General features: G+C 38.0%; 1 long non-coding RNA gene across 1 annotated transcript; it reads right to left on the bottom strand.

The window, feature by feature from the left end:
• Positions 1 to 59,643: 59,643 nt before the first annotated feature.
• On the bottom strand, positions 59,644 to 70,928 carry LOC134739844 (uncharacterized). Its single transcript, XR_010126887.1, has 2 exons — positions 70,865 to 70,928; positions 59,644 to 63,960 (listed from the first exon to the last, which is right to left on the bottom strand). It is a non-coding gene; the product is annotated as an uncharacterized LOC134739844 (long non-coding RNA).
• Positions 70,929 to 72,089: the final 1,161 nt, after the last annotated feature.

Below are 72,089 nucleotides of genomic sequence, written 5' to 3'. Positions count from 1 at the left end.
GTTTTAACTTCAGAGGCCTCTGATTCTCCTAAATTATTTGTAAATATTTGTGTGTACCTCGTATGCATGTATTTTCAGGGTTTAGAATCCATAGATCTCACTAGATTTTCAAAGTCAGTATGCAACTCAAAGAAGTTTAGAAAGTAATGACATGCAGGATACAGCCCACATTCCTCGTTATGACCTCCATAACTTGATCTGGCCCTTGCCTGATTTTTTTTTAATTGTATGTATTTAAAGTGTACAGCATGACGTTTGCTTATACACATGCATAGTGAAATGATTGCTATAGTTGAGCAAATTGACATATTCATCTACAATCAGAGTTGCCTTTATTTTTCTTATGGAGACAGAACCTAAAATCTACTCTCTTAGCAAATGTTCCATATACAGTACAGATTTATTACCTGGAGTCCTCCTGCTAGTCATTAGATCTCTAAACATTCATCCCACAGAATGGCAATTTTGTACCCTTTGACCAACATCTCCCTATTTCAATTATCTCCCCATCCCTATTTCTATGTATTTAACTTTTTAAAATTCCACATATAAGTGAGATTATACAATATTTTTCTTTCTGTGTCTGGCTTATTTTACTTAATGTCTCCCAGGTTCATCCATGTTGTCATAAATGGCAGTATCTCCTTTTTAAAGGTCATATAACATTCTATTCTGTACATGCACACACGTATAGTGTGTGTGTGTGTGTATATATACATATTAGTTTTAATATTAATCCATAAATCCACCATTTTAGTCCATAAATCCACCAAATGACACTTAGGTTGTTCCCATAGCTTGGCTATTATGAGTAAGGCTGCCGTGAACATGGGAGCACAGGTACCTCTACCATGTGCTGGTTTCGTTTCCTTTGGCTATATATCCAACAGAAGGATTACTGGGTCATATGGCAGTTCTATTTTTAATTTTTTGTGGAATCTCCATTCTGTTTTCCATAATAGCTGCCCCACCAATAGTGAACAAGGGTCCCCTTTTTCTTCCACACCCTCATCAACACTTGCTATCTTTTGTCTTTTTGATAACAGCTATCCTAAGGAGTGTGAGGTAATATGATTTGGAATTGCATTTTCCTAGTGATTACTGATGTTGAGCTTCTTTTTATATACTTGTTGGTCATTTGTATGTTTTCTTTTAAAGGACATCTATTCGGGTCCTTTGCCCATTTTTAAACCACTTGAGTTGTTGTTGTTGTTAGTGAGTTATGTGCATTTATTATATATTTGTGATATTAACATCTAATCAGATATATTGTTTAGAAATGTATTCTCCCAATCCTTAGATAGAAATAAATGGAAATATATCCTTTCCATGGTTTAGAAGAATTAATATGATTAAAATGTTCATCCTACCCAAAGCAGTATGTAGATTCAACGCATTCCTATTCAAAATTGCAATGACATTTTTAACAATTCTAAAATTCAAATGGAACACAAAAGACCCAAAATAGCCAAAGCAATCTTGAACAAGAAGAACAAAGCTGAAGGCATCACACTTCTTGATTTCAAATTATACTGCAAAGTTATAGTGATCAAAAGAGTATGGTGCTGGCATAAAAACAAACATCTAGACCAATGGAACAAAATAGTGAGTCCAGAAATAAGTCCAAACGTATAAGGACTACTCACTTTCAATAAGGAAACCAGTGATACTCAACAGAGAAAGGATAGTCTCTTTAGTAAACACTATTGGGAGAACTGGATATGCACATGCAAAAAAAGGAAATTGAACTCCTATCTTACGCCATACACGAATATCAACTCAAAATGGATTAAAGACTTCAATGTAAGACTTGCTGTAAAATTCTTGGACAAAAGATAGGGGATGAGGGATGAGCTCCTTTACATGGGTTTTGGCAGTGATTTTTGGGTTATGACACCAAAAGTTCAGGGAACAAAAGCAAAAGTAAACAAGTAGGGCTACATCAAACTAAAAATCCTTACTTACTTTTCTAGAAAGAAAGTCATCACTTACGACTTTCTTATGTTTTAGCATTATAAAGTTTCTTTAAAACTCCCAAAGCACTTCACATGTTTTCTTGCCTCAGTGACTTTGCACATGCCATTGTCTTGTTTCTCTGCTGCCAACAGTGGTATCTACTCTTTGCCCAGCAAATTGCTGACTGTCCTTTAAAACCCAGAACAGAATTCATTCCTTTAAGAAGAGCTGATCATTCCTTCATCTGCGCAACCCTGCCTATTATCCATAGGTGTTTTATTTTATTATGCAGTCCTAAAAATGGTGCTGCTGAACTTTTCTTTCTAAGAAAAAATGTTCTTTATGTATTATTAAGGAAACTAAGCATATGACAAATACAGTGTGTGTGTTTATCTTTACATGTAAAGTTATCGAGAAGAATATAAATTGAGATTTTAGCTGTACTCATAGTTGATTCTGATTGGCTTTTTTTTTTTTTTCCTGAATGTCTTTACTCCTGTGGACTTTAAAGTAGTAAATGTGTATGACTTCGGTAATATTTTAAGGTTTAAGAAAGCAATCTATTCACTCTCGGAAAAGGTGAATTTCATGGTGCAATGGCCACCTTAGGTGAACAATTAAAAGCAGAATTGAAAGAATGTTGATCATGAGGTAATCTCATTCGATCTGCCAAGGGATATTTTTTGCTGTGAGGGCTGGGTGTCTAATGACAGTAAACCATAGTCACAGATAAGGAGAGAGGGTGGTTTTCAGTTGGAAGGAGGTGGTATCACATGACTACTCTCTGTTGGAATGAGGAGAGAGAATTGAGCTTCACAGAGAAGGTTGAGTTTTGAAGTGTAACTAGATTCAATACAATTTCTTCATTTTTGTGTTTTTTTCTTTTCAGTAAAATATTTCCTAGGTGCTTAAGTGAATATTTTCAGAAATAGAACAATAACGGAAGTTTTAAAATAAGGATATTCAGATAAAAATGAGGTAAAAGAATATCATCTGGGCCCCTTGTGGAAGAGTCTCCTGGCATTGCCACGCATGATGGGAGCACTCCAGGGGAAGCCCCACAGCCAGAGCCTTGTGTTCTCTGGCCATGCACTAGTGCAGCATTTGACCTGATTTTCTTTTTCTTTTTCTTTTTTTTTGAGATGGAGTTTTGCTCTTGTTGCCCAGGCTGAAGTGCAATGGTGCGATCTTGGCTAACCACAACCTCCACTTCCTGGGTTCAAGCGATTCTCTTGCCTCAGCTTCCTGAGTAGCTGGGATTACAGGCATGCAACACCATGCCCAGCTAATTTTGTATTTTTAGTAGAGATGGGGTTTCTCCAAGTTGGTCAGGCTGGTTTCAAACTCCTGACCTCGGGTGATTCTGCCTTGGCCTCCCAAAGTGCTGGGATTACAGGCAAGAGCCACCTCACCCAGCCTTGACCTGATTTTTAACCAGTGCTCTCAGAGGTGGCTGATCAGCTCTTACCACAGTGATGTCATCACTTTTGTCAAAACCAAAAGACAATTGGTAGGGAAGGCAGTACTCCTACAGAGTGTTAGTAGGATACAAACCTGGCTGCACCCTCCCTAGGCTCTGTGGTTCTAGTCGTCAGCCCCTTACGTGCACTTTTGGCAGGTACTTGATATACTCTGCTCTTATGTATTTGCTTATATGTCTTCTGGATCGTGAGCTCCTTGAAGGCAGGGGCTGTTGCTGAAACAATCTTTATTTCAAAGTCTGCCATGTGGTCATAGCAGTTAAATATTTAATCTAGTGTAAATTAATCATTTAATTTAATTTAACTTAGTGGTGCCATAAACCAGACATCATCTAGTGTCAGCATGCCTTGATTAAAGCTACAGAGTTTTGGAAGAAATAGAATTTGTGTAACTCTCAGTCTTGATGATTTGCTTTTCTCCATAGTAACAAGATGTATCTGCAAATATAACCTGGAGAGTGGGGAGCTCTTAGATTCTCATTCTTTTCCTTTTGCATTCTTTTGGGCTTTTGGGAAGAGCAGCACTTAGCCAGACCAGTCATTTTTCTTTCAGTGTGAAGAAACTAATCCTTGCTGGAGGCTGACTTTGACAGAAAATCACTGCGAGTGCCTGGAACGTGGGTTCTGAGTAGGAGTCCATGAGGGCTAGTTACTAAGGAAGAAACAGTGGAGAGAGGCAAGTGTCAGGATCAGGAGGGCAAAGGTTGAGATGGGCCTGCTTGCCTAGTTCAACTGCAGTCTAGCGATGTCCAAGAACATTTGGACAGTCATCTCAGACAGGAGCCCAGTTATATTCTCTGAATTTGACTAAATTTGGGGACAACAAAATATTTGACAAACTACCTGTTAGAAATATTTTCTGTGCCCATGTAGGCAAGGGTGACACATGCAGCATCAAGTGAGTGAACAGGCTGGTGCATGTAGTTCTGCACAGTCATTCTCAACTATTCTTCCCTATCCTGTGATGGATAGTACTCACCCATGGTACACCATCTCTCCCAGTAAAGCACACAGAGGCTGGAGGCTGGAGGATATTGCCCATGAAATAGCTGTAATTCTGCATTGTCCTCTCCTCTTCAAGGGAACATGTTGGAACACATGGAAAAGATGTCATAACAGATGGAATTTAAATGCAGGCTGAGAAGCTCACATTTCCATTGAAAGCAGTTTTCTCCCTAGGGCTGGAGATAACCAGGCTTTATATTTTTGTACCTGAAGTTTTGTACCTACTGAAATAGACCTAATAGCAAAAGCTTTAGGGATGTTGCTGTAGATCAAGTACTCCACTCACTGTTCTGAAAGAAGAATGTGTCATCCATGTACAGCTTAGCAGGAGCCTGGGACACAGAAACCTTGCTGTGTATGGTTAGGCAAAGTGTATCTCTTACATATTGATTTGATTCTGCTTTATGTTTTTTCCTAGAAGCAAGGACCTTTCTGGAAGAAAGAGAAATAGAACACAAATATCATCTCTGAAGTTTACAATAATTAACTAGAATCTGTTTGATGCATTAGAAGGGTGGCAAATAAAACCAGCTACCAAGAAAGGTCAACAGGGTACCCTAGGAGGAAACTCACCATCAGGGAGGGATCTAAATGAGTGATTTGGGTGTAACCCCAGAGCCTAGATATTCTCAGAAAAAGTCTGGATCAACACACAATTTGTGGCTGTACCATACCCTTTCCTGATGCAGTTCCCATTATTTTACTCTTTCCCCCTGTCTTCTACTGGGAAGATGGCTGCATGTATGCAAACTCAAAGAGCTGTTGTCTCAAAGCCCAGAGCAGTTGGGTGTTTCGTCCTGTGGCTGTTGCTGTAGGACACCCCTGGTCGAGTGCACTATTAAAGAGTCAAACACTTTCATCCGTTACAGAGAAACATTGAAGGATCAATGCTGTAGACAGCATATTACACAGGGTTGCTGGAGTGCCAGCTGTGCAAGGATGGCTGGGCCTTGGTTACCATGGTGATTTCTTGGGCAAGCAGAACCCAGCTCCAGAGCTGTGGGATCACACTGGCTTACTGCTCGCTGGGTCCCAGCAGAACACGGGGCTTGCACCACCTGCCCAGAAGTGAGCAGATTAGAGATCAGTTGTTGTGGGCACAGCTGGTTTTGTGTTCTCCAGACAGATGGCAGCAGCAGGGAAACACCAAGGAGAGCTGATTATTCAGGAGTATAAACTACACTAGGGTCTTAGCATGACCTGGATAGAAGTCCAGAATAAAATCTCACTTTCCAACCACGTGCTTGGGGACATTGTCATTACAGTTTGAATACTGGAGGAAATATGACTGTGTTTTCATTAATGAACTAATCAGTTGATTTATTTTTTATTGTATATATTTATAGTGCACAACATGATGTGTTCATACATGTAGTGAATTTATTATCACAGGTAAGTAAAGTATAGGTACTTTACTTATCTAGGAGTACCTTTACTTTTATAGCATGGAATACTACACGTTCTTTAAAAAGAATAAAATCATGTCCTTTGCAGGAACATGGGTATAACTGGAGGCCATCATCCCAAGTTACTTAAAGTAGAAACAAAAAACCAAATACTGCATGTTCCCACTTATAAGTCGGATCTAAACATTGGGCACTTATGGAAATAAAGACAGGAACAATAGACTCTGGGGACTACTAGAAATGGGGAGAGAGGGCAAGAAGGACTGAAAAGCTACCTATTGGGTACTATACTTATATATGGGTGATGGGATCATTCGTACTCCTAACCTTGGCATCATGCTATATACCCATGTAACAAACCTGCACATGTACTCCTGAATCTAAAATAAAAGCTGAAGCTATTTTTAAAAGTGTTGAATAAAAGGATGAGAGAGATATATCATTAATTGCATGCATAGATGAGATAACTGATACTTAGAATAAGTTGTCCAATATCATACAGCATAAGCAAAACACTGTCTTTCTGATTGCATTTTTGTACTATGGTACATTATCTAGAGACATGCCTCATTCAAATAGGTAAGCATTAAATGTTATAATTTATGTAGAATTGTGTATTACTTTCATGTTACAATTTTTTTCAGTTAAGATGAATCTAGTAAACATAAAACTAAATGTGATTTAATTATATGTAAACATTTTCATTTTAAATGCTTAATATAAAATTCACCCCCTTACCAAATTTTCAATATACAATACAATATTATTAACTATAGTCTCCCTGCTGTACATCAGATCTCTAGACTTGTTCAGCATACATCATAGCATTTGGACTCTTTGATCTACATCTCCCCATTTCTTTTCCCTTCCAGCCCCTGATAACCACCATTCTAACTCTCTGTTTCTATGTATTTGACTTTTATTTGGATTCTACATATAAGTAAGATCATGTAGTATTTTTCTTTCTGTGATTTCATTTATTTCACTTAGCACAGTGTCCTTCAGGTCCATCCATGTGGCAGCAAATAGCAGTGTCTCCTCCTTTTTATAAGGCCGATGAATATTCTGCTGTAAATATATACTACAATGTCTTTATCTATTCATCCATCGATGGATACTTAGGTTGTTTCCATAACTGGGCTATTGTGAATGATGCTGCAGTGAACGTAAGAGTGCAGATATCTCTACCAGGGGCTGATTTCATTTCCTTTGTGGCAAAACCAGACTCATATAAAACTCAAGCTCAGAATAGCTCTATGTTGAGATAGAAATTGAGAATAAGAAAGGGAACTTACACAGCCAATTAATTCCTGGCCAGGGAAGACTACAGGGGGCCAGCTAAGTTCACTCACAGAGGAACAAGGAAAACATCTCTTTCAGCTTCTAGGGAAACAGTGTCCTCTGTATTATTTCAGCTCTTAATTTAGTTGATTTTTGAATTTCTCTTCTCTGCCTCTGATACTTAGGGTTTATTAGGTCAGATGACCAGTTGCAGAAGAAACACTTTTGTTCTCCAATTTGTGTGTGTGTGTGTGTGTGTGTGTGTGTGTGTGTGTGATCTTATGATTAAGATTGTCAAAAGGAAAAAGTTATAGGTTCTTTGAGAGCACAGGGAGGGCAAAAATACATAGTTTTGAAGATCACATGACCTGGATAACTGAAAAAAATGAGAAGGAAATAAGAAACCAACTTTTACTGAGAGCCTGCCATATTTGACACTCTACATGTTATTTAAAAAAAATTCATATGACATGAAATCATCTGCTCCTTGAGGACGGTGACCATGTCTTCTTCGATGCACTCTGTGCTGTGTGAGGTACATGGTAGGTACTCAATAAATATTTGTTGAGCTTATACACTGTTGGTGGGAATGTAAATTAGTTTAGCCACTGTGGAAAGCAGTTTAGACATTTCCCAAAGAAATAAAAAACAAACTACCATTCTACCCAGCAATCCCATTACTGGGTATATACTCAAGGGAAATAAATCATTCTACAAATGAGACACATACATTCATGTTCACTGCAGCACTATTCACGATAACAAAGACATGGAATCAACCTAGGTACCTATCAACAGTAAACTGGATAAAGAAAATATGGTACATATACCATGGAATACTACACGTTCTTTAAAAAGAATAAAATTATGTCCTTTGCAGGAACATGAATGTAGCTGGAGGTCATCACCCTGAGTGAATTAACACAGAAACAGAAAACCAAATATTGCATGTTCTCACTTATAAGTGGGAGCTAAACACTGAGAACTCATGGGCATAAAGATGGGAACAACAGACACTGGGGATTACTAGAGAGGGAAAGGGAAGGAAGGACTGGAAATCTGCCTATTGGGTACTATACTCAGTATCTGGGTGATGAGATAATTCGTACTCCTAACCTTGGCACCATCCCATATACCCACGTAACTAACTTGCCCACCTACCCCTTTTTAAAATAAAAGTTGAAATTATTTTAAAAGAGTTGAATAAAAGGATGAGAGAGTGATATCATTAATTGCATATATAGATGAGATAACTGATACTCAGAATAATTTGCCCAATATCACACAGCAAAAGCTAAACACTAAGTCTTTCTGATTATATTTTCATAATATAGTACATTATTATTATTCAAATAGGTAATGCACTAAGTGTTATAATTTATATAGAATTGTATATTAGTTTTATGTGACAATTTTTTTCGTGAAGACAACCTAGTAAACATAAAACTAAATGTGATTTAATTGTATGTAAGCATTTTCATGTAAAAAGTTCTACAACTCAGAAAATAAATCTGTCCAATCATGTATTTTTATTTGATTTAGAAAATAATATGACTTGGGGGCAGGGCCGAGATGGCCGACTAGAATCAGTCTTGATCAGAGTCTTCCATTGAAAAGAACCAAAACAGTGTGTGAATTCTCCACTGGCAACCCAGGTGTTCAGGTTCTGTCATCAGGACTGACTAGGAGGCTGGCATGACCCATGGAGAGGAAGGAAGAGCAGTGTGATGGGCCACCCACCTGAGAGCCATATAGGGTGGAGGAGACCCCAACCCCCAGCCAAGGGAGGTGGTGAGTGAGCACACTCCCCAGCCTGGGAAACTGCGCTTTTTCCATGGAACTGAGAAACCCACAGATCAGAAGATCCCACTCGTGAGCCCAAGCCATCGTGGCGTAGGGTCCCAACCATGGAGCCATGCAGATTCTCAACAGCCACTCAGCTAGAATCTGCCTAAGCTTGCCCAGTTCTTGAGGGGAGGGGAGGCCATCACCACAGCTGCAGCTGCCTGCTGTCTAAGCTGTCTGGGCTCCTTGGAGGAGGGGTGGCAGGCAACACTGGGAATGCTAGCTGCCTAACACACTAAGCTCCCAGGGCAGGGGTAGGGCAGCAGCCATCTCTATAGCTCCAGGCCACGCTTCTCCCCTGCTGGAGCCAAGGAGGCTCGACGGCTTGGTCCCAAGAGGTATTCCCCACAGCTTAACAAACTGGCTGTGGCAGACTACGGCCAAAGTGCCTCTTCAGGCCTGACCTTGACCCATTCCTCCTCACTGGGTGGGGCCTCCCTGCAGGAACTCCAACAACTCCAGCCAGGGGATCAGGGACAGAACTCTAATCTCCCTGGGCCTGAGCCGGTAGAAGGGGTGGCCATAGTCTCCGTGGACCAGCAGACTTAGTCTTTCCTTCTTCTAGTTCTGAGGAATCGGGGCAGTCCAGAGGAGTAGGTTTCCCCACAGTGAGACACACCCCCTCCACCAAGGGACAGCCAAAGTGCTTCGTTAAATGGGTCCTGCATCCCATGCCACCCAACTGGGTGAGATCCTCCAACAGAGGTTGTCAGACACCTTATTTGGTAGCATTTCTACTGGCATCAGATTGGTGCCCCTCGAGGTCACAGATCCCAGAGGAAGGAGCAGGCATCCATCTTAGCTGTTCTCTAGCCTCCTCCAGTGACATCTTCAGGCACGGGAGTGAACCAGATGAATAGGGCCTGAAGTGAACCCCCAGCAAACCACAGCAGCCCTACAGAAGAGGGAGCTGACTATTGAAAAATGAACAAACAAACAGAAAGCAACAACAATATCATCAACAAAAAAAGTCCCCACAAATCCTCATCCAAGGATCAACAGCCTCAAAGATCAAAACTAGATGAACTCATGAAGATGAGAAAAAAATCAACAAAAAATCCCTGAAAACCCAAAATGCCAGAGTGCCTCTTCTCCTCCAAATGATCACAACACCTCTCCAGCAAGGGCACAGAACTGGATGGAGGATGACATGGATGAACTGACAGAAGAAACAATAGATGCTGGTGAGGCTGTGGAGAAATAGGAATGCTTTTACACTGTTGCTGGGAAAGTAAATTAGTTCAACCATTGTGGAAGACAGTGTGGCAATTCTTCAGGGATCTAGAACCAGAAATACCGTCTGAACCAGCAATCCCATTACTGGGTATATACCCAAAGGAATATAAATCATTCTATGATAAAGATACATGCAACACTATTTACAATAGCAAAGACGTGGAACCAACCCAAATGCCCATCAATGATAGACTGGATAAAGAAAATGTGGTACATATACACTATGGAATGCTATGCAGCCATAAAAACAAATGAGATCGTGTCATTTGCAGGGACATAGATGAAGCCAGAAGCCATCTTCTTCAGCAAACCAACACAGGAACAGAAAACCAAACACTACATGTTCTCACTCATAAGTGGGAGTTGAACAATGAGAACACATGGACACAGGGAGGGGAACATCAAATATGGGGGCCTGTAGGGGGAGGAGGAGAGGGAGATCATCAGGACAAATAGCTAATGCATTTGGGGCTTAAAGCCTAGATGATGGGTTGATAGTTGCAGCAAACCACCATGGCACATGTATACCCATGTAACAAACCTGCATGTTCTGCATATCTATCCAGGAACTTAAAGTAAAATAAAAATTAAAAACAACAATAATAATATGATTGTAAAGATAGATCATGTATAAAGAGGGCAGCTCACTGTGGTGTACTGGTAATTTTTGAACAACTGGTTCCCTTCTCCCTAAAAAAAAACTCTATGTGTCTGTGTATGTATGTGTGTGTGTATATATGTATGTGTGTGTATATATATATATATGTATATACACAATGTTCTTTATTATAAATTCCATACAGTCAGTTAGTTCCCACAGAATGCTTTTATTAATTTTTACCAAACTCTTATCTATAGCCAACCTTTGTTTGCAACTGATGAACAAGTTAGTTGACACACTTGTTTATCTCATGTAAGACAAAAGTGAAACAATGAAGACTCATGTCTCGGAACTTCACGGTTTTGTCCATGGTGTGAGCAACTTCTCTGTTGAATTGTATAATAGTAGTTGAATACTAGAAAACTGTATTTTTCATTTCAGTGCTGGTCAGTGTAATAACTACAGACATACAACACACTTCTAAGTTTAATCTGCTTTATCAACATTTTCTCTACCACTTCCATAAGTCTAGACAGTCAATAAAAAATAAATTGAGCCCTGATTTGTAGCATTTGCCAATTCCCACCAGGCCAATTTCAAGCTTTCCGAGTGATGTCACCAAACACAGATTTGGGAAGAGATGTGCAGTGACACAGCATTATGTAGAACTCGCGACTTGCAACTAAGACATAAGTAACTTCAAAAGTATAAATAAATAAAACACAGTAATTGATAAGTTCTATTAAGTGATGAGTTCCACACATTATAACTTGAATTTTTAATAATGGCTAGTTGGTAGAGAATGTCAATCAGTTTAGTTTCTATAGCAGTGACATCAGATTCCAATGAAGGGGTGAGAAAAGAAAGTGAAAAACAGAAGAAAGGGGAAAGAAATATTTGAGCACGTGAAGTGGGCTAGGCACTTTCCTTACATGAGCTCCTTTAGAGTCCTTTCTCCAACTTACGAATGAACAAAATGAGTCCCAGCAAAGCACCTCCTCCTTTGACCACAGGATGCTGCCTCAGAAGGAGAGCCACCAGTTCCTGTTGCTCCTGGCTGCTTTTCTTTGTGTTTCGTTTCCTCTATTTAACTTAAATTACTGAGAAGTAGTCTGCTTATGTTTTAGTTATAAGCCTGTGATGGAAAGCTGGGCCAGCCGCCCACTAGGGAAGATAGATGGCCAGACCCTCTCTCTTCATCTCTCTGGCAGCCAGAACTTAGACAAGTGACCCAGCAGGGTCTAATCAGACATACGTGCCCAGCACTTGGACATGGGAGCCATGGATGAGGGACAATTTATTCCGACTAGTGTGACCAACTGTCCTGCTTTGCTGAGGACAGAGGGGGTTCTCAGGAGCCCAGACTATCAGTTTTAAAGCCAGCAAAGAGTTTTGAGCACACCAGCACGAGTGGGTCACCTGCTGCTGGAGTCTGGGGGTGGCAGTTTCAGCCTCAGTGTCCAGAGTCAACAGTGGCTGCAGGGGAAGCTGCAGCATCTGCAGTGTGGCGTTGAACACCCTAAGATCAAGTTCTGAGTCTTGATTTGGGCTGTGGTTCTGGCTGCCCTCTGTTCATGCCTATTTTCAGAAACTAGTTCTGCATCTTCCCAATTATTCTGTGAACAAACTAATAACCTTGCAAAACCTCCTTATCTGTTTAATGTCAGCCAAGGCAAAGTTTATGCTGCTTGCAGAGAATAGCCCTGGACTGACACCACGCTTCTCTCAGCTTTCCTTACTGTTATTCCATCTCCCAGCAATGGCTAGCTCTGGAGTTCATTGTTCTGTGCTCCGCATGGGTGAAGTCTCCAGGGAAAAGTGCTTCTTTCTAAGGCACTGTCAGACTTAAGGAAATGATTTATTTCATATGTAAACCAGCACTGATGACTTCTATCCAGTTAAAGCTGATTGTTTTTTCCAGTCAGGAATTCTGGTAAAACCATATACCTCTATCCATAGTGTTAGTTAGTCCCTAATTGCCAGGCATGGGCTGTAGAGTTTAAGTGGGACTAGAAACCAACACACGTACGATAAACAATACAGGTAGGAAATATACCTCAAATTTCCTGGCTATTGATTGATTTATAAAACTATTTTATAAGCAACAAATAAAGTCATTAAAATAGTGTAGTTAAAAGTTGCACTTTGCAAAATGGGTATATTATCCAGGTACTCGTACACTATTTTTGTACTGCTGGTCCTGTACCAGAAACATTTTTTTTTCCATTGTTACTTGCTTTTTAAACTTTGCTTAGCCACTTAAAGAAAATCTGCTTGCACAATTTGCCTCAAATCCACTCCCATTGTGAGCTGATTGTTTTATTTTTCCAATTAAAAAATCACAGTTTATGCCCCCCCAAAAACTCCTTAAATCATTGTGAGACAAACCTTCCATGAGGCCAGACTATGCCCTTCTCATTCAATAGGGTTAGTATTCAGGACCAAAAGAGCTAACCATCTAAGTCTAAATACAATAGAAATATAATGCCAGCCATGTGAGAAAATTTAATTTCCCTGATAACTACATTTTTAAAAAAGTAAAAAGAAATAGGTGAAAATTGTATATCATTTTGTTTAACCTAATATATTAAAAATATTGTCGCTTCAACTTGTAATCCATATAAAGATATTAACAATATATCTTACATTTCTTTTCTTCAATAGTAAGACTTCAAAATTCAGTGTGTAGTTTACCTTCAAGCACATCTCAACTAGGATGGCCACATTTCAAGGGTTCAGCCCCATTTGACTTGGGGCTGCTGCCTTAAGCAGTGCAGGTCCAAGATATAAGCCCAAGCAAGACAAGGGTTGTCTCTGCATCCTCCCTCATGTGAGATGTGGCAAGGCTTGAAACCTCTCTAGCTCTGATGCCTTATAGTAAGATTAGTGGCTGTGTTATATTCTTGATGTTTCATTTGAACACTGATGATTTTATGATCCTATGCTTTCTCTCAGCAACTAGTCTTCTGGATTTTTTCATTTATTATCCAGCCATCAGGACTTTTACCTAAATTCTAGATACAATGGCTAATTGTTCTGCAATAACATTTTTTATTGTTCCTAAAAAAAGCTTGTTTTGAATATTCAAACATAAGTTGTTTGATATTGAGATTTTTAAAAATATACCTTTGCCAAAGAAACGGGAATGAAGGAATACAGAAGCCAACTAGGATACTCTTACTGCTAGTATTTATTCTCTTGCCATAGTTTTAAAAGTGCAAACCAGATAATAAAATTATGAAACATAAATGGAACCAAGCAAGAAGTCTGTTTGTTTGTTTGTATTTTTAGTAGAGATGGGGTTTTGACATGTTGGCCAGGCTAGTCTTGAACTCCTGGCCTCAAGTGATCCCCCCTCTTCGGCCTCCCAAAGTGTTGGGATTACAGGCATGAACCACTGTGCCTGGCCTATATGTTTCTAAGTTACATTATTCACAGAAATCGTTAGGCATGAATGTCCTTGTGGGTATATAGAAAAACATGATTTCACGTCATTTCAAAAACAGAACCCAGACTACTTCTGTACGGCATTTCTTAAGACACTTTCCCTTGAAGAAGGAAATATGTTAGAGGTGCAATATCTTAAGATGAGCCTTGAGAAAAATAAAATGAAAAGAAGTAGGAAGAAGGAATTTACTTTTTTTTAAAAAAGTGAGGAAACATCCAAGTTATGAAATATTGCTAAGTGCATCACAACAAGGGTTGCAATGACACAGAGAAGATCTGCAGAGTCTTGCACAGGAGGCTGTGTGCTGGGAATGTACACTGTTTTACTGTTTTTCAGAGGAAGATGAATGGAAGGAGGACTTACAGGCTTCTCAGTTGTATTTGGAGCTTAGTTCTTTGACCATAACTTTACTGCCATAATTTGATAATGGGCAGACCATAAGGAATTCATGCAGTAAACTCTGCACGGATGTGTTCTTGGCACTTAGCCATTGTATCTAGAATTTAGGTAAAAGTCCTGATGGCTGGATAATAAATGAAAAAATCCAGAAGACTAGTTGCTGAGAGAAAGCATAGGATCATAAAATCATCAGTGTTCAAATGAAACATCAAGAATCTAACACAGCCACTAATCTTACTATAAGGCATCAGAGCTGGAGAGGTTTCAAGCCTTGCCACGTGAGTCAAAGGGTAAAGGCACTATGTGTTGTCTTTAAAGAGATATGCCAATTCTTGCCTTGCTCACTGCACCACAATACTTTTCTGTACTGGGATGAGTAGGCTCAGGGAAAAGAGGCTCTTCTCTAGCCACAGTGTGAACTATGATGCTTCTAAGATGGATTGAGGAATCAACAAATATTCATTCTGTCAAATGAGATGTAAAGGCAGTTCTGCACGAGGGCTTCAGGAAATGTTTTTCTCCTGATAAAAAGAGGCACCTGGAAGATATAGTTTCTTTGTCTTCCTCTCCAGAAGGTTGTGTGATGGCCTGAAAATTGAAGCAACATTCATCTTTTTGTAGTCATGAAAATAAGGCCATGAGACCACAGGGAAACCAAGCTAGAGTTCTGCCATCAGTGACTGCTCAAGAATAACCTAGTCTGGAGCCATCCACCCCGAATCTCTTGAAATGTGGGATACAAAATTTCTCATTTTATCCAAGACTCTTGTATTGAGATTCTTCAACTTGAAGGCATCACTTGGTAATAAATACTACTGAGGCTACTCTAGATGTGATGTATCCCTATCTTCTAGGCTTCTCTATGGTTGGAACTGCCTCTAAACCCTGCCTCTGGGGTTGTATCTCACAGACCATAGTCATGCAGGAAGTGTGGTAGGGCTTTGGCCAACATGTATGAGGTGAACACATCTGGCTAGCCCGAGTTAATCGTTTTCTGCTCATCAGTCTGTTGCCTGGTCCACACAACTATGACTCTGCTTCTATTTCTTCTCTAGAATACTAGCTTCCTTTTTAGGTGGGCCTCAGGTAAAATCTGGCCCTGTTGTTTGCTACCTTGACACCTGGAATGACAAGGCCTCCTTTCCATTGCTTTAGAAGTGGTCATCTGATCAATTGTATTAGGATAATCTAGCAGCTTTCAAAAGCGTGGATGCCTGGTCTCCTCCCAGCTCCCCACAGTCCATCAGGAAGGGTCATGTCAGCAAGCCTCCCAGATGACTCAGAAGTGGGTTAAAGCTGAAAGTTCCGCCTACCCTCTGACTGTTCTCACACTGGGCTCATGCGTGAATGAACATAATACCAGGTTCATTGCCTCTACCTGCCTGGGTTTAGAATATATTCACCACCTGGATCTCCTCTTGCTTCCTTGTCCTCACCAGGTCGAACCTGCCTGAGTCTGTCATTTCATCTGAGCCTGCCCTTGGATGGCCCCACTGCCCCAATGGGGCAAGCCCCTTGGTGGTGTCCATTCCCTCAGTCCCATCCTTTCTGTCTTCATCTTTCTCTCCAGTGCCTGTAATTAAGCTCCACTCAATTATGTCATCTCCCAGATGTCCACTGATACCGTGTCCCCATGAATGACCTCTATGAGTTCATCAAAGGAAACTCAGATTTTTAAAAATTGCTTAAAATAAAAGTCTAAGCCATCAACTAATGTTTGGTGCATGAGCTGGGTCAGCACTGCTCAACTACCTGAAGAAATCAAGATGCCTTTGATGTCCTTGTTTAGTTTGCTTTTTGTTCCTCTAAAAACAATCACTTAAGAGAAGAAAAAATTATATTTTGCCTCATTTTAAAAATAAAAGAATTAAAATATTCTATGGTTTGCTCGAAGTCACACAGTACTCATTTGAGCCAAACTCTCATTGCCCAAGAGTCCTTTCGAGTAACTTTGTCAGCTGTCCTTTGCCAGCATGTAATGCAGTGATGCAATGCTCTGGTAGCAATTTGGAGCAATCCAGGAAGCAATATTCTCAGTGTTCAAGGCGCGGCACTGCCCGGGGGAAATTAAACCTTATCTACCCCAGCACGTGATGCATGCCATTCTCCTTGAGTGGGCTTTTCTGCTGCTGCAGCGGGAAAATGCAATCAGTTTCATCCATCACTGAGTTCTACAGACTTTTGTGTTTTTTTTAAATTTCCTAATAATAGGGCAATTAATGTAATTTTAAGAAGTTTTCTTTCCTTTAAAAAGAGGCTGGCCTGTGCTCCTAATTAAAACTGCTTTTCACTCTCTGAACAAGGCTTCAGATTTTGATTGGCAAAATCCCATAGGGCTTGGCCTAGAGGGTTTATTTTTAAGGGTCTGGTGAGATTTTGAGTAAAAAATGATTAGTGAAATTGCTCCTCATCCTAACTAGAGCCTGCAAAAGAGTGAAGAGTTCTGTAGTCACTGGTGTATTCATGACAAAGTAATTATTTTTCTACTTAGCCAGAAGGAAATGGGAGGTTTCTTTGAAGGCTTGAGATCTGCTTCTTAGAATGGGAGACCGAAATCTTTAACAGCTATTGGTATTTGTTTGAGTTCTTTGAACTGTCAGAGCATAAACTAGGTCACCACAGGGCCCATTTTGACTTGAGCATTCAAAACCAATATATCCTCATGGCCATTTTGAGAGTTATCATGTAAACAAGCAAAAATCTTCCATCTTCAGAAACCCTGGTTTGATGCTATATTCCACCAACTCCTGCCCTCTTACTCTGTCCTTCTCTTCAAGGTCAATGAACAGTTTTTAAGCCTTAGCTTCTTTTTCCTCCCAGCAGCATTTGACCCTGTTGACCATGCCTTTCTTGAAATCCCCTTGTTCTTTTGATTCCTTAACAATTATTCTCCCTGGTTCTCTTCTGTCCCATTGCCCCCAGTTCCAAATCCAAGGGCTTATCCAGCCAATTTTTGCTCTTCTCCAAATGTAAGCTGTCAGCCCACAGCTAAAAGAGAGATGAGGTGAGATCACAGGGATTAGGAGTTGTTTGATAAATTGTGTTTTCTTTAGTAAATATAGTCAATAGAACTCTCTCTGATTGAGCACTTGAAATGTGGCCAAAGTGATTGAAGAAGTAAATCGTTAAATGTAATTTAATTTAAATTAATTGAAAGAGCCACATGTGGCAAATGGCTATTATATCGTACAGTGTTTTGTAGAGTCTTGCCACATAAAATGTGGTCCATGGGCCAGTGGCTTCTGCATCACCTGGGTGCTGGTTAGAAATGCCTACTCTGAGGCTCCTCCCTGGACCTACAGACTCAGAATCTGCATTTTAGCAAGATCACCAGATGATTTGTAAGCGCAATAATATTTGAGAAATACTGCTTTAGAAGTTTAACTTTTAAACCACTAGAGTGACAGACATGTATACAACTTCTGGATATTATTATACCCTGAAGACAGTGCTTTCTGTGAATTCTTACAGAGTCCTCCTTGTCACATTAATCAGATATATTGTTGATTATATCTTGATTGACATTCCTCTGGATGTCAAAATTCTAAGATAATTGTTTCTGTGAACAGTTGAGTTTAATCTACTGATCTGAGCTACATGTCATTCTTTAGTCCAGAGTATATCATTTGTTAGAAAAAATGCCAGCTCCCTTCCTGTGCTCTGGAGAAATAAATAGTATCTTTCTTTTCATAAAGACGTAGAATAAAGAAGATGAAAAAAATTAAACCTCATTGTACAGTAACCTGTAAAGAGGTCACTTGCTTCTTCTATACGAAAATCAGACTGGTACTCTAAGGCATGAGTGAAGATTTGCACAAAACATTTAAGGATCTAAGACTAAAAAGAAGATCAGAGAAAAAGTCTACATTAGACAAAATGTTCTTACATTCATTTTATTTACTTTTTAGTTTTGAATTTTTCTGGGTATGTTGGTGCATATTTTTATGAGATACATAAGATATTCTGATACAGGCATACAATGTGTAATAATCACATCAAAGTAACTGGGGTATTCATCACCTCAAGCATTTACCCTTTCTTTGTGTTGTAAACATTCCAATTATGCTTTTACTTATTTTTAAATGTACAATAAATTACTGTAGACTGTATGTGTGTACTAGATCTTATTCCATCTATCTAACCATATTTTTGCACCCATTAACAATTGACCATTCCCACTCTGCACCCTGCCACTTCCCCACTATCCTTTCCAGCCTCTAGTAACCATCATTCTACTCTCTATCTTCATTGGTTCAATCGTTTTAAATTTTAGCTCCCACAAATGAGGGAGGACATGTGAAATTTGTCTTTATTTGCCTAGCTTATTTCACTTAACGTAATTATCTCCAGTTACATCCATATTGATAAAAATAACAGGATCTCATTCTTTTTTATGGCTGAATAGTACTCCATTGTGTATATGTACCACATTTTCTTTATCCCAGATTTCTTTGAGTCGTATCCCAAAAGCACAAGTATCAAAGCAATAATGGAAAACAGGGATCACATCAAGTTAAAAAAAATGCACAGCAAAGGAAACAACAAAGTGAAGAGACAAAGAATGGGAAAAAATATTTGCAAACTGTCTGTCTGACAAGTGATTAATGGCTACAATGTATAAAGGAGCTCAAGGAACTCAATAGAAAAAAATTTGTTAATGAACACTTAGATTGATTCCAAATCTTGGATATTGTGAATAGTACCACAATAAACATGGGAATGCAGATATCTCTTTGATATACTGATTTTCTTATTTTGGATATATGCTTAGCTGTGGGATTGCTGGATCATATGCTAGTTTTATTTTTAGTTTTTTTTAAGGAACCTCCGTACTGTTCTCCAGGGTGGCTATGATAATTCACATTTTCACCAACAATGTATCAGGGTTCCCATTACTCCACCACCTCACCAGCATTCATTATTGATTGTCTTTTGGATAAAAGCCATTTTAACTGGGGTGAGATGATATCCAGTTGTAGTTTTGATTTGCATTTTCTCTGATAATCAATGATGTTGACTACCTTTTCCTATATCTGTTTGCCATTTGTATGTCTTCTTCTGATAAATGCCATTTTAAATTAGATTATTATATTTTTTCCTATTTTTTTAACTTGATATGATCCCTCTTGACCATTATTTGATACTCATGTTTTTGGGATATTACTCAAAAAATCTGTGCCCAAACCAACGCCCTGGAGAGTTTTACCAATATTTTCCTTTAGTAGTTTCATAGTTTGAGGTCTTAGATTTAAGTCTTTAATCAATTTTGATTTGTTTTTTATATGTGCCAAGAGATAGTGGTCTAGTTTCATTATTCTGAATATGAGTGTCCTATTTTCCCAGTACCATTTATTGAAAAGACTGTCCTTTCCCCAATGCATATTCTTGGCACCTTTGTTGAAAATGAGTTCACTGTAGATGTAAGGATTTATTTATTGATTCTCTATTCTATTCCATTGGTCTATGTGCCCATTTTAATGGTAGTACTGTGCTGTTTTGGTTATTATTTCTCTGTAATATAATTTGAAATCAGGTACGTGATTCCTCCAGTTTTGTTCTTTTTGCTCAGGATGGCTTTGGCTATTTGGGGTCTTTTGTAGTTCTATATAAATTTTAGTTTTTTTTTTCTACTTCTGTGAAGAATATCATTAGTATTCATTTATTTATTTTTATTTTTTTGAGGCAGAGTCTTGCTCTGTCACCCAGGCTGGAGTGCAGTGGCACAATATCAGCTCACTGCAACCTCTGCCTCCCAGGTTCAAGCGATTCTCCTGACTCAGCCTCCTGAGCAGCTGGGATTACAGGTGTGTTCCACCATGCCCGGCTAATTTTTGTATTTCTTAGCAGAGACTGGGTTTCACCATGTTGGTCAGGCTGGTCTCAAACTCCTGACCTCATGATCTGCCCATCTTGGCCTCCCAAAGTGCTGGGATTATAAGCATGAGCCACCACACCTGGCCAATATCATCAGTATTTTGATAAGGATTGCATTGCATTTGTAGATTGCTTTGGGTATTATGGACATTTAAAAATATTAATTATTTCAATCCATGAACATGGAATATTTTTCATCTTTTTATGTCCTCCTTAATTTCTTGCATCAACTTTTTATAGTTGATATGGTTTGGCTATGTCCTCACCCAAATATCATCTTGAATTGTAGTTCCCATAATCCCCACAGGGACTTGGTGGGAGGTAATTGAATCATGGAGGCAGTTATCTCCATGCTGTTCTCCTGAAAGTGAGTGAATTCTCACAAGATCTGATAGTTTTATAAGGGGATTTTCCCCTTTTGCTTGGGACTTCTCCTTGCTACCACCATGTGAAGAAGGATGTGTTTGCTTCCCCTCCCACCATGATTGTAAGTTTCCTGAGGCCTCCCCAGCCATGCTGAGCTGTGAGTCAATTAAACCTCTTTCCTTTATAAATTCCCAGTCTCAGGTATATCTTTATTAGCAGCATGAGAACAGACTAATATAATAAATTGGTACTGCAGAGAGTGGGGTGCTCCTATAAAGATACCCAAAAATGTAGAAGTGACTTTGGAACTGGGTAGATTGGAACAGTTTGGAGGGCTCGCAAGAAGACAGGAAAATGTGGGGAAGTTTGGAACTTCCTAGAGACTTGGAGGGCTCAAGAGACAGGGAGATGTGGGAAAGGTTGGAACTTCCTAGAGACTTATTGAATGGCTTTGACCAAAATGCTGGTAGTGATATGGCCAATGAAGTCCAGGCTGAGGTGGTTTCAGATGGAGATAAGGAACTTGTTGGAAACTGGAGTAAAGGTCGCTCTTGCTATGCGAAAAGACTGGCAGCATTTTGCTCCTCCCTTAGAGATCTGTGGAACTTTTGAACTTTAGAGAGATGATTTAGGATACCTGGAAAAGAAATTTCTGAACAGAAAAGCATTCAAGAGGAAGCAGAGCATAAAAGTTTGGAAAATTTGCAGCCTGACAATGCAATAGAAAGGAAAAACCAATATTCTGCAGAGAAATTCAAGCCAGCTGCAGAAATGTGCATAAGTAACCAGAAGCCAAATGTTAATCATCAAGACAATGGGGGAAATGTCTCCAGGGCATGTCAGAGACCTATCTGGCAACCCCTCTCATCACAGGCCTGGAGGTCTAGGAGGAAAAAATGGTTTTGTAGGCTAGGCCCAGGGACCCTCTGCTGTGTGCAGCCTAGGGAATTGGTGCCCTGCATCCCAGCTGCCCCGGCCATGGCTAAAAGGGGCCATGGTACAGCTCAGGCCGTGGCTTCAGAGGGTGCAAGCCCCAAGCCTTGGCAGCTTCCACATGGTGTTGAGCCTGCAGGTGCACAGAAGTCAATAATTGAGATTTGGGAACCTCCGCCTAGATTTCAGAGGATGTATGGAAATGCCTGTGTATCTAGGCAGAAGTCTGCTGCAGGGGCAGAGACCTCATGGAGAACCTCTTCTAGGGAAGTGAAGAAGGGAATTGTAGGGTTGGAGCCCCCACACAAATTCCCCACTGGGACTCTGCCTAGAGGAGCTGTGAGAAGAGGGCCACTGTCCTCCAGACCGCAGAATGGTAGATTCACTGACAGCTTGCACCATGCAACTGGAAGAGCCACAGATACTTAATGCTAGCCTGTGAAAGCAGCAAGGAAGGAGGCTGTATCCTGCAAAGCCACAGGGGTGGAGCTGCCCAAGACCATGGGAGCCCACCTCTTGCATCAGCATGACCTGGATATGAGACATGGAGTCAAGATCATTTTGGAACTTTAAGGTTTAATGACTGCCCTTTTTGATTTCAGACTTGCATGGGGTCTGTAGCCCCTTCATTTTGGCCAATTTCTCCTATTTGGAATGGGCGTATTTACCCAATGCCAGTACCTCCATTGTATCTAGGAAGCAACTAACTTGCTTTTGATTTTACAGGCTCATGGGCAGAAGGGACTTACCTTGTTTCAGATAAGACTTTGGACTTGCACTTTTGAGTTAATGCTGGAATGAGTTAAGACTTTGGGGGACTGTTTGGAAGGCATGATTGTGTTTTGAAATGTGAAGACATGAGATTTGGGAGGGGACAGGAGTGGAATGATAGGTTTAGCTGTGTTCTCACCCAAATCTCATGTTGAATTATAGTTTCCATAATCGCCACATGTTGTGGGAGAGACCTGATGGGAGGTATTTGAATCATGGGAGTGGTTACTTCTATGCTGTCCTCCTGAAAGTGAGTTCTCACAAGATCTGATAGTTTTATAAGGGCCTTTTCCCCTTTTGCTTGGCTCTTCTCCTTGCTGCCACCATGTGAAGAAGGACATGTTTGCTTCCCCTTCCACCATGATTGTAAGTTTCCTGAGGTCTCTTCCAGCCACGTTGAATTGTTCCCATCAAACCTTTTTCCTTTATAAATTACTGAGTATTAGTAATTGTTATAATAAAATAATTTTCATTATAGAGACCTATTACTTATTTGGTTAAGTTTATACCTATGTATTTTACTTTACTTGCAGCTATTGTAAATGGGATTATATTCTTAATTTCTTTTTCAGATTGTTCGATGTTGGCATATAGAAATGGTACTGATTTTTGTATGTTAACTTTGTGTCCTGAAACATTACTGAATTTGTTTATCAGTTCTAATAGTTTTTCTGGTGGAGTCTTTAGGTTTCTCCAAATATAAGATCGTGTTACCTGCAAACAAGGATAATTTGACTTCTTCCTTTCCAATTTAGATCCACTTTATTTCTTTCTCCCATATCTTTGCTCTAGTTGAGACTTCCAGTACTTTACTTAATGACAGCGGTGAAAGTGGGCATCCTTGTCTTGTTTCAGATCTCGAGGACAGACTTAGTTTTTCCTCATGCTGTACGATACTAGGTGTGGATTTGTCATACATGACTTTTTTTTTTGTTGAAGTAGTTTCTTCTTTATCCAGTTTTTTGAGAGATTTTTCTCATGAAGGGGTGTTGAATTATATCAAATGTTTTTTCAGCATCAATTGTAATGGTTATATGATTTTTGTCCTTTATTCTTTTGATATTATGTATCACATTGATTGATTTGCATACATTAAACCATGCTTGCATGTCTGGAATAAATCCCACTTGATTATAATGCATCTTTTTTATGTTCAGATGAATTCAGTTTGCTAGTATTTTGTTGAGAATTTTTGCATAAATTTTCATCAGAGATACTGGCCTGTATTTCTCTCTCTCTGTCTCTCTCTCATTTTTTGATGTGTTTTTGTCTGGTTTTGGCATTAGGGTAATAATGGCTTCATAGAATGAGTTTGGATATATTCCCTTCTCCTCTATTTTTCGGAATAGTTTGAGTAGGATTGGTGTTAGTTCTTCTTTAAATGTTTGGTAAAATTCCACAGGGAAGCCATGAAGTCCCAGAGTTTTCTTTGCTAGGAGATTTAATCTCATTACTTGTTGGTGTTCTATTCTGAATTTGGATTTCTTCGTTGGTCAATCTTGGTAGATTGTATGTATCTAGAAATTTATCAATTTCTTTTGGTTTTTCCAATTTATTGGCATATAGTTATTCAGAATAGTCACTAATGACTTTTGGATTTCTGTGGTATCAGTTTTAATATTTCCTTTTTCATCTCTGATTTTATTTATTTGGGTCTTTGCTCTTTTTTTTCTTAGTCTGGCTAAAGATTTGTTGATTTTGCTTATCTTAAAAAATACTTTTCATTTCATTGAGCTTTTGTGTTGTACTATTTCTTTTCTTCTAATAATTTTGGGCTTAGTTTGCTCTTGTTTTTCTATTTCTTTAAAATGCATCATTAGGTTGTTTACTGTTTATTAGGTTGTTTACTGATTATTAGGTTGCTTATTGAAGAATTTCTACTTGTCTGAGGTAGGTGCATATTGCTATAAACTTTTCTTTTAGTATTGCTTTTGCTGCACCCCTATTGGTTTTGGTATATTGTGGTTTCATTTTAATTTGCTTCAGGAAATTTTTAAATTTCCTTTTTTTTTCTGAGATGGAGTTTTGTTCTTGTTGCCCAGGCTGGAGTGCAGTGGTGCGATCTCGACACACCACAACCTCCGCTTCCTGGGTTCAAGCAATTCTCCTGCCTCAGTCTCCTGAGTAGCTGGGATTACAGACATGTGCCATCACACACTGCTAATTTTGTATTTTTAGTAGAGAGAGGGTTTCTCCATGTTGGTCAGGCTGGTCTCGAATTCCCGACCTCAGGTGATCCGCCTGCCTCGGCCTCCCAAAGTGCTGGGATTACAGGCATGAGCCACCGTGCCCGGCTGAAATTTACTTCTTAATTTATTAATTGAAGCGTTGGTCATTCAGAGCATATTGTTTAATTTCCATGAGTTTGTATAGATTCCAAAGTTCTTCATATTATTGATTGTAGTTATATTCCATTGTGCTCAGAAAAGTTACTCGATATGATTTCAATTTTTTAATATTTAAAGACTTGTTTTGTGGCCTAACATATGGTCTATCCTTGAGTATAATCTATGTGCTGAGAAGAATGTGTGTTCTGCATCCATTGGATGAAAGGTTCTATAAATATCTATTATGTCTATTTGGTCTATAGTGCGGATTAAGTCCAAAGTTTCTTTGTTGATTTGCTGTCTCAATGATCTGTCCAATGCTGAAAGTGGAGAGTGTTGAAGTCTCCAGCTATTATTGTATTGTGATCTATCTCTCTATATAGGTTTAATAATATATGCTTTATATATCTGGGTGTTCCAACAGTGGGTGCATATATATTTACCCAATATCCTCTTGCTGAATTGACCCCCTTATCATTATATAACAACCTTTGTCTCTTTTATAAGTTTTGTCTTGAAATCTATTTTATCTTATATAAGTATAGCTACTTCTGCTCTGTTTTTATTTTTATTTGCATAGAATATCTTTCTAGCCCTTTATTTTCAGTCTATGTACTTCTTTACAGGTGAAGTATCTTGTAGATCACTGGGTCTTGTTTTTTTTTTTTTTTTTTTTTCAATCCTTTCAGTCACTCTATGTCTTCTGATTATATAATTTAGTCTATTTATATTCAATGTTTTTAATTGATAAGTAAGGTTTTAGTATAGCCACTTTGCTATTTGTTTTCTGGTTGTTTCTTGGTCTTGTCTTCCTTCCTTCCTTTCTTCCTGTCTTCTCTTTTCTGAAAGCGATTTTCTCTGATGGTATGTTTTAATTTCTTGCTTTTCATTTTTTATGTCTGTTATAGGTTTTTTGATTTGAGGTTGCCATGAGGCTTGCACGTAATGTCTTATAAATCATTATCTCAGCTGATAAAACTTTAACTCTGACTACAAAAACAAAGACAAAAACTAATGAAAACTCTATGCTTTAACTTCATTCACACCACTTTATAACTTTTTACTGCTTTTCTATTAATATCTTATTATACTATCTCTGTATTAAAAAATCATTGTAGTTACTATTTTTGATAGGTGTGACTTTTGGTCTTCCTACTCAAGATATGAATAATTTATACACCACAGTTACAGTGATATAATATCCTGTATGTGTGTACTCATTATTACCAGTGAGTTTTGCACCTTCAGATGATTTCTTATTGCTTGTTAAAATCCTTTCCCTTCACATTAAAGAACTGCCCTTGGCATTTCCTGTAAGGCATGTCTGGTGTTGATGAAATCCCTCAGCTTTCGTTTGTCTGGGAAAGTCTTTATTTCCCCTTCATTTATGTAGGGTATTTTTGTTGGATGTACTATTCTAGGCTAAAATTTTTTTCCCTTCAGCACTTTAAATATGTCACGCCACTCTCTTCTGGCCTCTAAGCTTTCCAGTGAGAAATCTGCTGCCAGGTGTATTGGAGCTCCTTTATATGTTGTTTCTTTCTTTTGCTGATTTTATGAATCTTTCTTTACCTTTGACCTTTGGGAGCTTGATTATTAAATGTCTTTAGGTATTCTTATTTGGGTTAAACATGCTTGGTGGCTTATACCATTCTTATACTTAAACATGAATATATTTGTATATTTTGGGGAGGTTCTCTATTATTATCCATTTGAATAAACATACTGTCCTGATCTCTTTCTCTCTGCTTCCTTATTAAGGCCGATAACTCTTAGATATGCCCTTCTGAGGCCATTTTCTTTCTTTCTCTCTTTATTATTATTATTATTATTATACTTTAGGCTCTGTGGTACATGTGCGCAATGTGCAGGTAAGTTACATATGTATACATGTGCCATGCTGGTGCACTGCACCCACTAACTAGTCATCTAGCATTAGGTATATCTCCCAGTGCTATCCCTCCCCCCTCCCCCCACCCCACAACAGTCCCCGAAGGGTGATGTTCCCCTTCCTGTGTCCATGTGTTCTCATTGTTCAATTCCCACCTATGAGTGAGAATATGCGGTGTTTGGTTTTTTGTTCTTGCGATAGTTTACTGAGAATGATGATTTCCAATTTCATCCATGTCCCTACAAAGGACATGAACTCATCATTTTTTATGGCTGCATAGTATTCCATGGTGTATATGTGCTACATTTTCTTAATCCAGTCTATCATTGTTGGACATTTGGGTTGGTTCCAAGTCTTTGCTATTGTGAATAATGCTGCAATAAACATACGTGTGCATGTGTCTTTATAGCAGCATGATTTATAGTCCTTTGGGTATATACCCAGTAATGGGATGGCTGGGTTGAATGGAATTTCTAGTTCTAGATCCCTGAGGCTATTTTCTAGGCTTGTAGGCATGCTTCACTCTTTTTTCTTTTGTTTAATCTGTGTGTTTTCAGATAGCCTATCCTTAAGCACACGAATTCCTCCTTCTGCTTAATCATTTCTGCTGTTGAGACACAGTAATGCATTCTGCAGTTTGTCAACTGATTTTTTAATGCCAGAATTTCTGCTTGATTTAAAAAAAATATTTCAATCTCTTTACTAAAGTTATCTGATGGGACTCTGAATTCCTTATCTGTGTTATGTTGAAATTCATTGAGCTTCCTCAAAACAACTGTTTTGAATTCTGTCTGAAAGGTCACATATTTTGGTTACTCTGGGTTCGGTCACTGGTAATTTAAGTAGCTTGTTTGGTGTAGTCACGTTTACTTAGATGATTTCGAGGCTTGTGGACATTCACTGATATCTGGGCATTGAAGAGCTAGATATTTATTCTAATCTTCGCACTCTGGGCCTGTTTGTACCTGTCTTTCTTGAGAAGGCTTTCCAAGTATTCAAAGGGAATTGAGTGTTGTGATTTAAGTCTTTGGTTACTCACTGCAGCCACATCTGCATTAGGAGACATCCCAAGCCCAGTAACAATGTGACTCTTGCAGATTTGTAAAAGCATCATTTTGGTGGTCTTGGGTAAGATCTGGGTGAATTCCCTGAATTCCCAAGCATTGTCTCTGGTTCACTTTCTATACTTTTCCCCCAAACAAATGGAGTCTCCCTCTCTGTGATGAGCTGCCTGGAGTTGGGGAAGGGGTGATGGAACCACTCCTGTGGCCTTCATTGCTGGGTCACACCTGAAGCCAACACAGTAGAGTCTCACCCAAGGCCTATGGTGACGGTTGCCTAGCTATCACTGATGTTTATTCAAGGCCCATGGGCTCTTTAGTCAGCAAGTGGTATATCCTTCCAGGCCTGTGTCTTTTCCTTCAGGTCAACAGGTTCCCTTCTGGCCCAGGATTGACCTAGAAATGTTATCTGGGGACTAGGGCCTGAAATCAGGAATTTAAGGAATGTACTTGGTGCTTTATTTTACTATGGCTGAACTCACACCCAAGTTGCAAGACAAAGTCCTTTTACTCTTCCCTCTCCTTTCCTCAAGCAAGAGTCTCTCCCTGTGTCTACCACTGCCCTGGCCCACGCTGACTACTGCCTAGCTACTGCTGATGTTTATGCAAGGCCCAAGGGCTCTTTAGCCAGCAGGTTGTGGTGAATCCTGCCAGGACTGAGTCCTTCCTTTCAGGACAGCAGATTCCTTTCTGGCCCAGGGAGCTAGGGCCTGGAACAGGGGCTTCAGGACTCTGCTTGGTGCTTTATTTTACTGTGGCTAAGTTGATATTCAAGCTACAAGACAAAGTCCTCTTTACTCTTCCCTCAAGTGGAAGAAGTCTCAGAGCTGTGTGCTGTGATGCCTGGAGTTGGGGGAGGGGTGATGAAAGCAATCTCTTGGCCCTGACATTTCAGCTGGTGTCTCACTAGGTCACATGCACTCCAAGTCCACTGGCTCTGAACCCAGGACAGCAACAAGACTTGCCCAGGAATTGCACTTCTTGTGACCTAGACTGTCTTTCTTTCAAATTTATTTGGGACCCCGAGCACTTTAACCTGCAGTGGTGAAGCTAGCTGAAACTCAGGTTCAGGCCACTAAGATGAGCGATTCTCCTCTGGAATGCTCCCTCCATGGGCACAAGCTGGATTCTGCCTGGTGTTGCTCTCCATTGTTACAGGGAAGCGCTGATTTCCAATGCAAAGCCCCACAATCACTCACTTTCCCTCCTGCAAGCACACAAATTATCTCTCCATGCTCCACATGGTGCTGTGGAAGGATGGGAAAGGTGTGTTTCAAGACTGTCTTTCTTACCCTCTTCCATTCCCCTTTCCTTGATCTGATGTTAAAACCACATACTGTGATTGCTCACCTGAATTTTGCTTCTTAAGAAGGTACTTTCTTGTGTGGATTATTGTTTAATTTGATATTCCTTTGGCAGGATGATAAATTGAGGGCTTTATTTAGTCATCTTGCTCCTCCCTCTCTCGTTCTTGATTGAATGTACCCATGCTCTGGGATGCTTCCAAAGTGTTAAGATATACAATGCCCTCAACTGTGAACTGGGATCAGAAAACAACTGACTTTTATTTTTCACTCATCTATAACTAAATCTGTCATTTCCGTCAATTATATATGTAGACAAAAAAGGAGAATTGTATTAGAGAAACCAGTGACTCTGTCACCAGTAGGAATCACAGATCATTTGACATTACACTGCAACTGTGGCAAATTCTCAGAATACCATTTATGCAAATCATGACTTCAATATTACAGTGACCATTAAACCTGTCACTGGATACTGTATTTACTATACTAATAAAGAAACACATATATTAATATTAAAATAAAGATATACAGTGCTCTAAAAAGGCTATCTTTGGAATTGGAGAAACCTCCAGCTGTAGTGGATTTGAGATGGTCCCTTTGGGTGCCAGTTCTGGTTAAGAAAGGAGGATGGACTGAGAATCTCAGAGCCAGGACATTTCAATACTTTCTACTCAGGCTGCCTCTCTGGGTTCTGTTCCTTCCCTGCAAAATAATGTAGATGGATTTGATAGAGCCTTTTTTTAGGTGAATTCTCCTCACATTCAACCCTGATCCCAGAAAAGTTTTGAAAATCAAGAATGATTAAATAGCTATCTACAAAAGAAGGATTATTCCACGACTATTCTCAGAAAATCATGTATAATTAGACCATCATTGAAAATATTGGATTACTTGAACAAATATGTGCAAGGCATTATTCTGGGCACTGGGAAATAACAATAAACAATATAGTTAGGGCCATGTGGAATATATCGTTAGAAAAGTGTTAGCTAAATCAGCAACTGCTAATTCTCAAACCTGTTTACCCTCCCTGTTTACACTGATCAAGACTATAAAATGCCAGGTGGGGGTCCCTTGTTTGATTTTAAAGTATAGTGGCTAAGTCCACTAAGATACTGGAGGCAGAATATCTCAGCACAAGGCAGACAAGAAACCCATGCCAAGTAATAGGGCAATAAAAACATCTGGTGGAAAGTCATATGCAAAGAATTCAAACAGAACAATGTGATAGTGCTTGAGCAGTTTCCTAACACTGTGGCAGTCAAAGCAGGCTTCCCCAAGTAGGTGCCATTAATACTGAGAATGGAATGACCAGGGACTGCCCCACATGTGGAAATGAGAAAAGCACTCCAGGCAGAGAAACCCACAGGTGCAAAGATCACAAGGCACAAAGAGCTGGGTGGGCTCCAGGAGCAAAATAAAATCCAAGGGATGGAGCGTGGCATGGTAGGAATTATGGTCAAGCATATAAAAGGAGGGTGTTGTAGGCCAGCATAAATCTCTCTCTGTATTCGTTAGAGATCCCTTCTTGGTGGCTAATCTCAACTCTCTTGCTGCACTTAAAATCATTTATCATTTTGTTAGATGTAGAGAGCGCTCTTATAGGGCAGGGTATGCATTTATAAATATTTGAAGACTAATATCCACAGCTTTCGACCATCCAAGACTTTTGCGTGCCAACTATGATTTCATTATTTGAGACTATATCTAGACTAGAAAATAAATGCCAGATAATATATTTTTTTAACATGCTTGTTTTCTTGGTCCTATGGATGCTAAGAAATGCTGCCTTGGATCACCTTCCTCTGGGGGAGGAGTGAGAGAGACAGAATGTCCTTTGTGGGCCTTCATCTCTCATCTGCAAAGTGGAAGACAGGGATGGGATAACCTATCTGGACTCTTCTCATTTGAAATCTCATGTCTCAATGGAAGAAAGGTCTATTGTACCATTGCTGGGAAATCTCTGTTTTGTGGTTTCTCTTCAGGCTACCTCTCTGGGTTCTGTTTCTTCCCTGTAAAATACTTTAGCAACAGAACCCAGAGAGTCAGCCTGAGTGGAAAGCACTGAAATGCCCTGGCTCTGAGATTCTCAGTTCATCCTCCATTCTTAACCAGCTCTGCCACCCAACGTGACCATCTCAAATCCACTACAGCTAGAGGGTTCTCCAAATTCCAAAGATGGCCTTTTTAGGGCATTGTATATCTTAACACTTTGGAAGCATCCCAGAGCATGGATACATTCAATCAAGAGTGAGACAGAGTGAGACATGCACATACGTGGAGAAGGAAAGATGAATAAAGAGAGATACTTTATGAATGCAGGTGCCTAGTGTGAAGAGCCTACACACTACTCCCAGTTTCTCGGTTGGCTAAGACTCTGGGATTTTTTAGATCAAACAGGGCACCAAGCCTGGCATCTCAAGTTTTTGGCTAATGACTTTTGAGTGTAAATAGGTTTGGAAATCGGCAGTTGCAGATTTTGTTACCACTTTCCTAAAAATACTTCAGAGTGGCAATTTAAGGACTCTAGAGAAGAAAAGTGACCTCCACCCATTCTTTTAGGAGCAGAGATTGCCCAGCAATGGCCATTTCAAATGGCACTTCCATGGAAAAGGAGAAGTGAGCAAGTTGGTGGCATCTCCAGCAGCATTTGCTTTGGACTTGCCTCAGCCGAAGACAGATTGACTTTGTCTTCTGAAAATGAAATTAGGCTAGTCATTTATGTTAATGTCTTAATTTAACATTTTAGAGGCGGAAAATAATTATATTTAAAGAATTTTAATTCTCCAGGATTTAAAAATATACTTCTACTTAAAGGTTAAGTTCCAACTCAAAAATAAGATTCCAGCTAGCAAAAAGAAGGTGGAAAATGAAGCCATAGATTGTTAATATGTCTGCCAGAGACTGTCTCAAATTCCTTGCCATGTGTACATCACGGTGCAGTGGAAATGAAGACTTGGAACACAAACCCTGGTTTTCATCTTTATCTTCTCCCTAAGTAGCCCTGTGGCCTTGTGGTAAATTCCTAAACTCCGAATTGGGGTGGCTTCATCTCTTAAATAAGATAATTGTACTATTCTGGAGTAAATTATTTCTAAGCTCTCCTATTAAGGAATTGTTAGTTTTCTTTAAAATCTTGGCACTACCCAAGAAAAAAGTGCTGAATTCTGAGTATAGTAAGAAAATATATGAAACACCTGCATTCTTCTAGCTGTGTTGCAAATGCAATATGTACAGATTTTAGTACTTTGAAATCCTAATATCATCAATGTGAACAATTAAAGTATGTGTTGGTCACAGTTCCAAATTGTAGCTGATTTTTATTTTTATACTCCACTGTTGGTCACATCTAACTTATTTCTTAGTTTGTCCTTTGTTAGACGAGCAATCCCTAAATATAGCACGGTTTCTATGGGAACATATATTCTCCTGAAGATTCCAGGAACACATTTTATCTGAAAAATAAGGAACTGTCAGATAATATGTCCAAATTCAGGACTATAACCCAGGTTTTATATTTTTGAATTAATTTCATGTAAGTAGAGTTGTTTAAAATTAGTTGAAAAATTGGTTTCATGTGAAATTTTCCAGCTGAGTTGAATTGGTACATATTTGATCTTGATAATAAGAATTGAAATCTTATCTTTTATTGAGAGCTTTTTTTGAAATAATTAAGCATATGGCTCCATAACATTTGGACTCTGTTGTTTTACATCTCTGTGGCCACAAGCACTGTTGGATGATTGTGGAGCAGATGGCACAGGTGGGGACAATACTTACTCTTTTCCAAAGCAAATGAGAACTTTATCAGTTGTTACCTAAATGTAGGCCATAACGCACTTGCATTATGCATTTTTGTCCTTTTGAATTCCTGTAGCTGAGCAGTAATATGATTTGGTGCTGAGTTTGCCTGTAACTGCTAGTTCCTTCCATCTTTAGGGTGTAGTCACCCAATACTTCCTCAAAATTATGCTTTGATGTCTTAGCACAGCTACAGATGACTGTGAAGTTAGGGCAGAAAGTGAGAAGGTTGACATATGAAAATTAAAAACTTTTGAGGAAAACAACCCTCAGTGTTGAAGTTACATCACCAGAGGATTGGACTTCAAAGAAAACCATATGTCCAAATGGCAGTTGATGAGAGAAGGGACCTTTGAAAATGGAAAATTATAGTTATAAGTATTGGATGCTTACTGCTGAGAATACAAAAGTCTCACAGGAAGTCATGCCACAGGTCGTTTTCATTCTGAATGTGAAACATTTGGGGTAATATATAAAAGAACAATGAGAAACAGCATTGAAAAATACCTTTTAAGTGTTTCATTTTAATAAGAAACATTTCTGAAAATAAGACATTGAGAGTGAAAATGAAGCATTTACTTAAGAGAATATTCTCGAATGTGTTTCACCACTGACTGTAGAGATAAACATTCCTTTGTGGCTGGGATGGTTCATCTGGGCTCTTCATTTTCATTGTTCCTCCTTGTGAGCCTTCATTCTAAAGGTATTCTCTCACTTCCTCATTTTTCACATGGTTTTAAAGACTGTTGAGGTTAGCGAAGTCTTGTTTCCAGTAAACTGCTCTCATTGCCTGCCCTGATCATGATTAGCAAATGACTATGGTAAAGTATATCCTTATAAAAAATAATATTAGGAGTAATATTCCCCTGAAATACTATGAAAAATATCACAGGGTGTGCATCCACTGTGATATTAGGAGTAAATTCCCCCTAGGATATTATGAATAATATCACAGGGTATACACCCACTGTGATATTAGGAGCATTATCCCCAGAAGATATTCCAAATAATGTCACAGGATGTGCACAACAGGTGTACACCCACTGTGATATTAGGAGTAATATCCCTATAAGATATTACAAATAATGTCACATGGTGTACAAACTGAGTGTACACCCACTGGAATATTAGGGGTAATATTCCCCTAATATATTATGAATAATGACACAGGGTGTACACCACTGGTGATATTAGGAGTAATATCTCACTAGGATATTACAAATAATATCACAAGGTGTACAACCACTGTGATATATTAGGAGTAATATCCCTCTAAGATATTACAAATAATATTACAGGATGTACACCCACTGTGATATTAGGAGTAATATACAACTAATACATTACAAATAATATCACAGGGCATACACACAAGGTGTACACAAACTGTATTATTAGGAGTAATATCCCCCTAAGATATTATGAATAATAACACAGGGTGTACACCCACTTTAATATTAGGAGTAACATCCTTCTAAGATATTATGAATGATTTCACAGGGTGTGCACCCACTGTGATATTAGGAGTAATATCTCCCTAAGATATTACAAATAATATCACAGGGTGTACACACCATGAGGTATTGGTAGTAATGTCCCCCTAAGATATTACGAATAATATCACAGAGTGTAAACCCACTGTGATATTAGGAGCAATAACACTCTAAGACATGATGCATAATATCACAGGGTGTACATCCACTGTTATGTGAGGAGGAATATCCCCTTAAGATATTACAAATGATATTGCAGCATGTACAGCTCCTGCGATGTTAGGAAGAATATCCCCATAAGATATTATGAATAATATCACCGAGCATTCACCCACTGTGATAATAGGTGTAATATCCTCCTGAGATATTACGAATGTTATCACCAGGTGTACACCTACTGTGATATTAGGAGTAATATCCTCCTGAGATATTACAAATAATATCACCGGGTGTACAACAATTGTGATATTAGGAGTAATATCCTCTTGAGATATCACAAACAGTATCGCCAGGTGTACAGCAATGTGATATTAGGAGTAATATCTCCCTGAGATATCATGAATGATATCACCAGTGTACACCCATTGTGATAATAGGAATAATCTCCTCCACAGATATTATGAATAATATCACTGGGTGGACACCCACAGTGAAATTAGGAGTAATATCCCCCTGAAATATTATGAATAATATCACCTGGTGTATACCCACTGTGATCTTAGGAGTCATATCCCCCTGGCATATTATGAATAATATCACCGGTTTACACTCACAATAATATTAGGAGTAATATCCCCCTGAGGTATCATGAATAATATCATCAGATGTACATCCACAGTGACATTAGGAGGAATATCTTCCTGAGATATTATAAATAATATCACAGGATGTACAACCACTGTGATATTTGGAGAAATATCCCCCTATGATAATGTGAATAATATCACAGTGCATACACCCACAGTGATATTAGGAGGAATATCACTCTAAGATATTATGAATAATATCACAGGGTGTACACCCACTGTGATATTAGGAGGAAAATCCCCCTAAAATATTTTGAATAATATCACAGGGTGTACACCCACTGTGATATTAGGAGGAAAATCCTCCTAAAATATTTCGAATAATGTTACAGGGTCTACACCCACTGTGATACTAGGAGGAAAATCCCCCTAAAATATTTCGAATAATATCACAGGGTGTACACCCACTGTGATATTAGGAAGAACATTCCCCAAAGATATTACGAATAATGTAACAGGGTGTACATCCACTGTGATATTATAAAAAAATCTTCCTAAGATATTATGAATAATATCATCAGATGTACACGCCATTGTACATTTACTGTGATATTAGGAGTAATAGCCTTCTAAGATATTATGAATAATATCAATGGGTGTACACACCAGGTGTACACCCACTATGATATTAGGAGTAATATCCCTTAAGATATTAGGAATAATATCACCAGGTGTACACCCACTGCTATATTAGGAGGAATATCCCCCTAAGATATTACAAATAATATCACCTGGTGTAAACCCACTGTGATATTAGGAGGAATACCCTTCTAAGATATTACGAATAACATCAGCAGGTGTACACCAACTGTGATATTAGGAGGAATATACCCCCAAAATATTAGAAATAATATCACAGGGTGTACACCCACTGTGATACCAGGAATATTCTCCTAAGGTATTATGAATAATATCACTGAGTGTACACCCACTGTGATATTAGGAGGAATATCCCCCTAAGATATTATGAATAATATCACAGGATGTACACCCACTGTGATATTAGGAAGAATATCCTCCAAAGATATTAGGAATAATATCATGGAGTGTACACCCTCTGTGATGTTAGGAAAAATATCCCCCTAAGATATTACAAATAATAGCACAGGGTGTACACCCATTGTGATATTAGGAGGAATATTTTCCTAAGATATTACAAATAATATTACAGGGTGTAAACCCATTGTGATATTAGGAGGAATATCTCCCTAAGATATTAAGAATAATATCACAGGCTGTATAGTCATTGTGATATTAGGAGGAATATTCCTGTAAGATATTATGAGTAATATCACAATGTGTACCCACATTGTGATATTAGGAAAATATTCCCCTAAGATATTAAGAATAATATCACAGAGTGTACACCCACTGTTATATTAGAAGGAATATCCTCCTAAGATATTACAAATAATATCACAGAGTGTACACTCACTGTGGTATTAGGAGGAATATCCTTCTAACATATTATGAATAATATTACAGGGTGTACACCCACTCTAATATTAGGAGGAATATCCTCCTATGATATTACGAATAATATCACAGTGTGTACAACTGCTGTGATATTAGGAGAAATATCCCTTTCAGATATTACTTATAATTTCACAGGTTGTACACATACTGTGATATTAGAAGAAATATCCCCCAAAATATTACAAATAATACTGCAGCATGTACACCGCAGGTGTACACACACTGTGATATTAGGAGTAATTTCCCCCTAAGATATTAGAAATAATATCACTGGGTGTACACCCCCTGTGATATTAGGTGTATTATCCATCTCAGATATTACGAATAATATCACCGGGTGTACACCCAGTATGATATTAGGAGTAATACCCTTCTGAGATATTAAGAATAATATCACCGTGTGTATACATGCTTCTATATTAAAAGTAAAATCCCCCTGATATATTACAAATACTATCACTGGATGTACACCCACTGTGATATTAGGAGTACTATCCTCCTGATATTATAAATTACTTCTAATACCACTGTACACCCACTGTGGTATTAGGAGTAATATCCCTGTAAGATATTACGAATAATATGAGCAGGTGTACATTCATCGTGATATTAGGAGAAATAGCCTCCTGATATACTACGAATAATATCACCAGGTATACATCCACTGTGATATTAGGAAAAATATCCCCCTAAGATAATACAAATAGTATCACAGGGTGTACACCTACAGTGATATTAAGAGGAATATCCCCCTAAGATATTATGAATAATATCACAGGGTGTACGTACATTCACGGTGATATTAGGAGGAATAGCTTCCTAAGATATTCCGAATAATATCTCAGGGGATACACTGACTGTAATATTAGGAGAAATATTCCCTGAAGATGTTATGAATAATAACACAAGGTTTACACCCACTGTGGTATTATAAGGAATATCCACCTAAGATATTACGAATAATATCACCAGGCGTAAACACCAGGTATACACCCACTGTGATATAACTGGGGGCACACCCACTGTGATGTTAGGAGTAATATCCCCTGAGATGTGTGTGTGTGTGTGTGTGTGTACACCCACTTTGATATTAACAGTAATATTTTTCAAATATATTACTCCTAATATCACTGGGTGTACACATCGAGTGAACATTCACTGTGATATTAGGAGTAATGCCACTCTGGATGAAATTGGAAATCATCATTCTCAGTAAACCATCGCAAGGACAAAAAACCAAACACCGCATGTTCTCACTCATAGATGGTAATTGAACAATGAAAACACATGGACACAGGAAGGGGAACATCACACTCTGGGGACTGTTGTGGGGTGGGGGGAGGGGGGAGGGATAGCATTAGGAGATATACCTAATGCTAAATGGCGAGTTAATGGATGCAGCACACCAGCATGGCACATGTATACATATGTAACTAACCTGCACATTGTGCACATGTACCCTAAAACTTAAAGTATAAAAAACAAAAACTAACTGAAAAATAAATAAATAAAGTCTTCATTTATACTGTTAAAAAAAAGATATTGTGAATAATATCACTGGTTGTACACACTGGGTGGGTACAAATATCTTCTTAAGATACTACTCCTAATATCAGGGTGTATCAGTTGTACACCCACTGTGATATTAAAAGTAATATTTCCCTAAGATATTATGAATATCATCACTGAGTGTACACCCACTGTGATATTAGGATTAATAGCCCCCTAAGGCATTGCAAATAATATCACCGGGTGTACACGCTGGGCGTACACCTACTGAGATATTAGGAGTAATATCCCCCTAAGATATTACAAATAATATCATAGGTTGTCCACACACTGTGATATTAGGAGGAATATTCCTCTAAGGTATTTTGAAAAACATCATTGGGCTCCCCCCCCATAATATTAGAAGGAATACCTCTCTAAGATATTACAAATAATATTACCAGGTGTACACCCACCGTGATATTAGGAGGAATATTGCCCTAAGATATTACGAATAATATCACAGGGTGTACACTCACTGTGAATATCCCACTAATACATTACGAATAATATCACAGGGTGTACATCCATTGTGATATTAAGAGGAATCCCCCCTAAGATACTACAAATAATATCACAGGGTTTACACCCATTGTGATATAAGAAATGCCTTCCTAAGATATTACGAATAATATCACAGGGTGTACACTCACTGTGATATTAGGAGGAATATCCCCCTAAGATATTACGAATAATATCACAGGTTGTACACCCACTGTCATATTAGAAGAGATATCTGCCTAAGATATTACAAATATCACAGGATGTACACCCACTATGATATTAGGAAAAATATGCCCCTAAGATATTATGAATAATATCAGTGTGTACACCCAATGTGATATTAGGGGGAATATCCCTGAAAGATATTATGAATAATATCACGTGGTATATACCCACTGTGATATTAGGAGAAATATCCCCCTAAGATATTACAAATAATATCAAAGGGTGCACACCACTGTGATATTAGCAGGAATACCCCCCTAATATATTATAAATAATATTACAGGATATACACCCACTGTGATATTAGAAGTAATATCCCCCTAATATAATACAAATAATAACACAGGATGTACACCTATTGTAATGATAGGCAGAATATCCCCCTAAAGTATTACGTATACTATCACAGGGTGTACACCCACTGTGATATTATGATAAATATCTCCCAAAGATATTACAAATAATACGACAGGGTGTACACCCACTGTGATATTAGGAGAAATTTCCCCCTAAGATATTATGAATAATATCACAGGGTGTACAGCCACTGTGATATGAGGAGGAATATCTCCCTAAGATATTCCTTATAATATCACATGGTGTACACCCACTGTGATATTATACAGAATATTCTTTTAAGATATTATGAATAATATCATAGGGTGTACACTCACTGTGATATCAGCAGGGGAATCCCTGAAGATATTACAGGGTGTACACCCACTGTGATGTTATGAAGAATATCCCCATAAGATATTATGAATAATATCACAGGGTGTATATCCACTGTGATATTAGAAGTAATATCCCCCTGAGATATTACCAATAATATCACTGGTGTACGCCACAGTGAAATTAGGAGTAATATCCCCCTGAAATATTATGAATAATATCACATGTGTACACCCACTGTGACATTAGGAGTAATATCCCCCTAAGGTATTATAAATAGTATCACCGGCTGTACACCCATTGTGATATTAGGAGTAATATCCTCCTAAGATACTATGAATAATATCACCAGGTGTACACCCATGGCGACATTAGGAGTCATAGCCTTCTGAAATATGACTCCTGATAACACTGTGTGTACATCCACTGTGATACCAGAAGTAATAGCCCCCTGAGATATTACTCCTAATATCACCAGGTGTACACCCACTGTGATATTAGGAGTAATATTCCTCTAAGATATTGCAAATAATATCAGCGGGTGTACACCCACTGTGATATGAAGAGGAACATCCTCCTAAGATATTATGAAGAATATCAAAAGGTGTAAACCCCGGATGTACACCCACTGTGATATTGGGAGGAATATCCCCCTAAGATATTAGGAATAATGTGAACACACCAGGTGTACACTGACTGCTAGAGGAGGAAGAATATCCTTCTAAGATATTATGAATAATATCATAGAGTCTACATGCCGGGTGTACACGCACTGTGATGTTAGGATGAATATCCTTCTAAGATACTATAAATAATATCACAGTGTGTACACAACGCATGTACACCCACTGTGATACTAGGATGAATATCCTCCTAAGATATTATGAATAATATCACTAAGTGTACACACCTGGTGTACACTCACTATTATATTAGGTGGAATATCCCCCTAAGATATTATGAATAACATCACAGGGTGTCCACATACTGTGATATTAGGAGTAATATCCCCCTAAGAGATTATGAATAATATCACAGGGTCTACTCTCACTGTGATATTTTGAGAAATATTTCCCTGAGATATTGCAAATAATATCACAGGGTGTACATCCACTGTGATATTAGGAGTCAAATCCCCCTAAGATATTATGAATAATATCATAGTGTGTACATTCACTATGATATTAGCAGTAATATCCCCCTAAGCTATTACAAATAATATGACAGGGTGTATACCCACTGTGATATTAGGAATAATATCCCCCCAAGATATTACGAATAATATCACAGGGTGTACACCCACTGTGATATTAGAAGTAATATCCCCCTAAGTTATTATGAATAATATCACAGTGTGTACACAGCAGGTGTACACCCACTATGATATTAGGGGTAATATTCCCCTATGATGATATTACAAATAATATTACAGGTTACATACCCACTGTGATATTAAGCAAATTGTAACAGGAAAAGAACAAGTAAGTAGTTTGTGTAGCCATTTGTTTCTGAGTATAATACAGATTCAAAAATGTCTTTACTTGGTTTTAATAAGCAAGTACCATCCCAGAAATAAAAGGCTTTTGAAAGATAATGTTACAGTGGTGATGCAGTCATAGGATAGGGTCTTGAGGGATATGAAAAGTGATTGTGTAACTTCTCCCCTCCTCCTTCTGAATTTGTCCTTATGAATTTAAATATTTGTAGGTTTCTGAGAGGCAACTTAAGCAGAATGGGCTCTTGCACGTTGTGTTTGTGAAATATCTTTATGTCCATTATAGAAGGAGACATGACATTGACACTTCAATAACCCATAACATGTCAGAGAGTCTGTTAGGTTCTTTGCAGATGTGATCTAACTTCCTGCCTACAAAAATCTTACAAAGTAGGCATTATCATTCTCATTTTTATAGCTGAAGAAACAGCTACAGAGTTAAGTATATGTCTCATGATTCACCAGGTAGTAAGGTGTGGCACTACCTGTCTGTTTCCAAATATCACAATGCCTTAGGAGATATGTTCATATAAACCATGGAACTGATAAATAATTTAGGTTTTTCATTCTCTTGAAGTTATTTTAAAAGATCCTGTATGCTTAGACTTAAGGATGACCAATATTTTAAAACTAAATCAGTATTATATTTATTGCTTATTAAGTCATATAAACCTACTCTATTTCACCCAAAAGCTTATAAGCATTACACTTTATATATATATATATATATACTTCTAAAAATGCATATTTTAACACATAAAACTTGGATCACTATGTCAGTTGTAATTATGTTTTTAAGTTGCCATAAAATCTTATCGAGGGTAGTAAATATGCCAAGACCAATATAATTTATCACAAACAAAAAGCTTACTTATTCTAAGAAGATTCTGTAGTAGCAGAGGAAAAGCTCTAAGATATTTAGACTTTCAGTGTGGAATAACTTTTCACTCTGATAGAATCAAACTCCAATCTGGCCAGGTAGGCAGGAGATACATGAAGAAAATGACACAGGTCTTCCCAGAGAGAATATTTTGAGCTGTTGGTGCCTGAGTTTCTCATACTGTCAGAAAAAAGTCTGGAAAAGTTATTGTTTGTTTTTAAATAGTTAGATATTTACTAAATAGCTATTGATGCAACCATAATTTTATGGATCGTAACTATGTTTCTGCCCCTACTTACAGTAGAGAGGAAGAGGCAAATAACGTCATCTTCTGGTTGTTGTTTTGCCTTAAGAGCCATAACAACAACAACAACAACAACAAAAACATAAAAAAAACATTTTTTTTTTTGAGATGGAGTCTCATTCTGACGCCCAAGCTGGAGTGCAGTGGCGCGATCTCGGCTCACTGCAACCTCCACCTCCAGGGTTCAAGCGATCCTTCTGCCTCAGCCTCCCGAGTAGCTGGGGCTACAGGAGCGCGCCACCACGCCCAGCTATTTTTTTTTTTTTTTTTCTAGTAGAGACAGGGTTTCACCATATTGGCAAGGCTGGTCTCGAACTCCTGACCTCGTGATCCACCCGCCTTGGCCTCTCAAAGTGCTGGGATTACAGGAGTGAGCCACCACACCCTGCCAATTTACTTAATTTTTGAATAGCCCTTTAAGTCAGGCAGTACAACATTTCTCGTTTCACAGCTGAAGCTCTGAGAAGCCAAGTAACTCACGGCAGGTCCACAGTAACTAAATGACAGAGTTGGCGCTTATTTGCAGGGTGGCAGATCGACAATGCTCTGTCCTTTTGCTACATGATCACTGCCCCATAAACTCCCACTTAAATAAAAACTAAAAAGAACCATCTTCAATTCACAACATTTCACCAAAATGTAACACATCAGTGCAAGAAGAGATTCAGGTCTAAAAAGAAAGGACTGTAGGAAATATGTATATTATATGCTACTTTCTGCTCAATAGATCCCACAGAAAATATTCTAAAATGTTGTCTGATATACTGTCTTACAATAATTACACATGATTAGTGTCTTTTTCTCTGTTTTCCCCAGTTGGATTGCATGACAATAGGAGAACGACCTTTATATATCTGAACTAAATGTGGACAGGATGTATACTGATCCTGCATTTACTTAAAATTTTGTTTTTTTCACGATATTTTGCATTAATTTTTATTTAAAAAATGTTGCTTCAAAATATTACTTGTTTCCTGAGTTTTTTGGCCCTTCCCTAAATTTTACCCCGAAGCTAATATGTCTCATACTAGCCCTGACCCTGATATGTGTGCTTAAACTTGTCTGTAGAATACCTAGGTGCCCAGCTCTGAATTTTATATTCAAACAAACTTTTGTTGTTAATTTATTTCACCAACTTCTGTCTCTTAAATATGTTTGGTAATTGGGTGGAATCTCTGACAATTTTTTTTTGGTATATAGGTTTGGTTTTTAAATAATTATCTGGGGTTGCCAAATTCAATAATATTATACACAGTTGTTTAGCTTCAATATGTTTATCATAATTTTGTAAAACTTTTCACTTAGGGGTTTGTCCAAGCTCTGCATGGCAAAACATGTAGATGATCAATACATCCACCCTGTCAGACTCCTCAAACATAGACTTAGATCACTGTGACATGCATTGTAGGATAATCCTCATGACACTCTACAGTGTGGTTGTACTTAGTGGCACTACAGGAATGGTTATGATGTTACGTATGATCTTCAAAACAAATAGCCAATCAATGATTGGTACAATCATCTTCAATATCATAGTGCTGCACTCCATCCTCCTGGTCAGCCTTCCATTCCACCTGAGCTATTATGTCTTAGTCATCTGGGAGCCTGGATTTCTTTACCTGCCGAGTGGTTAGCATCATATATGGGCATATGTACTTTACTTTTGTTTTCTGTGTGGCCATTGTCATACTCGGATTACTCATTTATGTTAAGAAACTCCAAATGCAACAGTTACAAAACTACCATGTAGTAGTTTTAAGCATTATTATTTGGATGGTGGGTTGCCTCATTTTTGCCAATTTTTTTTTTTTTTTTTTTTTTTTTTTTACAGTATGGCATAGATCCAAGTTATTCAGAACAACGATGCTTTGAATTCTGCAAAGATCTTAACCACAGAGAATTCATTATCATGAACTACTCTGTGATTGTCACTATGGATGACAATGGTTGTGATCCTCTTCCTGATACAGACAGCTGTCATCATTCAACTGATAAAAGCTCTTTGACCTGACATGTGGACCCATCAAACATATAGACACCAAATCAAGAGTTTCTTCTTCCTTCTAGTAATAGTTGTCTGTTTTGTACCCCACCATGCATTCTGGGTACACTTTAGTCAAAATAATTCAGAGAGAAAAGCTTCTGACTTAGTTCTTTATAATGAAATTTGTGTTACTTTAATGACTGTCTGTTGCCTGGATATGCTGTGTTTCATAAGTGGGGTTATCCATTAAGCATTCCTATGTCTCTTCCTTCACAGTGTTTTCCCACCATTGTGATAAAATGCTTTAATTGAATGAGTGTTACTGTGATTTCAAAATTTTTCATCTTAATCATCATCAGAATTGTTCTTTTTTCCCAAAAAGGTAATGAGGATTGATTGTTCCCCTCTCTTTAGAGAACCATTACCAGTTCTATATTTACCATACAATATGTTCAATCTCTTAGCTCTATATAAGCCGACTGTATCATTTTTTCCAGACTTAACTACCTTCATGCAGTACTTAACTTCCTTCATGCAATACTTAACTTCAGCTAAGCACAACAATTAGTTTCCCTGTACTCTCCAGGGAAATTTGCTCACAAATTTCACAGAACAAGATAAATGGCAGTGTACTCAAATTACATTGTGAGCAAAAGTTGTGACATTTGCCATCTCTGAGTTCTGACCCTAGAACATTCTTTCCCTCCATCTTCACCTATCAATATTTTAAGATCCAGAGAACCTGGAAATAGGAACGGTATAAACTGGGCTCTAGAGAATACTTAAGTTGACATAGCTGCTTCTTGAAAACTACTGATTGTCAGTAAAGCTACAGTTACTGGCTTTGGTATTTGGAGGAAAACATTAGCTCAGATAGGAAGTCAACAGAGAGAAAACTCTTTCAGGAATGACTAGGCATAATAACTTGCCATTATTATTGTTACTATAACTATTAATTATATTTGAAAACGCTATAGTAGACCCACTTTATAATTTTGCTACCACAGAACGGGATAAATGGCAGTGTACTCAAATTACATTTAATCAATTTTCTTAGGGCACATTGTGTGTTTTAAGTCACAGTCTTCTCAAGATAGACAATATTCATTATTGTCAGTACTCAACTTACTAATTCATTAGGTTTCACAAGTTCGTTTTTAATATGGTAGGCAGCCTCTAAGAGGAGCTCCAATGATTCCTGCCTCCTAATATTTCCTGTATAATGACCATGTGGAATCTCCTCCCCTTTTACTGACTTCTTATAACTAGAACAAGGCAGAGTGGCGGAATGTCATTTCCAAGGTTAGGTTACAAAAAAGCTGTGTCTTCCATCTGGAGCACTCCTCCTCTCTTTCTTGGATTGCTTCACTCTGGAGGAAACCAGGTCATAAGGCAGCCCTGTGGAGAAGCCCATGTGGCAAATAATTGAGGCCTTCTACTAGCTATGCCAGTGAGCTTAGAATTGGATCTTCTGAGACCTACCAGTAGCTGTGGAGCAAGCTCAGAAGCAGATCCTCTCCCACCTCTCCCATTTGAACCTTGAGATGTTGGCAGCCTCGCTGGGAATTGACTGCTGCTTCATGATAGACCCTAAGCCAGAACCACTCTGCTAAGCTGCTGCTAGATTCCTGACTTGAAACTTGTTGCTTTAAGTCCTCATGTCTTGGGGTAATGTATTATGCAGCAATAGATAACTAATATAGTAAGTTATTTACACCTATAGAATGCTGCCACATAAGACACTAGTGTCTGACATTTACAACCTGCTTCTTAGTCTCTGCTTATTCCAGTTGCTAATGATAAAAAAAATCCTTGCCTGTTGTTTGAGTCAATAAGAACTGTGCCCGGTATTGTATTAGCTTTACTTCTATGCCTGAAAAGTAGGGGTATAAGCATATAATGTACATGGAGATACAATGGGCTGGTTTAAAGTAAAGATTGCAAGAGGGTCAGTTGAAGAGTGGGTAAGAATTGTTCTGTTAGTCCTGTTGAAATCTGGACCATTGGTTCTCCATGTATGGCCCTGGACCATCACTACCAGCAGCAGTAGCACCGATGACCTTGTTAGAAATGAAAATTCTAACAAGGAAAAATCAGTGGAGCGCCACCTGAGACCCGTTGATTCAGAAATTCTGGGTGTGGGTCCCAATGATAGGAGGTTCGACAAGCCCTCTGGGTGATTTTGATGCAGGCTAAAATCTGAGAACCACTGCACTGGATTAAGTTGATAAACTGAAAATGGGCACAAATTCTTTGAAACTGCTCCAATTGAGAGGTGGAATTTATATCTCCTATAATTTACTATGGGTGGAATTTGTTGTTGCTTCAACCAATAGAACACAAAGAAAGTGGTGCTGTGCCAATTATCAGGTGCAGGTTTTAAGAAACTAGCAACCTCCGCTTCCTGTCTCTTGAAGCATGGGTTCTTGGAGCCTGAACTCCATGAAAGAAGTCTGACTTGCATGCTGGAGAACATCTAGAGATGCCTGAGATTACATGGAGATACATGGAGATGTGCCCAGATATAGCCAGACTTCCAGTGAAGGCATCAGGCACATAAACGAAGAAGCTGTCTTGGGCCCTCCAGAACAACCTATCTGCCACGTGAATACCACTAACTGACCTCAGTTCACACAACATGGTGCAGAAGAATTGCCCACTCAATACTGCCTGAATTCCTGATCCACACAATTATGAGAGAAATCGTTTCTTTAAACCACTAGATTCTGGGATTATTTGTTACATAAAAATAGATAATTGCCACATGTATAATTTAAAATTTTCTACTTGCCATATTAAAAATTTTAAAAGGAAGAGGCAAAATCCATAATAATAATAATATAATTTGTTTAACCCATTCTATCTAGGTAGCTATTGATCATCTACTTTTCTTTCTATCTATCTATTCTAGCTTTCTTTCTTTTATGGATTCTGACTTTGGTGCTGTCTTTAAAAAGTAGTCACCACACCCAGGGTCATGTAGATCTTTTCCTATGTTATCTTCTGGTAGTTTTAAACTTTTGTGTTTTACATTTACATATGTGATCCATTTTGAATTAGCTTCTGTGAAGTGTGTAAAATCTGAATCTAGATTCATATTTTTTCGCATGTGGATGTCCAATTGTTCCAGCAACATTTGTTGAAAAGGCTAGCATTTCTTCATTGCATTGCATTTTCTTCTTTGTCAAAGATCAATTGACTCTATTTATGTGGGTCTATTTCTGGCATCTCTTTTTCATTGATCTGTTTGCCTATACTTTTGCCAGTACCACACCAACTTAATTACTATAGCTTTGTAATATGTCTTAAAGTCAGGCACTCTTCATCCTCCAATTTTGTGCTTCTCCTTCATTGTGCTGGCTATTCTGGGTCTTTTGCCTTTCCACATAAATCTTAGAATCGCTTTGTTGATATCCACAAAATAACTTGCTGGAATTTTAATTGGGATTGTGTTGATCCTATAAATCAAGTTAGGAAGAACTGATGTCCTCACAATATTGAGTCTGCCTCTCCGTAAACATGGAATATCTCTTCATTTACTGGGCTCCTCTTTGATTTCTTTCATCAGCTTTCCTCATGTAGATCTTGCACATATTTTGTCAGATTTACACAAAAGTGTATCATTTTGGGGGGCACAAATGTAAATGTTATTGCGTTTTTAATTTAAAATTCCACTTTTCATTACTGGTATATAGAAAACAGATTGACTTTTGTATAATACCCATGCATCCTGCAGCCTTGCTGTACTTATTAGTTTTAGGAGGTTTTATTATCTGGTTTATTCTTTCTGACTTTCTACATAGATGACTGTCATTTGTGAACAAAGATGGTTTTTATTTCTCCTTCCCTGTCAGTATGCTTTTAAAAAAAAACTTTGTTTATTTGGTTAGCTAGGACTTCCAGTATGATACTGAAAAGAAGTGGTAAGAAGACCATCTTTGCCGTGTTCACAATCTTAGTGGGAAAGTTTCTCATTTCTTATCGTCACGTGTAAAGTTAGCTGTCAGTTTTTTGATAAATATTGTAGGGGAGGCAAAATTTTACCTCTACCCTTGTAAAGTCCCAGTTAAGCCTGAGAATTAAATTGACTTAAGAGAGTAATGGGAGAAAAGCATACAAATTGAATTTAAATTTTACGTGGTATGGAGTCCTCATAAGGAAATGATGATCCAAAGAAGTGGCAAGCTTGTATGCTTTTATATTAGGTTGAACAAAGAGAGGTAGTCATGGAAAAGTAACTAAATTATATGGAGGCTAATGGAAGGTAGAAAAGGTAGAATTATTTTAACAGGATCTGTTTGCCCAGAATTCTCTGGATATGATTCTCTATTGAAGAATGTTTCTTTTCTCCTGCTATAGAGGGGGCGTCTTCCCTATGAGTTTTTCTCTTCTGTTTTCAGGAAGAAAAGGGGAAGATTAGAATGCCTTCTTGCAACTGATGTTTTTTAAGTGCCTTTAGTCCGAAATAATACTATGTCAAAGTGGCATATTTTGAGGCGGCATATTATGTCACCCTTCAATATTCTTTATCTAGTGTCCTCTATTCCTAGTTTACTGACGGCTTTATTGCGAAAGCATCTTGAATTTTATAATGATTTTTATGTATCCATTGATATGATCTTGTGATTTTTCTTCTTTAGATTGTTGATGTGATGAATTACATTAATTAATTTTTGAATGTTGAACCAGTTGCCCACCAGGGATAAATCTCACTATCGGTGTGATATATAATTCTTGTTATTCATTGCTGGATTTGATTTGTCAGTATTCTGCTGAGGACTTTTGCGTCTATGATCATAAGAGATATTGGTTTGTAGTTCTGTTTTCTTGCAGTGCCTTTGTCTGGTTTGAATATTATGGTGATGTTGACCTCATACAATGAGTTAGGAAGTATTCGCTCTGTTTCTATATTCTGGAAGAGATTGTAGAGAATTCGTATAATTTCTTCCTTAAATGCATGGTAAAATTTAACAGTGAACCCATTTGGGCCTGGTGCTCTCTGTTTTGAAACGTTATTAATTATTGATTCAATTTCTTTAATAGATATAGTCCTATTTAGATTGCCTCTTTCTTCTTGCTTTGTCAGATTGTGTCTTCCAAGGACTTGATTCCTTTCATCTACCTTATCAAATTTGTGTTCATGCAGTTGATTATAATATTTTTTGATTATCCTTCTATTGTCTATGGGATCTCCAGTGATGTCTCCTCTTTCAATTCTGATATGAAGAATTTTTTTTTTGGTTGGCCTAGATAGAAGCTTACCTATTTTCTAGGTCTTTTCAGAGAACGAGCATTGGGTTTCATTGATTTTTTCCTATTGATTTCCTATCTTCAACTGTGTTGATTTATGTTCTAATTTTCATTATTTCTTTTATTCTGATTACTTTGAATTTAATTTGCTCTTCCTTTTCTAGTTTCCTAAGGTAGAAGCTTAGATGATTGATATTAGATCTCCCTTCTTTTCTAATATATGCATTCAATGCTATAAATTTCCCTTTAAGCATTGCTTCTCCTGCACCCCTCAAACATTGATAAGTTGTGTTTTCATTTTAATTTAGTTCAAAAATTTTTTAATTTCTTTTGAAATTTCTCTTTTGACTTGTGTATTATTTAATTTTGTTTGATTTCCATGTAGTTTAGGATTTTCCAATTATTTTTCTGTTATTGATTTCTAGTTTAATTTCATTGTGATATACAGCAGATATTACATGACATTTCTATTCTCTTAGATCTCTTAAAGTGTGCTTCATGGCCAAGAATGTGGTCTATTTTGGTTAATATTTCACATGAGCTTGAGAAGAAAGTATATTCGGCTGTTGTTGTAGAGTTACAGATGTCCGGATGATTGATGATGCTGTTGAGTAAAGCTATGTCCTTGCTGATTTTCTGCCTGCTGGATCTGTTCATTTCTGATAGGAGGTACTGAAATCTTCCTCTATAATGGTGGATTAACCTATTTCTCCTTCCAGCATAATTAGTTTTTGCCTCATATATTTTTACTCTGTTAGGCACATACATGTTAAGGATTGTTCTGTCTTTTTGGGTAATTGATTTCTTTATTATTAAGTAATGTCTTTCTTGACCCCTGCTAACTTTCCTTGTTTTGAAGTCCATTGTGCCTGAAATTAATACAGTGATTCCTGCTTTCTTTTCATTAGTGTTAGTATGGCATATTTCTCCTTTTCCCTTCCCTTCCCTTCCCTTCCCTTCCCTTCCCTTCCCTTCCCTTCATTTTCCTTTCCTTCCCGTCCCTTCCGGTCCCTTCCCTTTTTTTCTCTCTCTCTTTTTTTTTTTTTTTTGGCAAGTTTTTGCTCTGTCACCCAAGCTGGAGTGATCATAGCTCACTGCAGCCTCGACGTCCTGGGTTCAAGTGATTCTCCTGCCTCGGCCTCTTAAGTAGCTGGGACTACAGGAACATCCCACCACACGCAGGATTTTTTGTTTTTTTTTTTTTAATGGAGACAAGGTCTCACTATGTTGCCCAGGCTGGTCTCGAACTCCTGAACTCAAGCAGTCCCCCTGTCTTGGCCTCCAAAAGTGCTGGGATTACAGGTGTGAGCCACCACACCTGGCCCATCCATTTACTTTTAATCTATGTGTCATTATATTTAAAGTGGGTTTCTTGTAGACAACATGTAGTTGTGTCATTTTTTTTCATCCACTCTGCCAATCTCTGTCTTTCAACTGGTTATTTTATATCATTGACATTGAAAGTGATTATTGATATAGTTGAATTAATATTTACCATATTTGTTAGTGTTTTCTATTAGTTGTTTTTGGTTCTTTGTTCTTATTTTTTCTTTCACTCTTTCTCTGCCTTTTGTGGTTTTAATTGAACACTTTATATGTTTCCATATTCTCTCCTCTCTTAGCATATCAGTTATGCCTTTTTTCACTTATTTTAGTGGTTGCCTTAGAGTTTGCAATATACATTTATAACTATTTCAAGGCAACTTCCAAAAACACTATACTATTTCACAGCTAGTGCAGGTACCTTATAATAACAAAATAATTCAAACTCCTCCCTTCTATCCCTTGTATCACTGCTGTCATTCATTTTACTTATATGTAAGCATATATAAGCACAGATAGACATATATGCATAAGATATACACATAAGTATACATAATTGAATGCATAATTGCTATTATTATTTTAAACAAACTGTGCTGTGGAGTGAATGAAGACACTGATTGTTTTCTTGTACCTCCAGCACATTGAAGCCACCATGTTCAAAGGAGTCCAGTCTGTCTGGCTGGTGAGTCCCTGACCTCTCTGCTCTTCATCCCCTGGCTTGGACCTGCAGCACAGCCATCTGACTTCCACCTGAATGTTCTCATTGGCAGAAGCCCCACATCTTTCTGGGGTGGAGTTCCCCGAGGCAACTGACAGCCCCCTATAACTGCCACTGCAGTGGATACCCACCCTTGCTGCCACCAGACTGGGCAAGGAACAAACAGCCTGAGTGCTTTATTCACACCTCCATGCCACAGCTGCTCTATGGAGAAGAGGCCAGACTGATTTTACAGCAAGCCTCCAGTCCTCCAGCTCTTCCCCAGGAAGGGCCCCCTGGCTTGAGGCCCACAATGCAGCTGCCCCACCCCCAGCTGATCATTCTGATTGGTAGCAGCTCTGTGCTTCTCTGGGGTGAATCCCTCAATGACAAGTGAAAGGCCCTCTGCCATTGCCACTGTCAAGGTCCCCACCCCTGCCACCCCCAAGCTAGGGAGAGAACAAAAAGCTTGAGTTCACAAAGGGGCTACAGTGCACAGCCTGGGAGTGCCAAGCTGAGATATATGGCCAGCACTTGAGTGGGAGTGGGGCCCACACTCTCAGAGCACTGAGAGAGAGCATAGCTGCAATTGAGGAAATAAAGAGGAACCATGTGGCTGGGTAAGAGCCTATCTACCAGCCATTATGGTTAAGTGCCATCTACTGGATGGAAGCCCAAACTTTAACACCAAAAATACATTGCTAACATACCTCCCCATGAAATCAAGGACAAGAATTCAGCCACAAATAAAGACCCTGCACAAAGCATCAGCCCTCTGAAAACATCCAGAAACAAATTCAACTGACTATACTCAAATTACACCACAGTTAAAGGCACATCAGCCCACACAGATGAGCAAAAACTCAGGGAACTCTAAAAGCCAGAGTGTTTTCTTACTCCCAAATGACTACACTAGCTCCTCAATGATGTGAGTTAAAAAGAAATTACTTAGGCAGACAGTGAGGTAAGAAAGTCTTTAGTAAGGTTTTCCTTTTAATGAAAAGCAACCCCCAAATTATTTTCTTTTCTAACAAACAGCAACCTGTAAAATCAAGCTGCAGACATAGAAAGGCAAGCTAGAAGTTTGCACGGGGAAGTGATGGCAGCTATGCCAGTAGGAAAGGGGCTACCTGGGGACTAGGCACGTTCAAAATGTCAGCTCCTTCTTTCCTTTTCTTTGCCAAACCATATGTACAGTAAGGCAAAGACAACATGACGCTGATGGGGCAAATATCCCATTTGCATAATAAGATTAGGGTGGGGCAGCCAGCTTCCTCACATGCTATGTAAATGTCACCCTAGTCTAACCAATCTTTGGGTCCTATGTAAATCAGACACCGTCTCCTCAAGCTTTTTTATAAAATCCTGAGCACTCCACTGTGGGCCAGAAGTCCCATTTGGGCACCCCTCTCTAAAGTAGGAGAGAGAAGTGTTCTCCTTTTTCTTTCTTTTGCCTGTTAAACCTCCACTCCTAAACCCACTTCTTGCATATGCATACTTGATTTCCTTGGCATGAGATGATGAACCTTGGTTATTTACCCCAGACAATGATGCCACTTCACCAATGATGGTTCTCAACCAGAATGAAGTGGCTAAAATGACAGACATAGAATTAAGAATCTGGATAGCAATGAAGATCGTTGAGATTCAGGAGAAAACTGAAACTCAATCCAAGGAATCTAAGAAATCCAGTAAAGTGACTCAAGAGGTGAAAGGCAAAATAGGTATTTTAAGAAAGAACAAAACTGATCTGATAGGGCTGAGAAACTCACTAAAAGAATTTCATGACAAAATCAGAAGTATTAACAGTGGAATAGACCAAGCTGAGAAATGAATCTCAGAGCTCAAAGAACAGTTCTTCAAATTATTTTAATTCCAAACTATTTTAGTCAGACAAAAATAAAACAACAAAGAATTTTTAAAATGAACAAAACCTTTGAGGAATGTGGGACTGTGTATAGAGACCAAACCTACAACACATTGGCACCCCTGAAAGAGAGAGAGAGAGAGACCAAACAACTTAGAAAACAAATTTGAGGATATTATCCACAAAAATATCTTCAACCTCACTAGAGAAGTCAACATTCAAATTCAGAAATTTCAGAGAACCTCTGTGAGCTACTTTACAAGACAAACATCCCCAAGACACATAGTCATCAGATTCTTCAAGGTCAATGCATAAGAAATAATATTAAGGCAGCTAGAAAGAAGGGGCAGGTTAACTATAAAGGGAACCCCATGACATTAACAATAGACCTTTCAGCAGAAACCCTACAAGTCAGAAGAGATTGGGGGCCTACATTCAGCATTCTTAAAGAAAAGAAATTCCAAACAAGAATTTCATATCCAGCCAAACTAAGCTTCATAAATGAATGAGAAATAAAATCTTTTTCAGACAAGCAAATGCTAAGGGAATTAGTTACTACTAGACCTGCCTTACAAGAGTTGCTTAAGGGAGTGCTAAATATGGAAGTGAAAGACCACTAATGGCCACCACAAAAACATACTTAAGTACATAGACTATTTACACTGTAGAGCAACTACACAATCAAGTCTACCTAACAACCAAGAACATGATGACAGGATCAAATCAGCACACGTCAATATTAACCTTGAATGTAAACAGGCTAAACACCTCACTTCAAAGGCAGACTGGCAAGTTGGATAGAGAAACAGGACTCAACTATATGTTGACTTCAAGAAACCCATCTCACATGCAAGAACACACATAAGCTCAAAGTATATAGATGGAGAAAGATGTATCAAACAAATAGAAAACAAAAAAGAGCAGGGGTTCTTATTTTTATCTCCGAGAAAACAGACTTTAAACCAGCAATGATCAAAAAGGCCAAAGCAGGGCATTAAATAATGATAAAGGGTTTCATTGAGCAAGAAGACTTAACTATCCAAAATACATATGCACCCAACATTGTGGCACCCAGATTCATGAAACAAGATCTCAAAGGACTTACAAAGATACTTAGATTACCATACAATAATAGTGGGAAACTTAAACACTCCATGACAGTATTCAACAGATAATCAAGGCAGAATATTAAAAAAGATATTTGAGACCTAAACATGACACTCAGCTAAATGGACCTAAAATCCTCTTACAGAACACTTCACCCAAGAATAGAATATACATTCCTCTCCTATGCACATGGCACATACTCCAAAACTGATCACACACTTGGCCATAAAGCAATTATCAACAAATTAAAAAACAACTCATACCAACCACACACTCAGAACACAACACAATCCATCCTGGCTAATGCAGTGAAACCCCGTCTCTACTAAAAATAAAAAAAATTAGCCGGTTGTGGTGGTGGGTGCCTGTAGTCCCAGCTGCTGGGGAGGCTGAGGCAGGAGAATGGTGTGAACCCGGGAGGCAGAGGTTGCAGTGAGCTGAGATCACGCCACTGCACTCCAGCCTGGGCAACAGAGCAAGACTCCGTCTCAAAAAAAAAAAAAAAAAAAAAAAAGAACATGACACAATAAAAACTAAAATCCACATCAAGAACATCTCTCAAAACCATACAATTACATGGAAATTAAACAATTGGTTCTTGAGTAACTTTGGGGTAAACAATGAAATTATAGCAGAAATCAATAAATTCTTTGAAATGAATGAAAGCAAAGATACAACACACGAGAATCTCTGGGAAACAGCAAGATCATTGTTAAGAGGAAAGTCTACTGCACTAAATGGTCACATCAAATTTAGAAAAACTTTAATAAACAACTTAATGTCACCCCTAGAGGAACTGGAAAAATAAGAGCAACCCAACCCCAAAGCTAGCAGAAGAAAAGAAATAACTAAAATCAAAGCTGAACTGAATGAAATAGAGGTAAGAAAAAACCATACAAAAGATCAACAAAATAAAAAATTGTTTTTTTGGAAAAAGTAAATAAGACTTGTAGACAACTAGCCAGACTACTAAAGAAAAGAGGAGAGAAGATCCAAATAAACACAACAAGAAATGACAAAGGGGACATAACCACTGAGTCCACAGAAATACAAAATCCCTCAGGGACTATTACAAATACCTGTATGCACACAAACTTGAAAACAGAGAACAAATGGATAGATTCCTGGAAAGAACCTCTCAAGATTGAACCAGGAAGAAATTGAAACTCTGAGCAGACCAATAATGAGTTCAGAAATTAAATCAGTAATAAAAAGCCTACCAAGCAGAAAAAGCCCTGGACCAGAGAGTTTCACAGCCAAATTCTACCAGACATATAAAGAAGAGCTGGTACCACTCCCACTGAAACTATTCCAAAAAATTGAGGAGAAGGGACTCCTCCCTTACTCATTCTATGAGGCCAGCATCATTCTGATATCAAAACCTGGCAGAGACACAACAGAAAAAGAAAAATTCAGGGCAATATCTCTGATAAACATAGACACACAAATCCTCAACAAAATACTAGCAAACCAAATCCAGCAGCACATCAAAATGCTAATCCACCATGATCAAGTGAGCTTTATTCCTAGGAGGCAAGAATCCTTCAACATATGCAAATCAATAAATGTGATTCATCACATAAGCAGAACCAAAAACAAAAACCACAAGATAATCTCAATAGATGCAGAAAAGGCTTTTGGTAAAATTCAACATCCTTTCATGTTAAAACCCTCAATAAACTAGACATCAAAGGAACATACCTCAAAATAGTAAGAGCTATCTATGACAAACCCACAGCCAACGTCATACTGAATGGGCAAAAGCTGGAATCATTTCCCCTGAAAACTGGAACAAGACAAGGATGCCCACTCTCACCACTCCTATTCAACACAGTACTGGAACTTCTATCCAGAGCAGTCAGGCAAGAGAAAAACATAAAAGGCAGACAAATAGGAAGAGAGAAAGTCAAACTATCTCTCTTCACAGTTGATATATTGTATACCTAGAAAATCCCATAGTCTCTGCCCAAAGGCTCCTAGTTCTATAAACAACTTCAGCAAAATTTTAGGATACAAAATCAATGTACAAAAATCAGTCACATTTCTATATGTTAATAATGTCCCAAGCTGAGAGCCAAATTAAGAACACAATCCCATTCACAATAGGCACTAAAAGAATAACATACCTAGGAATACAGCTAACTAGGGAAGTCAAAGATTTCTACAATAAGAATGACACAACACTGCTGAAAGATATCTGAGATAATATGAACAAATGGAAGAATATTCCATGCTCATGGATAGGAAGAATCAATATTGTAAAAATGCCCATAATGCCCAAAGCAATTTATAGGTTCAATGTTATTCCTATTAAACTATCAACATTCTTCACAAAATTTAAAAAATACTATTCCAAAATTCAATTGAAACCAAAAAAGAGCCAGAATAAGCACAGCAATCCTAAGCAAAAAGAATAAAGCTGGAGGCATCACATTACCTGACCCCAAACTATACTACAAGGCTACAGTAACTGAAACAGCATGGTATTGGTACAAACACAGTCACATACACCAATAGGAGTGTTTAGAGAACCCAGAAATTAAGCCATACATGCAACCATCTGATCTTCAACAAAGCTGACAATAACAAGTAATGTGAAAATGACTCCCCTTTCAATAAATGATACTGGGATTATTGGCTGGCTATATGGAGAAGATTGAAACTGGACCTTTTCCCTTTATCATATTAAAAAAATCAACTCAAAATGTGACCAGTCATGGTGGATCAGGCCTGTAATCCCAGTGCTTTAGGAGGCTGAGGCGGGCAGATCACGAGGTCAGGAGATCGAGACCATCCTGGCTAACACAGTGAAACCCCATGTCTACTAAAAATACAAAAAATTAGCTGGGCATGGTGGCGGGCACCTGTAGTCCCAGCTACTCAGGAGGCTGAGGCAGGAGAATGGCGTGAACCTGGGAGGTGGAGTTTGCAGTGAGCCGAGATCGCACCACTGCACTCCAGCCTGGGCGACAGAGCAGGACTCTGTCTCAAAAAAAAAAAAATCAACTCAAAATGTATTAGGCTTAAATGTAAAGGCTAAAACTATAGAAACCCTAGAAGAAAACCTAGGAAATACCATTATGGACATAGGCCCTGGCAAAGATTTCATCACATAGACTCCAAAACAATTGCAACAAAAACAAAAACTGACACTGGGACCTAATTAAAGAGCTTCTGCACAGCAAAAGAAACTATCAGCAGAGTAAACAGACAACCTATAGAATGGGAGAAAATATTGCAAACTACAAGTCACATCCAACAGAGGACTAATACCAGAATCTTAATAAATCTTAAGCAAATCAACAAGCAAAAAACAAACAACCCCGTTAAAAAATAGACAAAGGACATGAACAGACACTTCTGAAAAAGAAGACATACACATGGCCAACAAGCATATACAAATGCTCACTATCATTAATTATTAGAGAAATGCAAATCAAAACCACAATGAGATGCTGTACACAAGTCAGAATGGCTATTATTAAAATGTCAAAAATAGCAGATGCTGGTAAAGATACAGAGAAAAAGGAACGCTTATACATTCCTGGTGGGAATGCAAATTAGTTCAGCCACTGTGGGAAGCAATTTGGAGATTTCTCAAATAACTTAAAATGGAACTACCATTCAACCCAGCAATACCTTTATTGGGTTTATACCCAAAGAAATATGCATTGTTCCACCATAAAGATACATGCATGCGTATGTTCATCACAGCACCATTCACATTAACAAAGACATGGAATCACATAAATGCCCATCAAGAGTGGACTGGATAAAGAAAATGTGGTACATATACGCCATGGAATACTACTCAGACATAAAGAAAGAAGAAAATCATGTGCTTTGCAGCAACATGGATGGAGCTGAAGGCCATTATCCTAAGCGAACTAATGCAGGAACACAAAACCAAATACCGCATATTCTCACTTATAAGTGGGAACTAAATAGTGAGTACACATGGATACCACAAAGAAACAAACAGTAGACACCGGGGGCTATTTGAGGGTGGATGGTGATGTTTGAAATACTATCTATTGAATACTATGCTGATTACCTGGGTGACAAAATTATCTGTATACCAAACCTCCGCAACATGCAATTTACCCATGTAACAAACCTGCGCATGTGCCCGCGAACCTAAAATAAAAGTTGGAAAGAAAAATAAATGAATAAAATAAGAGCAAGGGTTTTTTTTAAAAAAAAGAATAGTAAAAATAAAAGTTATTTCATCCTCTTATTCCTTCTATTTATTGATATTTATTTATTTATTTATTTATTTATTTATTTATTTATTTTTGAGACAGAGTCTTGCTTTGTTGCCCAGGCTGGAGTGCAGTGGTGCAATCTTGGCTCACTGCAGCCTTTGCATCCTGGGTTCAAGCAATTCTCCTGCCTCAGCCTCCCAAGAATGGCTATTATGAAAATGTCAAAAAATAACAGATGCTGGTAAGGATGCAGAGAAAAGGGAACACCACCATGCCCCACTCGTTTTTTTTTTGTTGTTGTTGTTTTTTGTATATTTAGTAGAGACAGGTTTCACCAGGTTGGCCAGGCTGGTCTCGAACTCCTGGCCTCAAGTGATCCACCTGTCTCAGCCTTCCAAAGTGCTGGGGTTACAGGTGTGAGCCACTGCACCTGGCCAGATGTGTTTTCTTTCTTTATGTAGATCCAAGTTTCTGAGCTATGTCACTTTTCTTCTCTCTAAAGAACTCCTCTTAACATTTTTTGCAAGGCAGGTATGTTAGCAACAAATTTTCTGAGTTTTTGTTTGCCTGAGAAAAATCTTTATTTCTTCTTCATTTTTGAAGGGCAACTTTGCAGATTACAGAATTTTAGGTTGGTGGGGATTTCAGACATCAATTTGGGAAAATTCTCAGTTAATATTGTTTCATATATTTCTTCTATTCTTTTTTCTTTTCTGGTATTCTCCCTCCTCATATATTACTACTTTTGTAGTTGTTCCACAGTACTGAGATATTCTGCTACATTTTTATGAATATTTTTTCTATTGGCCTTTCAGTTTTGGAGATTTCTATGGAGACATTGTGAAGCTCAGAGATTGTTTCCTCAGCTATGTCCAGCCTACCAATAAGCCCATCAAAGGCATTCTTCATTTCTGTTAGTGTTTTTGGTTTGCATTCCTTTTGGGGACTTTCTTAGGATTTCCATCTGTCTGCTTACATTGCCCATCTGTTCTTGCATGCTGTCTACTTTCTCCATTAGAGCTCTTAGCATATGAATCACAGATGTTTAAATGCTGGGTCTGATCATTTCAATATCCTTGCTGTATCTGGGTCTGGTTGGGATGTTTGCTCTGCCTCTTCAAACTGTGTATTTTGCCATTTAGTATGTCTTGTAATTTTTCTTGCTATCTAGGTAGACATGATGTGCTGGGTAAAAGAAATGGCCATAAATAGGCCTTTAGTAATGTAGTGGTTAAGGTGTTGGGGGAGGAAATGCATTCTTAGTCTTATGATTAGGTGTCAGTCTCGTAGTGAGCCTGTGTCTCTGGACTGTGAACTTTACACATGATTCTCAGGTTTTATTTTTTCTCTCCTTTGGTGAGACAGGATGAAGATAACTTATGAGCTTACTCTATCTAGCTAGAGTGAGCTGGAGTTGGGTATTTCCATTCCCCAAGGTTAGTTAGGCTTGATACCATCCCAGCAGGTTAGGCTTTTCAGTTTCTCCTGAGAACAGTTTTTATTAAGAACAGAATGCTGTGGTGTATTTAAAAATGTCCCTTTTACCCTCCCCCTGCTAAAAATGTGAGGTTTTTCTCTGAAATTTACTGTTGGAACCCCAGAGGAATTTTTCTGTCATATTTACTGTGGAAATCTCCTGTGGAGATTTCTATGAATTTCTGCTTGAGAAAAGTTGTAATGCCTTGTACCTCTTTGTCTGTCTCTCCAATTTGGGGAGCAGCAGTTTGTGCTATGACTTCACTTCTCTTAGAGATCTAAGAAGAATTGTTATTTTTTTTCATTTTGCTCAGATTTTCACTTGTTGTCAGGTTGGAGAGGCAACACCCAATCTCCTTGCATGTGGAAACAGCTCATATATTTTATTTTGAGCTATTTTCTGTACCATGTTGTGTTGTGTTTGCCTCTTTATTGATATTAAAACTTCTCTACAGCATTCTTACACACCAGCCTTGGTGTTTTGTATGGTTAAAATAAAGAGATGATCAAAGTATGATTTTATTAATCACAATCATATAGTTTATTGCCACATAAAAATACTCTGTTTTTTTCCACCACACTCAAAGAGAGGGAGAAAAAGGAGAATAAACCTCACAGAGAACACACTTAATAGACAAGGTACATTAAGCACATAGTGAGTGAGTTCCAATTTTGTTTAGAGTTCAATTATTAAAGTCTAGCTGCTCAATTAGGATGGAAGCAGGCATCTGTGAATGTAAAGTCTAATGGAGGTTTGAGGCTTATGTTAAAGCAAACTAAATATGGCCTGAGAAGGACTCTGTAATTCTATATTTGAGTCCTTGTGGATGAACTGTAACATAGCTTAATTGGCAGACAAAATTGAAAGTCTAACTTAAGGGTATGTGCCTGTAACAATAGCTGAGTCTTTACCAACCCCAGCAGCCATATTTCAACCACTCATAGGCTGCTAAGTGTTCAAACTGTGTTCAAATAAGGCAAACGCCAACCTGTAACCAATCCAGCTGTTTTTGTACCTCACTTCCGCTTTCTGTACGTCACTTCCCTTTTTTTGGTCTATAAATTTGTTCTGACCATGAGGCATCCCTGGAGTCTCTCTGATTCTGCTGCGATTCAGAAAGCTGCCCAATTCATGAATCATTAATTGCTCAATTAAACTCCTTTAAATTTAATTCAGCTGAAGCTTTTCTTTTAACACTTAACCTTTCTACAAGAGGTTCTTGAAAGAGACGTTTGATGAACACAAAGATATGTAAGCTCCTTCAGTGCTTTCAAATGGTGCTGGTGTTGGTGGGCAAAGCTGTAGAGAATAGCTCAAAGGCTGGCAGAAAGTACCCTGCCATACTCTAAGCTTTTTATGTCTGTCAAAGTCTTGGGATTATGTGTGTTTTGGAGTAGTTGAGGCCAATAACTTGCATATGTGGTCTGATAAGGTGTTATAACATTCTTCTGGGGAGAGAGATTACACTCCATGTTCTTACCACAGCAAAACATGCCACCGACATAGAAAATTATATGTTTGGAATTTTCTATGTGAAAATTAACCTAAGTAGCCTAACACTTAGGTTATTGGTGCTTTGCGCGAATGAATACAATAAAGTGGAATAGAGAGACAACAGAAGCCATAGGACACAAAATGAGAATTCTGCTGACTCTTAGAGATTAGAGCACAAAGTGTCCAGGAAATTCTAAATTTTGGAGAATTTTTGGAAATATTTGAGAAGTCAGTGAATCACCACAGGCTGTACAGTTTTCTGCAATGGTTTGAATCATTTTATTTGGTTGTGAAATAAGAGTGACCTCAGAATGCTAGAGCACTTGCACATCACCAGGTTCCACACTAAATACATGATGATGACAATGATGATAACAATGGTGAAGACAACACTGAAGGAGGAAAAATACTGGCTTGGTATGCTGTAAAAATTTACTCTGTAGCTTTTCTTATTCATCTTAGCTGGAATGCATTGTATGGATTCAGTTTCCTGTATCTGGGCCTCACTGCACCTTCTTAGAGATTTTCCTTCATAGTTTGTTTTTGTCGAAGGCTCTCTTACTGCTTTTTCTTTTATTCTCCTTACTCTCCCTATTCAGGCTCCAGCTTATTAAGTGCTGGCACTTTATCAGCTACATTTAAATCCCGGATTCAGGGCAGCAACCACTGAAAGGGTATCCTGAGACAAAGGATGTGGGTACACACAGAACAAACTCTTCAAGTTTCTCAAGTCCAAAGAGTAGTTGGCGCTTCATACTGATAACTTATCAGTACAGTTCAGCGTGGGTTAAAAACAGGAATTATTTTAGACCCTGGATAATTACTTATTGTTAGCTCTTGCGCATATACAGGCTCCCTTAGCTCAGTTGACCCTTCCTTCTTTTCCCAGGGCCTTCATCACCACTCTCATACACTATCTGGGGCTCCATCCCATTTTTGCATTAATTCCTTTGGTATTTCCCTTTTAATTATTTTCATTCTAAGCCTTTAGCAAACAATAACATTAAAAACAAAATTAGCATCAAGATACAGTAGGAAAATTACCAACAGATACTTGGCAAACATATTTGTAGAGACATCTATCATTGCCCTTGTTATATAATAATTTGCCTATATGGAATTCTGTCTCAAATATACCACTGCCCATTTCACCCGATATTTGAGAGCAAAAAAATCAGTCTCATCTGATTGTGTATGTTTAACTCTACCTATAAATCAAACCGTTCTTTAAGCAAAAAATAAGAGCTTGAATCTGTGAAATCTAATATTCTGACCTCAAGTATCATTTATCTGTTTATGAGACTCTGCCTAGGATGGAAGCTGCTCACATAACAGAGAATAGCCAATGATCTCTCAGCCTGGGCAGATGGGGGCTTGTGCAAATACCTCTCAATCTAGATGATTATAAACATTGATACTTCAGAGTGAATGTTATCAAATTGGAGAGCAGAATAGATCTCAGACATTATCTGGATCAAATACAGATCTTTTGATTCACTGATTTACTATTCTCTGATATTTTTCCCCTTCACCAGATATGTTTTCACTTTTTAGCAAATAAATCTTTAATAAAATTCTGTGCATAAAAGTTCACTATCAGATGCTACATTCACAAGGAACTACAAGCAGGATAAACTCTTTATCTACTTTATTAATACCAAATCTATAATCTTCAGGCTTGGAAAGGGGATGCCACCTGGATCAAAAACTCCCAGCTTTTATTTAGTCAAGAGGCCCATTAGGAAACAGATGATCCTCACAAATCAAGATAATTCAGGGATAAGAGGCTAGTTACAAGAGTGTGGAGACAACGTAGAGAAAGCACAAACAATAGTGAAGTACTGCACTACTGCTAACAGCAGTGCTATCAATATTCCTAGGCCTGAATGTCAAAGGGAGTGAGTGTTTATCAAAGGTGGAAAGAGGGAATAATGTGGAGAGAGCTGCTTTGAAAGACGCTGTAATCTTAGGTTCAGAAACACAACCATCTCAAGGCAACACCACAGAGCATCAACCGGTGGAATACATACCGCGATATTATTCTTCTCCATCCCTCAAATCTTTTGTTATTGGGGCTGAATTCACCAGAATCCAGAAGGCAAGAGAGCCTGTTGATGTAGTTCACATAGATCAGCTTCTCTGGGTGGAGCAGGGTAGACATCTATGGAGAAAAGTGTTGACAAAGCCCCATTAAAAAAAAAGTTTCTTATTAAAACAACTGCCTCAAAAACCAAAGCAAAAAGCAGAGGTAAAACTTGTCAGACATAGTAAGAAAACAAAAGGCAATAAAACATAAACAGGCATATCTCAAAGAATAAACAAAACAGAAATTTCAAAATCAAGGCCATGCTGAAAACTTCATAATACAGAATTGAAATTGCTGAAAACATAGCAAAGGACTCAGAAATGGGGATTAATAAAAGCAAAAATAATTATATGAAAAATTTTTAAAATAAAAAGAATTAACAAGAAAATGATAATTGTTGAACACAGAAAAGGGGATTCAACATACATATTGGTATCCTCTAAGAAGTTATTATTTCAGATACAACATAAGGATTATAGTTAGTAAAATTTTATTGTATTAGAGATTTTTGTTAAGTAAATTTTAGCTGTTCTTGCACTATCAAAAAGTCACTATGTGAGATGAAATAAATACATGTTACTCTTCTTTAGTATAGTAACAATTGTAGTATCAGTATGTATTCTATAGCATCATGTTGTAAACCTCAAACTTTAAAATTTATTTTATAAATAATGACAAAAACCAAAAATAAAAGGAATCTGGGTTGACAGTTCTTTCATTTCAGTACATTAAACATGTTCCACTATCTTCTCACTTAAACTGTTTCTGATGAGCAATCTTTTGGCAGCTTTAACTTTGATCTTCTGTATATAATATCTCTTGCTTTCTCCTACTAGTTTTAAGATTTTACTTTTATCTCTGGTTTTGAGAAATTTGATTATGATGTAAATTGATATAGTTATCTTCATATTTCTTGCGTTTGGGGTTCATTGAGCTTTTTGGATCTATGGTTTCATACCTTTCATCACATTTGGAAAAAATTAAGCCACCATTTCTTCAAATAATTTTTCTGACTTTTACCCTCTTTTGAGGACTCCAATTGCATATATACTAGGCTTATGGAATTTTTTTCCCCAGTTTACTGATATGCTTTTCTTTTCTTTTATGTTGTGGTTATATATATATATATAACATAATATATATAGGTTATATATATGTGGTTATATATATATAACATATATATGTTATGTTATATATATATAACCACAATGTAAAAGAAAAGAAAACATATATATGTTATATAAATAACATTATATATATAACATATATATGCTCCCATGCTGTCTTCCACTTTTCAGAAGTTGCCCAGTTCCACGAATGGCTCCTTCCTTTAGTTCACTAACATTTTCACTTAGTGAAGACTGCTTACCCTTCTCTTGCTTTACCTGTCATGGTGTCAGGGTGCCAGAGGAGTTGTCCTTCTGCAGAATGGTGAGGGGCAATCTCCTTAGTACCTTGCCATTTGGCTTCCATCTATTGCACATAGAACCTGAAGATCTGGGAGTCTGAGGGTCTCTCAAGGGCTTGTCAGAGCTCTGGCTGGCTACAAGGGTTTCTGTGGGCTGTCTTGCTTCCTCCTTGAGAAACACCTGTTTGGCACAAAACTCAATCTGATTCCAAGACTGAGTTATGTTATATATCAACTTCTGAAAAGTGGAAGACAGCATGGGAGCAAGGCCAGGACAATGACAAGGAAAATCAGCACTTTCCCCTGGTGGAGTGCTAAGCCCTGCATGACCCCAGCAATGCAGTCACCTAGGGCCTGGTGGGTCTGTGTTCTCTCAACCCTTCTTTCCCAGGGATACTGAGGAAGGGCTTGTTTTCTTAGACTCCTCCTCAACTACCAAACTGGGACTAAGAGCTTATTGGGGAAAAAAAAGAATTTTAAAAACATTTTTAAGGAATTAAAAAAATTCTTTGTTTAGCTTTTTGAGGGATTGCTGAACTGATTTTTACAGAGGATGCAACATTTTACATTCTCACTAGCAATGTATGAGAGTTCCAATTTCTCCACATCCTTGTCAACACTTGTGATTTTCTATGTTAGGTTTTTTGTTTGTATGTTTTTTAGCCATTCTTGTAAGTGTGAAACGGTATCTCATTCTGGTTTTGATTTACATTTCCCCAGTGACTAGTGATGTTAAACATCTTTTTATGAACTTATTGGCCATTTGTATATCTTTTGAGAAATGTCTATTTATGTCTTTAGTCCATTTTTAAATTGAGTTTTCTGTCTTTTTGTTTAGTTTTAGTTGTCCATTATTTATTTTGAATATTAAACTCTTATTAGATATATGATTTGTAAATATTTTTCTCATTCCGTAGTTGCCATTTACTATCCTAATAATGTATTTTGGTGCACAAAATTAAGATCTTTTATTTTCTTTGTCAGTTTAGCTAAAGATTTGCCAATTTAAAAATTTCTTTTCTAAGAACAAGCTTTTTGTTTTATTGCTTCTTTTTATTATTTTTCAATTCTCTACTTCATTTATGTTTACTATAATCTTTATTCTTTCCTTTCTTCCACTAGTGTTGGTTTTAGTTTGCTCTTCTTTTTCTAGTTCCTCAAGATGTAAACTCAGGTTGTTGATTTTTAGATCTTTTTTCTTTTCAATTGCGTTTACAGCTATAAATTTCCCCCTGAACACTCTCTTCCCTGCAATGATGCACTCTTCATTTTTAAAAGTTAATTTTTCACTCTGTGTTTGATTTTTGGAGAGTATCTTTTGTTTTGTCTTCAACTATGCTAACTTTTATTTCTGCAATGTCTAAGCTGCCAATAATCTCATCCTGTGTTTTTCATATCAGCCAGAATATTTATCTGTATTATTTTGATTTGAGTCATTTTTATGTGTTTGATATATCTTCTCTACTTTTTGAACATATAGAACATGATTATGATTACCGTTTTAATATCTTTATCTGTTAATTCTAGAATCTGGCAGCTTTATTGATTTACTGATTTTTCTCCTCATTATTAGTCATATTTACCCACTTCTCCACATGTCTGACAATGTTTAACTGGGGATGTCCTTCATTATAAATTTTATCTGATTGGATGTTGAGTATTTTTATGTTTCTATAAATATGAGTGTGCTTTCTTCTGGAATGCAGTTTGATCATTTCAGGTGTTGCTTTTAAGATGAGTTAGGTAAATCCAGATCAGTGCTCAATCTCAGGCTATGCATTTCCCACTATACAGGCAAGATCTTCTTGAGTACTATATTCAGTGCTCCATAAATTATATTCTTCAATGTGCCTGGTGGTAACATCTACCATTCTCAGATCTATGTAAACACTGGACACTGCCCCTACTAATTCTTTCATATTCTTCTTTCTCCAGACTGATCAGTATTCAGCAGAACACCTGAGCTCAGGGAGGAGGATAGGGACTCTGTAAATGCCTGTGGTTCTCTCTGTTTTGCTGTCTCCTTTCTTCTTTCTGTTACCCTGCTCTGCAAATTCTAGCTGCTTGAATTTTCAGTTTGGCCTCCTCAGATTCCAGGGATGCTTTCTCATTCTACCAGAGTTTCCCCCTTAGGTTGCAAACTAGAAACTTTCACAAGTCAGTAAGTTGATCACAGGGCTCATCTCATTTGTCTTTCATCTGTCATTGATCGCTGTCATTCTTTGCTTGATGCCCATTCGATGTATTGAAAACTATTGTTACAGAGATTTGCCAGTTTTTAATTTTTTCAGGGAGTAGGGAAAATCTGGTCTGTCTCACTACGTCTTGGCCAGAACCACAGGAATTTCATATATAACAACAAACCATTGGTATTCGTGACCTTCTTTCTTATTCTGTGGGCTGAGAAATTTGTCTCAGATGACATAATGTCAAGATGACCTAAATACAGATGCTGTAATCAAATTTTGTTTTTCTGATTTAGCAATCAATGAGTCATTTGTGTGAACAGATATCAGTATCTAACATCTTAAAACGTTTTAGTAATGTAATTCTTCCCCCTTCCCCATCCCCATATCTATCCTTTGGCATTCCTTCTTCTCCATCTCCATTCTGTTCTAACTTAATAGTGATAGAAATTAGTTTGTGAAAATACACTTTCTCAAAGTTCAGGTAGAATCAAATTTTATACAGATATAGTAATGAAAATATATTAAAGTTATATCTCTGCATGACAATAAATAATAATTATTGAATGCTCACCATAAGTTAGAGATTTTTCTAAGCCTTTTACATATTTAAAATCATTGAATCCTCACATAAACCATTCAATAAGTTTGCTTACAATCTCCAGTAAAGATATTGGGGTTCGGGGAGGTTAAGAAACTTACCCAAAGTCACAAAGACCACCACTACCCAATATTGCTGCATGGAGATTTTACCCCCAAAAAAGTGTATATGTTTATGTGTGGGGAGCTAATTAGCTAGGAAAAGCCCTAATGTAATATGCTTTATTTATTTTCAAATTACTGATTGCATAGAACAACGTTGGCCCAATCCTAATGCTATTGTGAAAATGGACTTTTGTCTTATTCATTATTTCCTTGGTAATCATCATATCTGTGGATAATAATAATCCTGGTTTAACTGTCGATAGTGGTAGTGAGTCTTCTTCCATCTTGTCATTCTAAAAGTCCTGAATTCATGATCTACCCTTCAGATCTGATCTTCCTTTTACATTTCTCATTAACTTTGTTAAAGAAAAATTATTCATTGACACTTATTAAAGATGGTAAGGAAGGCTCTACTAAGAAAGGGAATTATTGTGATGAGTGTAGGAACCACGTCAATAGGGGAAGAGAGATTGGGTCTGAATTCAACTCCAAAGAAAAGTGGAGATTTACAGCCAAAGAGCAGAGTGGGAGCCAATGGATGGAAAATTACTAGGAAGAAATATCAAGGGTTAGGGGGATACTTGCTAGACAGACTCAACAGAATTCTTGTTGAAGATAACTCAAGGTGATAAGAATGGAGAGTGGTTGGATACTAAGGGTGGGAAATTTTCACTAAACTGACTTAGCAGGATTCTTGCTCAGACTGGATTCTATAAGAATAGAGAGGGAAGCTGAAGCTTGGGCCCAGTTGAGCAGAGGGCTCAGAAAAGCCTGATTAAAATTTGGTCAAAGGAGAGAGAGTCTTTCTCAATATGAAAAGCATCATTCACTCACCCAAACCTGAAACTTACGAGATTTCTGTGGTTCTCCCCCTCCCTCACCCTTCCACAGAGTAAGTCCTCAAGTCCCCTTGATGCTAAATCCCAAATATCTCATGAGTCAGTCTCTTTTGCTCCTTACTCACAGTCTCTGCCTTAGTTTAGGCCCTTTGCCCAGCTCCTCTGGGTTGCACCAACAGGCCCATATCTCCTTATCTCTTGTTTCACTTTCCACCCACATTTACTACAATTGCCACAGTGATGCCACAGTGGTTTTTCAAGAATTGAAACCTTTTCCTGTCATTCATCTATCATAAGTCTTCCCACTTAAAACTTTGAGAAGCTTCATACTGTTTTTGTATAAGGCCCAAATTTATTATCAGGCTTATTGCACTCCCTATGTTGCAGCCAAGCTTGCCTTTCCAGGCTTGTCATGCCCTCACATGAATTCCTCACATCAGGTAGAGCATCAAATCCACAGGCCCCTCCATACTTCTGACTCTCCCATCCCTATGACTACACATACTTCCTGCTGCACCTTGAAGTCCCTTCCCCCAAAATCCCTTTATCTCCATCTGCCTCCCTCTATGCTCCATGCTCAGCTCCACCTTATTGTGTTCTAGTTTTACCTCTAGTCCTTTATGGACAGTTGAGGGAGTGATTAATTACTCCTATGCATCTGTTGCAAGAACTCATATGCCAGATTTTAGGATGCTCCTTTTTTATCTCCAGACTGATTATGAGCCTCCTCTTAACCAACTCCCCTGTCATCTTACCAGTGCCTCTATTGCAGTGACTGTCATTTGGCAAACTATGACATAGTACCAGACAGGGAAATCATAAAAAGAGAAAACTAAATTATACTTCTCTCTGTGTCCTCATGCTCTAGAATAATGCCTTGCTGTTCAATAAATATTTGCCAGGGAATAAATGAATGAAGAAATAAGCTGAGCAATTTCCTAACATTTTTCCCTTTAGAAAACAGAAAAAAAGGTTGAAATCTGAACTCATACCTGAACCAATCTCAGTTGACCATTTTCTACTAGTGACATTAGTGTTGCCATTGAAATAGTATAAATATAAAATGAAAGTTTGATAAAGTCATCTCTGATAAAAATACACAATATATAACATGTATAACATCAAAGATTATATATTATATACATGTGTATTATAAGAGCTGTCTTATTTATCTCATATATGTATATATACATATCTTATATATACATGTATATGTGTATATACGTGTGTGTATATCTATCTATAGATACACACATGCACACATATATACGACAAGAAAGGAGCTTAACAGGGCAGTGATATGTAGATTTCTCTCCAGTGAAGCCTGAAATTATTTTGCATGAACAACTACAAATGAGATGTGTTACTTTTACTGGAGACTTTACATGAGCATAAACTGGATGCTTTAATCCTTTGTTATTTTTTCTTGCATTTCATACAAATTTTTAAATAGTTGTGATTACAGATTGACTGGATAAAGACACGGCCAATGGATATGGATTTTTAAAATGGTAACATTTTTGCACCACAGGGATCCTCAAAGATGCTTGTAATAGAAATAATTTGCATAAAGATGCTAGAAAAGTCATTGGAAATATAAGCTATTTAAATACATAAAATGGAGAAAAACAATATATGGAAAGGCTGTATTTTTTCTTTTGGTCATGCTGGAGGAAGCGCACCTCCTCTCATCTGATGTATTTTCTTCACCTGCACCTCCCATCTTCTATTTCTTGAACTTCTACTCTCCTGACTGTTAAAAATCAGCATTTAAATATAGTATCATAGTCAAACTTCTTCCACCTTGTTTGAAAAAGGAAAACGAGCCCTCCAGCACTCACATTTTTTGGGCAACTGTCTCTTCTCTGCTTCCATTTCTTCACCCTTATGCTTCTGGAAAGAGTTGCTGATTCTGTCTCCACCTCCTGTCTTTATAGTCTCTCAAGGGACTTTCCCAGACCACTCTACTGAAGACACTCTTATGATCACCATTGGCATCTTTGTTGCTCAGTCCACGTGAGTGACATTTTATTTGGCCAGACCTTGTTTTATTTGGCCACTCTGTAACACTTGGCAATAGTATTGCTGCCTCAGCAGTGTCTCATTCTTTGATTTTTATGACATCACTTCTTGGTTCTTCTCCTGCCTTTTTGGCTATTCCTCCTCATTTTCCTTCATAAGCTTTACTTTCATGACCTGTTCCTGAAAGTTGATGTTCCTAGCATATCCTCCTCGACCCTCACTTTCTCAAACTACACAATTTTCTTGGCCATCTCCTATGCTTCTATTCCCCTAATGTGCTGATTATCAGCAAATCTATATCTCCAGCCCAGATATTTCCTGAGTATCTTTCATATCCAGTAGTCTCCAATGTGTTGTGCACACCTTCCCTGGGGTGTGCAAAATAAATCTATGAGGCTACACAAAGAAAAATACATTTATATTTTTGTTTATTTTCTTATCCGAAATATGAGAAAAGATAGTGCTAATTTATTAATGGTTATCATATGCATCATCAGCAATGTCCTCAATGGCTTTTCGTCCTTCTGTTTTCAGTTCGAATGGACACACTTTGTCTCTGGTTTTTCAACCACCACACATATGCAAAGGTACCAGGAAGCTCAAGGTTTGTTGAGTGTCTCCTACAAGGAGCTGGTCACACAGGAACATCCCAGGTATTGGTCAGCCTTGACCATTAAGTCCCCTCTCCCTCCTTATCCCTGGGCTCCAGCAAAACCAGGTGGTATACGTCTAAATCCAGTTATTATTCCTGAGCCATGCTGATAAACTGGTATGTCCACTCCAAAACAACTCGCAAACCAATGGTTACAGAATATTATTTACTGGTTATCTCATGGCAAAGTTCATTTTTATTTTGTAAAAATAAAATGTTTTAAATTTGAGGGCATGTGGTTGTCTAAATTTTGCTATCTAAGAGGTATTTTTGAAAAAGTTATCATCATTATCTATTCCCCCAATATTAGAGTGATGTTTTGAAACAGTGAGAAAATTACTGCTTTTTAAATAACTCATGGTGAGGAGGTGGAAATGTATGAAAACCAATAC

This window comes from Pongo pygmaeus, chromosome 6 (genome assembly GCF_028885625.2).
Source record: "Pongo pygmaeus isolate AG05252 chromosome 6, NHGRI_mPonPyg2-v2.0_pri, whole genome shotgun sequence".
In the NCBI taxonomy this organism is placed as follows: domain Eukaryota; kingdom Metazoa; phylum Chordata; class Mammalia; order Primates; family Hominidae; genus Pongo; species Pongo pygmaeus.
Note: the sequence above shows the minus strand (reverse complement) of the source record. Positions and strands in the feature narration are given on the sequence as shown.